At 44.6% G+C, this 72,089-nt stretch overlaps 1 protein-coding gene and 2 non-coding genes across 3 annotated transcripts; 1 reads left to right on the plus strand and 2 right to left on the minus strand.

The window, feature by feature from the left end:
- Nucleotides 1-24,178: 24,178 nt before the first annotated feature.
- LOC137365884 (histone H2B 1/2-like) lies at nt 24,179-24,556 on the minus strand. Its single transcript, XM_068028128.1, has one exon. It carries the CDS (start codon nt 24,554-24,556, stop codon nt 24,179-24,181), a length of 378 nt encoding a protein of 125 aa, XP_067884229.1.
- A 13,442-nt stretch (nt 24,557-37,998) lies between these two features.
- Nucleotides 37,999-38,072, plus strand: trnat-agu (transfer RNA threonine (anticodon AGU)). The gene has a single exon. It is a non-coding gene; the product is annotated as a tRNA-Thr (tRNA).
- A 16,132-nt stretch (nt 38,073-54,204) lies between these two features.
- trnam-cau (transfer RNA methionine (anticodon CAU)) lies at nt 54,205-54,276 on the minus strand. Its single transcript has one exon. It is a non-coding gene; the product is annotated as a tRNA-Met (tRNA).
- Between the last annotated feature and the right edge of the window lie 17,813 nt (nt 54,277-72,089).

Raw genomic sequence — 72,089 nt, forward strand, 5'->3', positions numbered from 1 at the left:
CTCAATCTTCTAAACTCCAGTGAGTAGAGGCCCAACCTGCTCAACTGTTTCTCCTAAGACAATCCAACTTCCCAAGTATCAGCCGAGTGAACCTTCTCTGAACTGATTCCAATGCAAGTATATCCCTCCTTAAGTAAGGAGACCACAACTGTGTGGAGTACTTTAGTTGGGATGTCACTAATGCCCTGTACAGTTACAGCAAATCTTCCCTACTTTTAAACTCCATTCCCCTCTCTAAAAATGCCAACATTCCAGTTGCCTTCCTAATTACTTGCTATCGCTGCATGCTAACTTTTTAGTAATTCATGCAAGTGGACACACAGATTCCTTGGTACAGCAGCATTCTGCAGTCTCTCTCTATGTAAGTAATATTCTGTTTTTCTATTCTTCCTGCCAAAGTAGACAATCTTACATTTTCCCATATTATACTCCATCTGCCCAACTTTTTCCCACTGATTTAACCTAGCTATATCTCTTTGCAGACACTTTGTGTCCTTCTCACAACTTGCTTTCCTCCCTATCGTTGTACCATCCATAAATTTGGATTTACACTCGGACCCTTCATGCAAGTTATTAATAAAGACCATAAAGATTGAGGCACCAGCACTGATCTCTGTGGCACTCCATTAGTTACAGTTTGCCAATTTGAAAATTCCCCAATTATCCCCACACTGTTTCTTGTGAGTTAGCCAATACTGTATCCATGTGCGTGCAGTTTTCAGATTGTGTCTATCAGTGTCTGTTACTCTGAGTTTTGGACTCTTTCTCAATCTCTCAGTGCTACTATTTGTGTGTTAGGTTGCTTTAGATGACTCAGGCTGAGGTACTGTCAGTGAGTGCAGTAATCAACCTATACCTTTCAGCATCTGGCACCTAGCATGGGTTTCAAAATCACTCTCCAACTGTCAGTGTCTGGTACTCTGTGAGAGTGTGAGATTCATTACATAACCTTCCGTCACTGGGACTGGTGCAAGTCTGGATTTATTCTACATAAAAATTCAGCACCGCAACAGGCCACTGATGTGGTAGGTTTTAAGCAGATAGGTAGATACATAAATCCTGTTTGAGGTTTTGCCTGGTATTAAATAGTATCTGTCACTGTGAACACAATAGTGAAATATAATGTATCCTACAATCTGATACAGGATCGATGTGCAAGTGTAAGTCAGGCTGTACTCATCAATTTGATCAGTGCCATTCAGTCCAACTCTGAGTGAGAATCTTGGACTTGCATGTAAAATGAGCTCAGTCTGGAATTGCACAGTATCTTCCATCTGACACTATATGAGGTTTTAGGACTGGTACGTAATTTATAGCTCAAACTATACTAATCAAATTTATATTGTATCTTTTAGTTTCACAATCCGGATGAGTTTTAAAGTGGAATCTGAGTTTGTACCTCTGCAATCTGATGATGCACTTGAGATTTGTATCTAATGTATATGTCTGGACACATTATGGGAATTAATACTGATAATAAAGTCAAAACCCGTGTAAATATTAGGCTGGTATTTAACTTGAATCTCGGAGCACTTCATTGAGATTATTTCTGTAACTTTGAAACAGCAACCATGTGTCAGTTCTATGTGCATTTAATTTGTAGCTGTGGTTGCTCTATTGTGGGATTGACACACTGATAATTTGATAGTGGGTGAGAATTTGGACTGGGATTTGTGTATATACCTGTCAGTGGTACTGAGTTGGGGTGACATGAAAACAACGTGCGTCTCTCCTGCTCCATTTGATTGATGGATTGAAAATGTGTCTCTGGATCTGTTTCTGCTGTCTGAGACTGTGGAACTGATGACCTGTCTGTGTCTCTGCACTCTGTGAGTGATAATGTACGGACTGTGTGTGAGAAGGAGCTGGTGACACTCTTCCATGTAACTTGGTGGAGGAAACATCATATTTATTTTGGTTCATTCAATTATTTGCCTGTTTGAACAAAAGAATGTTTATAATTCAAATACTGGTGAGGTAGAAGATACAGGATTTTAATGAGTTTAATCTCTCATAATAATTATAAACGCCCACAAAGGAAGCCCAGCCATACAAATATTATCATTGTTTGACTGCACTGCAGTAACAGGTTCTTCCCATTCTGTCTCCATCCCCTTGTCCACACACAACCCGAGAATGGCCTCTCCCTTCCCCCACTCACTCCATGTTCCGGGAACAGTTCCCGCTCCACTCCACCTCTCACAAACAGCCCCCGCCTGCCCCTGAACTTGCCCCGGACTCGATGCTGATCTCTGAGTCCATCTGCGGACACGCTCCCAAAGCGATGTGCTGCTGGAAGGAGGCTGCTGTTTGCTCCCTTACACTGGGACTGGGATCTCTCCATTCGCGGCTGTTTTAAACCATCTCCTTGCGCTCACAGGCAGTGCTGGGGGAGGGCAGCGCAGGCGCAGATTTCTGCAACAATTCCGCAAACAGAAACATGGAAAATTTCCGACACAGAATGAGGCCATTCGGCCCATCATGTCCGTGCCAGCGCAAAGAGAGCGATTCAGCCTCATCCCACAGTTTCTTGTTATTGGACAGTGAAGTGTGGAAACAGAAGCGGACAGTCAGGATGTGGGGATTTACACAAAGAGAATCTATTATAGGCACCAGGTGAGAAATGTGCAGGACACATTTTAAACAGTGGCTGTTTGGTTTCGCGTGAACGGTTAGACCATGGGAGCGGGAACTGGAAATCTGACCTGTGTAAAAGTCCCTGTTCCGTCGGTCAGTCCCATTCATGGCCCAGTGGATTGTTTCTGGATGTCATTTAATTGTTGTAAAATGGCCAAAGCCTCTGGTATGCAGTAGCTGGGGGCTGCAGGACTGCAGTGGAATCAGACACTGACTCTGTTTGCATTGCTGGGTTTCCTTTGTGATTGTTCATAATGATTATTAATTGAAAAATTGTTTTGGTCACTTTTGTATCTTCTACCACATCTCTTCCTGAATGATAATAAATACATTCCCTTTCTGCAGGCAAATACTTGATGGAAGCAGAATAAATGTCGTGATTCCTCGACACAAGAGGAAGTGCAGCCAGCTCCTCACACACAGTAAGTACAGTATCACTCACAGAGAGCAGAGACATCAATTCCACAATCACCGCCAGCAGAAGTAGTCAGACTGGCACTGATCCCAAGTTCCAGAGACCAACAGTCAATGCAACAGTCACACAGAGCAGGAAAGATTGAACTTGTTTCCATTTCACCACAACTCAGTCCCACTGACAGGTAGATACATCAATCCCAGTCCAAAATCACACCCACTATCAGATTGCAAGGCACTGTGTCACTCTCACAAGACAGCAGCCTGAACTACAAATTCAATGTCAGATGGAACAGCCAAACAGTACCTGATTGTAAAATACAGAATTAATCTCAATAATGTACCCAGACTGCAGACTGAGCTCCATGTTACACACCACTCCACAAATCTCACTAATAGTCAGAGTGGAAGACACAGTATTCATTCCATTACTGCAAACTGAATGAACCTGACCATTACATACCAGGACATAAAACATATTGTAAGATGAAAGGACACAGACCTGAAATGTTAATTCTGTTTCTCTCTCCACATACGCTGCCTGAACTGTTGAGTATTTTGAGCATTTTTGTTTTTTTAAATTTCATATTTCCAGAATCTGCAGAATTTTGCTTTTATTTTAGAGTTAAAGAAACATTGCATTGTGAGGTGAGAGTGACTGCCCTTGACATCAAGGCAACCTTTGACCAATAATGGCACCAAGGAGCCCTAGCAAAACTAGTGTAAATGGGAATCATGGCAAAACTCTCTGCTGGTTGGAGTCATACCTCGCACGAAGGAAGATGGCTGTGGTTGTTCAGGTCAATCATCTCAGTCTCAGGACATTACAGCTGGAATTCCTTAGGCTCGTGTTCTAGGCCCAACCATCTTCAGCTGCTTCATCAATGACCTTCCCTCCATCACAAGGCCGAAAGTGGGGATGTTCACTGATGATTGCGCAATGTTCAGCACCATTCATGACTCTTCAGCTACTGAAGCAGCCCGTGCCCAGATGCAGCAAGACCTGGACAACATCCAGGCTTGGGCTGATAAGTGGCAAGTAACATTCGCGTCAGATAAGTGCCAGGCAATGACCATCTCAAACAAGAGAGAATCTAATCATCTCCTCTTGATGTTCAATGGCATTACCATCACTGAATCCCCCACCATCAACATTGGGGGGGGGGGGGGTTACCATTGACCATAAACTGAATTGGACCAGCCACATAAATGCCGTGGCTACAAGAGCAGGTCAGAGGCTAGGAACTCTGTGGTGAGTAACTTACCTCCTGTCTCCCCAAACCTATCCACCATTCACAAGACACAAGTCAGGAGTATGATGGAATACTCTCCACTTGCCTGGATGAGTGCAGCTCCAACAACACTCAAGTAGCTTGCTTGATTGCCCCCAAGCACTACCTTCAGCAATCACCCCATTCACCACTGATGCACAGTGGCAGCAGTGTGTACCATCTACAAGGTGCACAGCTGCAACACACAATAGCTCCTTTGACAGTACCTTCCAAACCTGGAACTTCTACTACTGAGGAGGACAAGGGCAGCAGTTGCAAGGGAACACTACCACTTGCAAATTCCCCTCCAAGCCACACAACATCCTGACTTGGAACTATATCGCCATTCCTTCATTGTCGCTGGGTAAAAATCCTGGAACTCCCTTCCAAACAGCACTGTTGGTGTTCCTACATCTCAGGAACTGCAGCGGCTCAAGAAGGCAGTTCACCACCACTTTGTCAAGGGCAATTTGGATTGGGCAATAAATGCTAGCATAGCCACTAATGCCTACATTCCACAAACAAATGAAAAAAGTGAGGAAATAGCGAAGGGCTTTTTTAGAATACATGGAGACATGCTTCCACTTGTGGTGGCGTCTGAAACAAGAGCCAAAATATAAAATCGTCATTCATAAAACCAATGAGGAATTCATGAAAAATGTATTTACGCAGTGAATGGTTCGAATCTGGAATTTGTTATCACAGGGAGATGTTGGGGTGAATAGTATCGATGCACTGAAGGGGAGGTGGAACAAATGAACAATTGTATGTGGAGAAAGGAATCGAGGGATGTACATATCGAGCTTCATTTAAAAAATTTTTTTGCATATGAAGCAGGATGGCTGGAAATATATGTCGAGCAGAGAGCAGTTGGGACGATCCCAGTGCAGTGTTTTGTCTGGATGGATCTGCCCAGAACACTTGCGATGCAGGAGCTGGGAGCTTCAGTACTTCAGTGGAGGCAGATAATGACACCGGTTTTCATTTGTGGATGTTCTTAATGATTATTGATTGAGAAATTAAGTTGACCTCTTTGATATTATGCACCGCATCTGTTCTTGAGTTATCAGATGTATTTTTTTCTTCATACAGGCAAATACTTGAAGATATTGTGATGAAGGTGATGGTTGCTGCACTCGAGGCACAAGGAACAGTGCAGCCAGCTCCACTCACACACAGTAGGTACATTATCACTCAGAGTGCAGATAGTGCATCAGTTCCCTGGTCTCAGACTGCAGAAATAGTCAGGCTCACATTGATCCCAAGTTCCAGAGACACATTTTCAATCCAACAACCAAACAAAGCAGGAGAGAAAGAAGTTTTTTCCATTTCACCCCGATTGAGTCCCACTGACAGTCAGATACTTCAATCCCACGTCAAAATCACACCCACTAGCAGATTGAAATGCTATGTGTCAATCTAACAAAGAACAAAGAACAGTACAGCACGGGAACAGGCCATTCGGCCCTCCAAGCCTGCGCCGATCTTGATGCCTGCCTAAACTAAAACTTTCTGCACGTCTGGGGTCCGTATCCCTCTATTCCCATCCTATTCATGTATTTGTCAAGATGCCTCTTAAACGTCGCTATCGTACCTGCTTCCACCACTTCCCCCGGCTGCAAGTTCCAGGCACTCACCACCCTCTGTGTAAAGAACTTGCCTCGCACATCCCTCTATACTTTGCCCCTCGCACTTTAAACCTATGTCCCCTAGTAACTGACTCTTCCACCCAGGGAGAAAGATTCTGACTATCCACTCTGTCCATGCCGCTCATAACTTTGTCAACCTCTATCATGTCGGCCCTCCACCTCCGTCGTTCCAGTGAAAACAATCCGAGTTTATCCAACCTCTCCTCATAGCTAATGCCCTCCAGACCAGGCAACATCCTGGTAAACCTCTTCTGTACCCTCTCCAAAGCATCCACGTCCTTCTGGTTGTGTCGCGACCAGAATTGCATGCAATATTCTAAGTGTGGCCGAACTAAAATTCTGTACAGCTGCAGCATGACTTGCCTATTTTTATACTCGATGCCCCGACCGATGAAGGAAAGCATGCCATATGCGTTCTTGACTACCTTATCCACCTGCGTTGCCACTTTTAGTGACCTGTGGACCTGTACGCCCAAGTCTCTCTGCCTGTCTAATATAATGCAGACTGAGCTAGCAATTAAATATCAAATAGAATTGGCACACGCTACTGATTGAATGGCACAGAATCTAACCTAGTGATGTACCCTGAGATTTAAATTAAATATCATACCCAAAGCTCACACCCATTCATTATAAAGGATGTTTAAACATCCCCATGGTGTACCCTGAGGTACAAGTTACATACAAGTCCAACATTCATTGCAGTGAATGTTTCAAAGGTGCTGAAAGATATTGTCAGCTGAGACACAAATTAAATACCAGTTCAGACCTCGCCCACACTGTGAAATTGAAAGAGACAGAATCAATTCCATCAGTGTAGATAGATATAAACATTACATACCATTCTAAAAAGTGATGCAATATCAAACTAAAATACAGTATCAATTCCACCAGACCCCCACCACCCTCTGGCTAAAAAGTCTTTTCCTCATCTCCCCTGTGATCTTTCTGCCAATCACTTTGAATCTATTCCCCTAGTCACTGATCTCTTTGCTCAGGTAAACAGGCCCTTCACTTCAATTCTATCCAGACTCCACAAATTTTGTACATGCCAGTCAGATCTCCCCTCAGCCTTCTCTGTGCCAAGGAGAATAGCCCCAGCCTATCCAATCTTTCCTCAAAGCTGCATTTTTCCAGTCCCGGCAACATCCTCGTAAATCTCCTCTGTACCCTCTCTAGTGCAATTACATCCTTTCTGTAATGAGGTGATCAGAACTGCACACAGTACTCAAGTTGTGGCCTGACTAATGATTTATACAGTTCCAGCATAACCTCCCTGCTCTTATATTCTATACCTCAGCTAATAAAGGAATGGATTCCATATTGTCTTCTTACCACCTTATCGCCCTGTCCTGCTACCTTCAGGGATCTGTGGACATTTACTCCAAGGTACCTCACTTTCTCTACACCTCTCAACATTTTCCTCTTAATCGTGTATTCCTTTGCCTTGTTTGACCTCCCCAAATGCATCACCTCACACTTCTCTGGATTGAGTTCCATTTGTCATTTTTCTGTGCATCTGACCAGACCATGAAGATCTTCCTGCAGCCAACAGCTATCCTCCTTGCTATTTACCACACAGCCAATCAAAATTTCAATCAAGTTGGTCAGACAAGATCTTCCCTTAACAAATCCATGCTGACTCTCCTTGATTAATCTGTGCATTTCTAAGTGACATTTTATCCTGTCACTCAGAATAGATTCCAATAATTTGTCCACTACTGAGGTTAGACTGACTGTCCTGTAATTATTCGGTCTATCCCTCACTCCCTTTTTAAACAGAGGTACAATGTTTGCAGTCTTCCAATCCTCCAGCATCACACCTGTATCCAGTGAGGTCTGGAAAACGATGGTCAAACCTTCCGCTGTTTCCTCTCTTGCTTCTTTTATCAGCGTGGGGTACATTTCATCCATCCCTAGTGATTTATCAACTTACAAATATGCTATTTGTATGTCCTGTCACTAATATGTCCTCTCTCCCTCTATTGATCACATCCAATACTTCATACCCTTCTTCCTTAACTCCAATATCTGCATCATCACCCTCTTTTGTGAAGACAGATGCAAAGTATTTATTAAGAACAGTGCCAACATCTTCTGCCCCTACACATAGGTTACCTTCATGATCTTTTATGGGCCCTACTCTTTCCATAGTTATCCTTTTTCTGTTAATGTATTGATAAAACATCTTTGTGCAAACCTTGATTTTGATTGCCAATATTCTTTCATGCCCTCTCTTTGCTTTCCTAATTTCAATGTTGATATCCCCCCTCCACATTCTATACACCTCTCGGCTTTCAGCAGTATTGAGTTCTCTGAGTCGGGCATAAGCTTTCCGTTACTGTCTTATAATACTACCTTATAAAATCCATGGCGCTCTAGATTTGGCCATCCCACCCTTTTTCTTTGTGGGAACATATTGACTCTGAACCCCTGGAATCTCCCCTTTGAGTGCTTCCCACTGCTCTGACATTGATTTACCTTCAAGTAGTTGTTTCCAGTCCACTTTTGTTAATTCACTCCTCAGCTTAGTAAAGTTGTCCTTGCCCCATCTGAGAACTTTAACTCCTGTTCTATCCTTGTCCTTTCCATAATTATGTTAAAACTGACTGAATTATGATCACTACCACCAAAATGTTCTCCCACTGCCACTCCTTCCACCTGCCTATCTTCATTTCCTAAAACTACATCTAAAACTGCACCCTCTCTTGTTGGACTTGCTGCATATTGGCTAAATAAGTTCTCCTGAATGCACCTCAAGACTTCTGCTCCCTCAATTTCTTTCACACTAAAAGTATCCCAGTTCATGTTGGGGTGGTTAAAATCCCCTACTATTACTGCCCTATTGTTCTTGCAATTCTCAGAGATTTGCCTACATATCTGCTCTTCTATCTCCTGTTTGGGGGTCTATAGCACACTCTCAGCAGTGTGATTGCCCCTTTTTTGTTCCTCAGCTCAATCTATACGGCCTCATTTGATAAACCTTCCAACATATCATCCGTCTTCACAGCTGTAATAGTTACTTTGAGCAAAACTGCCACCCCCCCTCCTTTCTTATCCCCCTCCCTATCACATCTGAAAACCCTGTAACCAGGAATGTTGAGCTGCTATTCCTGTCCCTCCTTAAGCCATGTTTCTGTAATAGCTGTGATATCATACTGCCACATGTCTATTTGTGCCCTCAGCTCATCTGCTTTATTTTCTATACTCCTTGCATTGAAATAGATATGCTTGAGCACTGTCAAACTCTTTTTAAATTTTCTAACCTTTGTTTCCTCTTTCTTCCAGACTCATCCATTAATTTTGTGACTTCCATTTTCATTTCTGATTTTGTCCCATCTGACTCCACCTTCCGTTTCCCATCCCCCTGCTAAATGAGTTTAAACCCTCGCCAACAGCACTAGCAAAATGTCCCGCAAGGAACTCTGTCCAGGCTCTGTTCAACTGCAATCCGTGGGACCTGTCCCAAGAATCTAAAGCCCTCCCTCCTGCACCATCTTTCCAGACACACGTTCATCTGTCTTATCCTTTTATTCCTGTACTCACTTGCGCGTGGCACTGGGAATAATCCGGAGATTACTACTTTTGATGCCCTGCTTGCTAATTTCTTACCTAGCTTCATAAATTCTGACTGCAGGACAACATCCTTATTTCTACCTATGTTGTTGGTTCCGATGTGGACCACAAAGGATGGCTGTTCACCCTCACCCTTCAGGATGCTCTGTAACTGCTCAATGACATCCTTGACCCTGGCACCAGGGAGGCAACACACCATTCCTGGATTCACGTCTGTGGCCACAGAAACAGCTGATTGTTCCCTTCACTATTGAATCATCTATCACTATGGCTTTTCCAATCTTCCCTGTCTCCACCGTTGCAGCTGAGTCACCCATGGTGCCATGGACTTGGATCTGGCTGCACTCCCCTGGTGAAGCATCACTGTCCTCCGTATTCAGAAGTGAATACCTGTTGGAGAGTGAGATGCACTCGGGATGTCCTGCACTTCCTGCCTGATTCTTTTTGACTGCCTTGTGGTCACCCATTCCCTCTCTCCCTACGTACTCTTAAGCTGTGGGGTGACCACATCTAAGAACATGCTTTCCATGTAACTCTCCTCATGAATGCACAGCAGTGTCTCCAGCTGCTGCTCAAGTTCCAAACCCAGAGCTCGAGCAGCCGCAATTGACAACACTTACTTGCACAAATGTTTTTTTTATTTCCAAAATTTACTTTATTCACAAAGATCTGTAAAAAATACATGACAAAACAGTTCCAAACAGCACCAAGTCAAAAAATACAAACAGTGCAAAGGAGGTCATTTCATTCAATACAGGAGTGAGTTGCCTCACAACCCTTCCATTTCATTTTTCATGCCACATACATTTTATGGCAAACGAAAATTTTCCCGCTGCAGTTTGAGGGGTTTTCCATGGATCCAGCCCCTCAGTTCAGCTTGGTGGGGGGAGCTTACATGGTGGTCTTTCCCCATTGAGCCTTTGCTGTGGCTACCCCAAGCTTTAGTGCGTCCCTCAACACGTAGTCCTGGACCTTGGAGTGTGCCAGTCTGCAACATTGGACAACTCTTTGTGCTGGAAGACCAGCAAGTTTTGGGCAGACCAAAGAGTGTCTTTCACCGAATTGATAGTCCTCCAGCAGCAGTGGTGGTTATCTCGGTGTGTGTCCCTGGGAACAGCCCGCAGAGCACAGACTCCTGTGTTACAGAGCTGCTTGGGATGAACCTCGACAAAAACCAATGCATCTCTTTCCACACCTGCTTTGCAAAGACACATTCCAGAAGAAGCTGGGCAACCATGTCATCCCCACCACAGCCACTTCGAGGGCATTGTGCGAAGGGGGTGAGACTTCGGGCGTGCAGGAAGGATCTGACGGGGAGGGCTCTTCTCACCACCAGCCAAGCTACACCTTGGTGCTTGTTTGAAAGTTCTGGTGATGAGGCATTCCGCCAAATGATTTGGCGGTCTGCTCTGGTAACCATCCGACAGGATCCACCATCTCCTTTTCCCGTTGGGCCTTGAGGACATTCCGTGCAGACCACTGCCTGATGGATTGGTGGTCAAAGGTGTTTTCCGCAGAAACTGTTCCACGAAGGATTGGTGGTACGGCACAGTCCAACTAAATGGAGCGTTCCACGGCAATGCGACCAGGCCCTTCCTTCACAACACTGGGGACAGAGAGAATCTCAGCACGTAGTGACACTTGGTGTTGGCGTATTGGGGATCTGCACACAGCTTGATGCAGCTGCACACGAAGGTAGTCATCAGGATGAGGGTGATATTTGGTACATTATGCCCGCCCTTATCCAGAGGATTGAACATCGTGTCCCTTTGGACCCGCTCGATTTTGGATCCAGAGATGCAGCTGAAAATGTCTCGGGTGATCGCCACAGAGCAGGAATGGGGTATGGGCCAGACCTGTGCCACTTACAACAACAACGTGAGCGCCTCGCACCTGATGACCAGGTTCTTACACATAATGGAGAGAGTTGCTGCTCCCACATGCTCAGCTTGTGTTGGACCCTGGCTACTCGCTCCTTCCAGGTTTTGGTGCATGCCACGGCCCTTCAGAACCATATCCCCAGCACCTTCAGGTAGTCTGACCTGACGCTGAAGGGGACAAAGGATCGGTCAGCCCAGTTCCCAAAGAACATGGCCTCTCTCTTGCCGTGGTTAACGTTGGCTCCCAAGGCCAGTGCGAACTGGTCGCAGATGCTCATCTCTGCGCACAGACAGCGGGTTCGAGCAGAAGGCCGCGACGTCATCCATGTCCAGGGAGGTTTTAACCTGAGTGCCTCCACTGTCTGGGATTGTCACCCCTCTTATGCTCGCATCCTTCCTGATAGACTCAGCAAAGGGTTCAATACAGCAAATAAACAAGACAGGGGAGAGAGGACAACCCTGTCTGACTCCGGATTGGATCGGGAAACTTTCCGATTCCCACCCATTGATTGAGACTGTGCTACTGATGTTTGTGTAGAGCAGTTTGATCCAATTGCAGATTCCCTCCCCAATCCCCATTTTGGAAAGTACGTCCATCATGCAGGTGTGCGATATCCTGTCAAAAGCCTTCTCCTGGTCCAGGCTGATGAGGCAGGTGTCCACCCTCCTGTCCCGTATGTGGGTGATCGTGTCCCTGAGTGGGTAAAGTACAGGTCTGATCAGGGTGGATCACCAACTCCAGAGCAGACTTGACTCGACTGGCTATGACTTTTGACAGTATCTTGTAGTCGACATTAAGCAGTGAGATGGGCCGCCAATTTCTGATTTCTGCCCTCTCCCCTTCCCCTTGTTGATGAGGGTGATGATGCCTTTCCTCATGGATTCTGACATGCTGCCGGCTAGGAGCATACTGTCGTATACTTCCAGCAGGTCCGGGCCGACCCAGTCCCACAGGACCAAATACAACTCAACCGGGAAGCCGTCGCTTCCAGGAGTTTTATTTATCTCGAAGGATTTGATGGCCTTAGTCAGCTCATCCAGAATTAGCGGTTTGTCCAGTCTCTCCCTCCTGCTGTCATCGAAGACCTCTGTGATAGATGACAGGAAGGACTGGGAGGCTCTGCTGTCTGTGGGCTTCGCGTCATACAGCCCAGCATAAAAGGATTTGCTGGTCCTTAGTATGTCGGACTGCGAAGACGTTACCGAGCCATCCTCTTCCTTCAGGCTGCTGATAACAGAGCTCTCTCTGTGTACCTTTTAGAAGAAGTAACACGAGCACATCTCATCCTGTTTAATGGAGGGGACTCTGGACTGGAAGATGATCTTGTAGGCCTCCGTGGCAAAGAGCGAGGCCTGCTGGCTCTTCACCTCATGAAGGTCCTCCTTGACCTTGACCCCCATCGACTGAAGCCAGAGCAGATTTTGCATACTTTACTGGAGTCGCGACATTTCCATCTGTCTCTCTCTCTCACCCTCTGAACCCCTTTGAAGATAAAGAACCTCTTGATGTTCTCCTTGATCGCTTCCCACCAGGGAACTGGAGACTCAAAGGTGGGGTTTCACGGTCCTCCAACCTTTGTAATCTCTTTTGAGTTCCTCAACATTCTCTGGGGTTAGCAGTGTAGCATTGAGCTTCCATGTCCCCCTGCCAACCCGCTGGTCATCCTGTAAGTGAAAGTCAGCCAGTAAAAGGCAATGCTTGGAGAAGAACACCGGCTTGACGTCGGTGAATCTGACCGTGAAAACACGGGACACAAATAGGAAGTCAATCCTGGAATGGGCAGACCCGTCCTTTCTTGACCATGTGTATCTATGCTGCGTTCTGTCTGCAGGTTTGCTGAAGACGTCGTGCAGTTTGGCATCTTTTACTGTTTCTATTAAGAATATGGACATAGCATCCAGTTTGCTGTCGTCTCTGCCGGATCATCCAGGTGCATCGATGATGCCGTTGAAGTCACTGCCTAGGATGACCGGCCTGGACGTCACCAGCAGCAGTGGGAGATGCTGGAAGACGGTCAGATGCTCGCTGCATTGATCCGGGAAGTAGACGTCAATCAACGAGAGCGGAGTATTGTTGTACATTACATCTGCTACGAGGTGATGACCGCCAAATGGTTCTCCAGGACACGGGAAGCATCCAGGAGCTTCCACATAGCACAGGAGGTGCACTCTCGAGGTTGAAGCCCCCCTGCCATTCCTTTACGTTCACTGTTTTTCGGCTGCCGCATACGAAGATGGGCCAAGTGGTCTCTTTCTCTGCCTTAAACCTTCTATGATTCTATGATGCTCACTAACATTATCCCCTTTTCATATACAGCAGCACAGAGAGAGAGAGAATCAGTCCGGCCATTCGTAACAGTGTGTCCATATCACACTGTATTACACATTCTTATGTATCATCAGAGACAGTATTAGTAACACAATAAAGTGCATACATATCATCCTAAATAATGGTATCCCAAACATATGTACAGCATTAGAGAGGGAGTGTCAATAGTGCATTTTCTATTCGTGTGTCCATATCACACCCAATAACTGGGTCCCACGTTTTTCTAGAGCACTAGAGACAGAGCTGAAAGTGAATAAGTGAGAGAGAGAGAGAGATCCCCATCAGCAGTTACAGGCTGACCTGGAAGCCTCATTTTGTCTTGAAAGATCCGTGGGAGACAGACGGTGCAGTCTCATCTCTAACTGATATTGTCTCAGAAACAGAAACATTATTATTCCTAGACTCTGGGTAACAGTTCGAGAGTGAGGTGAACAATGTTCCAAATTTAAGGCTCTTGGCCCTGTTGATCTCTGTAATCTCTCAGCTCACACCGTTCGATATGACTGTCAGTGAGGGACAGTTTCAATGTGATGACTTTAATCTGGGACTGTTACTGTCAGATATTAACTCCTGCGCGATCGCAGCAAACACAGCGACTCCCTCGGAGGATTGCTTTGAGAAGACGGGTGAATGAAGAGCAAACACACTGCAGGGAATGATGTCAAACTGAGCTTCAGAAAGGGGGAATCCCCCAGCTTGAAACGTTCTCTGACCTTTCCCCACAGCCCCAGTTCCTTTGCTCAAACTCGGAGAAAACTGAACTGGGGAAAGTTCCAGTTTATTTTTGTCAGTTCCGATGAAGGGTCACTGACCCGAAACGTTAACTCTGCTTCACTTTTCACAGATACTGCCAGACCTGCTGAGTGGTTCCAGCATTTCTTGTTTTTATTTCAGATTTCCAGCATCCGCAGTATTTTGCTTTTCTTCCAATTTATTTTTTTTTGTCAATGAGTGGGGAAAGAAGCGCATGCGCGATGCGCCTCCTCCAGCCGTGTCCTTCTGCGTCATTTAATTAGTGAGCGGAAGAAGTTTGTTTGAAACAGACGGGAATGGAGACTGAGAGCCCCGGGAGAAGTGAGTAAACAGCAGTCTCCTTCCAGCAGCACATTGCTTTGAGAGCCTGTCCGCAGAGGGGCTCAGAGATCAGCATTGACTACGGAGCAAGTTCAGGGGGAGTTGGGGGCTGTTTGTAAGAGGCGGAGTGGAGCAGGAACATGGAGTGAGCGCGGAAGGAGAAGCCTTTCTCAGGCTGTTTGTGGACAAGGTAACGGAGACAGAGCAGGAAGAAGCTGCTGTTGAAAATCATTGTTGTTTCTCTCCTCAAACCTGTAATGCATGTTCATGGTTTAGCTCCAGTTTCACACTGTGTTGTTATTGAGCAGTGAATACAGGGAACAGAGCCAGACTGTAGGGATGGGGACAGTTATGCAAACAACACCTATTGCTGGCGCCAGGTGAGTAGTGTCAAGGAAACATTTTAAACAGCAGCTGTCGGTTTCCGTTGAACGATTGATCCAAGAGAAGCAAGGAAATGGCAGATACTCTGAACAAGAATTTTTCATCTGTCTTCACAGAAGTAGACACAAAAAACATCCCAGGAATAGTAGAAAATCAAGGGGAGTATGGAGGGGGGACCTTAAAACATCACCATCGCGAGAAAAACATGTTTTTGGAAAACTAATGGGACTAAAGGTTGACAAGTCCACTGGATCTGATGGCCTACATTCTAAGGTTTAAAAGAAGTGTCTGCATAGATAGTGGATGCATTGGTTGTAATCTTCTTAAATTCCCTAGATCCTGCAACAGTTCCAGTGGATATTAAACTGCAAATGTAATGTCCCTGTTCAAGAAAGCAGTAAAGAGAAAGCAGGCAACGATAGGCCTGTTAGCCTAATGTCTGCCATTGAGAAGATGCTGGAACCAATGATTAAGTCAGTTATCGCAGAAAACATAGAAAAATTGGAGCAGGAGTAGGCCATTCGGCCCTACTCTGCCATTCAAAAATGATCAAGTCTGATCATATAATTCAGTACCCTCTTCCCGCTTTCTCCCCATATCCCTTGATCCCTTTTGTATTAAGAAATATATCTATCTCCTTCTTGAATATATTTAATGACTTGGCCTCCACTGCCTCCTGCAGTACAAAATCCTGAGAGGTATAGACAGGGTGGATAGCAAGAAGCTTTTTCCCAGAGTGGGGGATTCAATTATTAGGGGTCATGAGTTCAAAGTGAGAGGGGAAAAGTTTAGGGGGGATATGCGTGGAAAGTTCTTTACGCAGAGGGTGGTGGGTGCCTGGAACACGTTGCCAGCGGAGGTGGTAGACGTGGACACGATAGCGTCTTTTAAGATGTATCTAGACAGATACATGAATGGGCAGGAAGCAAAGAAATACAGACCCTTAGAAAATAGGCGACATGTTTAGATAGAGGATCTGGATCGGCGCAGGCTTGGAGGGCCGAAGGGCCTGTTCCTGTGCTGTAATTTTCTTTGCAGAGAATTCCACAGGTTCATCACCCTCTGAGTGAAGAAATTTCTCCTCATCTCGGTTCTAAATGGCATACCCGTATCCTGAGACCGTGACCCCTGATTCTGGACTCCCCAGCCATCAGGAACATCCTCCCTGCATCTAGCCTGCCTAGTCCTGTTAGAATTTTATAGGTTTCTATGAGATTCCCTCTCATTATTCTAAACTCTAGTGAATATAGGCCTAGTCAACCCAATCTCTCCTCAATGTCAATCCTGCCATCCCAGGAATCAGCCTGGTAAATCTTATTTGCACTCCCTCCATGGCAAGAACATCCTTCCTCAGATAAGGAGACCAAAACTGCACACAATACTCCAGATGTGCTCTCACCAAAGCCCTGTATAACTGTAGGAAGACTTCCTTGCTCCTGTACTCAAATCCACTTGCAATGAAGGCCAACATACCATTTGCCTTCCGAACTGCTTGCTGCACCTGAATATTTGCTTTCAGCGACTGGTGTACAAGGACACCCAGGTCTCTTTGTACCTCCCCCTTTCCCAATCTGTCACCATTCATATAATAATCTGCCTTTCTGTTTTTACAACCGAAGTGAATAACCTCACATTAATCCACGTTATACTGCATCTGCCATGCATTTGCCCACTCTCCCAACTTGTCCAAATCACATTGGAGCCTCTTTGCATACTCCTCGCAACTCAGTTTCCTCCCCAGCTTTGTGTCGTCTGCAAACCTGGAAATGTTCCCTCACCCAAGTCATCAATATATATTGTGAATAGCTGGGGCCCAGGCATTGATCCCTGTAGTACGCCACTTGTCACTGCCTGCCACCTGGCAAAAGGCCCGTTTATTCCTCCTCTCTGTTTCCTGTTTGTCAACCAATTATCAATCAATGCCAGTATATTACCCCCAATTCCATCTGCTTTAATTTTGCACACGAACCTCTTATGTGGGACCTTATCAAAAGCCTTCTTAAAATCCAGCAACAACACATCCCCTGGTTCTCCTTTATCTATTCTACTAGTTCCATCCTCAAAAACGCCAGTAGATTTGTTAAGCAAGATTTCCCTTTCGTTAACCCATGCTGTCTTTGTCCAAACCCGTTTATGCTTTCCAGGTGTTCTGCTACCACATCCTTTATAATAGACTCTCGCACTTTCCCCACTACTGATGTAAGGCTAACTGGTCCGTAATTCCCTGTTTTTTCTCTCTCTCCTTTTTTAAATAGTGAGGTTACATTTGCCACCCTCCAATCTGTGGAACATTTAGAAAATTATAATACAATCATGCAGAGTCAACATGGATTTATGAAAAGGAAATCAAGTTTGCCAACATTATTAGCGTTCTTTGAGGATGTAAGAAGCACGGTAACTGAAGGGGAACCAGTAGATGTAATGTATTTGCATTTTGAAAAGGCATTCGCTAAAGTGCCATGCAAAATGTTCTTACACAAGCTAAGCGCTTGTGGTGTTAACGAGTACTATATTATTTATTTTATTTATTTAGAGATACAGTACTGAAACAGGCCCTTCAGCCACCGAGTCTGTGCTGACCATCAACCACCCATTTATACTAATCCTACATTAATCCCATTACCCTCTCACATCCCCAACTTCCCTCAATTTCCCTACCACCTACCTATACTAGGGGCAATTTATAATGGCCAATTTACCTATCAACCTGCAAGTCTTTGGCTGTGGGAGGAAACCGGAGCACCCAGCGAAAACCCACGCGGTCACAGGGAGAACTTGCAAACTCTGCACAGGTAGTACCCAGAATCGAACCCAGGTCGCTGGTACATGCTAACTAACAAGAACCAGAGAATTAGGATAAATGTGTCATTTTCAGGTTTGCAAACTGGAACTCGTGGAGTGCCACAGGGATCAGTGCTGGGGCCTCAACTACTTACAGCCTAGATTAATGATTTGGATGAAGGGATCGAGTGTATTGTAACTAAATTTGCTGTTGATACAAAGAAAGGTGTGAAAGCAAGTTGTGCGGAGGACACAATAAGTCTGCAAAGAGATAAAGACAGGTTAAGTGTGTGGGAAAAATTTGGCATATTAAGTATAATGTGGGAAAATGTGAGGTTATCCACTTTGGTATGATGTAGAGAAAAGAAGAATATTAAATAGGGAGAGACTGCAGAATGCTGTGGTATAGAGGGATCTGGGTGTCCTCTTATATGAATCACAAAAAGTTAGCATGGAAGTACAGCAAGTAATTAGGAAGGCTATTGGAATTTTGGCCTTTATTGCAATGGGGTTGGAGTAGAAAAGTAGGGAAGTCTTGCTACCACTGTACAGCGTGTTGGTGAGACCACAGCTTGAGTGTGTATACAGTTTTGGTCTCCCTATTTAAGGAGGAAAATAGTTGCATTGGAGGTAGTTCAGGCAAACATCACTAGGTTGATTCCAGGGATGAAGATGTTGTCTTATGAGGAACGTTTGACCTGGTTGTGCTACACTCATTGGAGTTTAGAAGAATGAGAGGTGATCTTATGAAACATATAAGATACTGAAGGGGCTTGACAGGGTATTTACTGAGATGATGTTTCCCCTCATGAGGGAATCAAGAACTAGGGGGGACAGTTTCAACATAAGGGGGCTCCCATTTTCGATGGAATTGAAGAGGAATTTCTTCTCTCAAAGGGTTGTTGTTCTTTAGAATTCTCTACCCAAGAGGATGGTGGAGGCTGGTCATTGAATATATTCAAGGCTGAGTTAGACTGACTTTTGATTTACAAGGGAGTGAAGTGTTATTGGGACACGCAGGACAGTGGAGTTGAGACTTTGATCAGATCTGCCATGATCTTATTGAATGGTGGAACAGACTGAGTGGCGGAATGGCCTAATCCTGCTCCTAGTTATTATGTTCTTGCATTATAATGCCAGGTGGAATTAAAAACTTGACTTGTGCAAATATCCCTGCTCCAGCAGGTATTCTCATTCATGGAGCAGTGCAGATGTTGGGTTGTTCCTGGATGTCACTAAATTGTTATAAAACTACCAAAGAAAACCTGATCAGCAGAAGCTGAGTGCTGCAGTGGAATCAGACACTGACACTCTTTGTATTACTGATCATCCTGTGTGGTTGGTCATAATGATTATTAATTGAAATATTACATTCATGTCTTTTCTAGTTTCTACCTCAATTGATCTTGAGTTACAAGAGATATTTTTCTTTCTTTCTGTCAGGAAATACTTGAAGGAACCAGAAGGATTGTGATGATTCCCCAGCACAAGGATATGTACAGTCCACTCCTTCTAACACAGAGTAGGTACATTATCACTCCCAGAGCTCAGAGACACAGACAGGCCATGAGTTCCACAGTCACAGAGAGCAGAAGCAGTCAGACTCACACTGATCCCAAGTTCCAGAGACACATTTTCAATCCAGCAGACAATCAAACAAAGCAGGAGAGGCAGAAGTTGTTTCCAATTCACCCCAACTCAGTACTGCTGAAAGGTAGGTCCATCAATCTCAGTTCAAAATCACACCCACTATCAGATTGAAAGGCACCGGATCAATCCCACAAGAGTGCACCCTAAGCTACAAATTAAATATGAGGTAGAGCAGCTGATGGAAACGTGCAGAATGAATCCTAATACTGTAGCCCAGACTGCAGACTGAGTGACAGATTACAATGTAGTACAAACATCTGATACAGTATCAAAAGGAAAGTTACAGTATTATGTCAATTAGTGCACACTGCACTGCACATTACATACCAATCCAATAATCTCTGTAAGAGCTGTACTGAATGATATCGTATCAAATGAATGATTCTGATTATACTGAGCATGCCATGTGTGAGTTTGAAATATATGTTGTCATTCACAAATGTGTTCATACAGTTGCAGACTAAATACTAGTCCAAAAAGCACAGACCACAACTGAGTAAAACACACAGTTAAAATGTGCAGTGGTTTATATTTTAAAATACCAGTGAGACAAGAAAATAGTGATACATTATGGTGTCCAACAAATAGTTCTCAATAGCATCCCGTAGATACATATTAAGTACAGGTACAGAAGAATTCCACACTCATACAGCACCAGCGTCACATAGATACAGAATGTATCACGTTTGCAGACAATACCAGTAGCTGAGAGATACAAAATGAATCCTACTGTAATGGACTGTGCTAGAGATAGACACATAAAAAATAAATTGTAACACACATTCAGTACCAGAGACTGCCAAATGCAAAATGAGCACTGGATATGCACACGCAGACTGTACCAGAAACTGACTGATACAGAATGAGACCCACACTCATACGTAGTACCAGAGGCGAACAGGTAAAGAATAAATACAATATTCACTTCCAGTACCAGAAAATAATATATGCATAACAGATATCACTTACATACATTAGCAGAGATTGACAGACAACAGAATGAATCCCACAATCTCATTCAGTACCAGATACTGACAGGTACAGAATGAATCCCATACACACTGAACTAGGCACTGAAAGACAAAGGAAGAATTGCACAGTCACATACAATAGAAAATACTGACAGATACTGTCGGACTCACATGCTCACAATCATTACCAGATACTGTTGAAAAGAGAGTTAATCCCACACTTGTATTCATTGCGAGAGACTGAGATACATAAAATATATCCACACTCACATAGAGTAACAGAGACTGACGTACAGAACTTGAACCACACATATGCATAGTAGCAAAGTCTGAAAGGTATTTAGTCAATCCCATAATCAGATACAGTGTCAAAGACTGATAGGCATATTTGAGTTCACTTCCATAGAATACCAGAGATTTTCATGTACAGAATGAACCTTATTTCACATTCAGTCTGGATACTGATAGATACACAATGAATCCTACAATCATGTTCAATACCAAGTTCAGACAGACACCATATATACCCCCCACTTATTCACAGTATCATAGACTGACAGACACAGAGTGAATCACAGAAAGAACCAGAGATTGACATATATACATTGATACCCAAGCTCACATAAAATGTCAGACACATAATTAAAACCATGGCATATATAGTACTTTAGACTGACACATAGAGAATGAATCACACAGTCACATTCTGACTGTGAAGTGTGGTGCATACAGAATGAATCTCACACTCACATTTAGTTCCAGACACTGACAGATACAGAATGATATCCACATTCAGCCACAGTAGCAGATAGATACAGAAGCTGCCACGCATACAATACTCATGATTGACATACAGAATGAATCACACAATCACATTTAGTTTCATAGACTGATACTCAAATAATCTCACACTCAGACACAGTACCACAGACAGATAGATGTAGAATTAAACTCGCTGTCACATAATGTACCAGAAAGTGTCAAAATTAATCTCATGAAGTACAAAAGATGGATGGAATTTGTCTCGCACTCAATGTAATCACCTGCACTGAGCACGCCAAGCGCAAGACGGTCACTGCCATGGATGTGGTGTACGCTCTGAAACGGCAGGGCCGCACTCTCCGGATTCGGCGGCTGAACAATTTGACCCTTTTCAGCAAACACACAACAAAGGCTCTTCGAAGAGCCACCCACTGCCTCACAGAGCGAGCAGTGACCTAGAAATGGGAGCTGGGATAGGCTGTTTAGAACAGTTCAATCAATCTGAAATATTTCAGATTTCCAGCTTTCGCAGTATTTTGCTTTCACTTCTTTGTTCAATCAATCTGCTGTGTTCGGGATGAAAAAAAATGGAATCCCCGAATTTGACATTTCATTTGCAGCAAGGATGTGCAGTGGATTTGATTTTCTAAACGGGCTGTGTAAACAGTGCCCGAGACTCTACAGTTAGTTATTTCCCCAGTCGACACATGCCCTCAGTGAAAAGCCACATCACTCCTCCAGAATCACTCATTGTTTTCATAGAATTTCAAAATGATTTCGCTGCAATGAGGGAATCCGGGAGTTTAGCAGCAGCCGTTGAATCGGTCACTGGAACCAAACCCACTTGTGATGTTATTTCCCCCGAGACGGTGTTTCCTGCACTGAAACTGACAGGGTTTGTGAAACTGATCAGTTTCAGCTCAATCATTCAGGGACCTGGAATTCCCGCAGTTTGAGCCCGCGCTATCCCGAGCCCACTTCTGATTGGTCACCCTCTTCTCATTCACATGTCTTAACCAATCGCAGAGCTTCGAATTAGGAAATACAACAATCACTGGCTTAAATTGGCAGACAGTTTGAATTCGAAAAAGCCGCCAATTTCAGTGTCGGAAAGAAGCGAATTGATGGAAAATCTGGCGTTAGTTTTCAGCTGTTCGTAAAATCGCGCCAGGACTTTGTGCTGATAAAAGCGGAATTAAAAAAGTTTTTGATGGGTTATATATATTACGTAGTTCTAATCTAATTTTTTGTCTTCTTATCTGTATCTGGCGGGAAAAGACTCTATTCAGCAATCTGTAACGGGACAAATAACTCAAACTTGGTGTCAAAGTAATAAATTAGACAGGCTTTGAGGGGAGTGAGAAATCACTGAAACAGATGCTTAAACATTTGAAATAGTTCTCATTCGGTCCTGTTACTGACATTTTGGAATCAGACAGGAACCAGCCCTTTCACAGAGACTGTGGGTGGCTCTGAAAAGAGCCTTTGGTTTATTAGATGACATTTTGGCCGCTTTACGTTTTCTGGGAGCTCTGAGCGCTGGTTTTCTTGGGCAGCAGCACGGCCTGGATATTAGGCAGCACCCCGCCCTGAGCGATAGTCACCCCTCCCAGCAGCTTGTTGAGCTCCTCGTCATTGCGGACGGCCAGCTGCAGGTGTCTGGGGATGATGCGGGTCTTTTTGTTGTCCCGGGCCGCGTTACCAGCCAGCTCGAGGATTTCAGCGGTCAGATACTCGAGCACAGCAGCCAGATAGACCGGGGCTCCGGCACCCACACGCTCAGCATAGTTACCCTTTCTTAGGTGCCTGTGAACACGGCCCACCGGGAACTGCAGTCCAGCCCGGGAGGAGCGAGACTTGGCCTTGGCCCGAGCTGTGCCGCTGGTCTTTCCTCTTCCAGACATTTCCACAATCTCACAAAGACTTTCACAAAGGATGGATATTTTCTGCAGCATTTACTTTACTTATAGACTGAAAACTCTCCCCATTGGTCGCTACAAAATTCACCTCATTTGCCTATATTCTTCACCAATCAAGTCACTGACAAACAGAAGTGGGCGGGATTTTCCCGCCACAACATCAGAAGCAGAAAATGTGTCAATTTCAAAAAGCCCGCCAATTTCATTGTCAGAAAGGAGCGGATCAAAATAAATGTCATCCTTAGTCAAATATTTAAAATCCCTTCTCTTTATTTTGTTCTATTCAACTCTTTCCGTCACCAATTACAGACGCGGGTTTAAAATGTTGTTTAAATTGTGGATCTTTCTCCAATCGCTTTCAAACTGTCCCGGGACTAAATCCCTGTTCACAGCATTTCCCTGAAGCGAAACGTTCAGTTTATCTTCAATCAGAGCCCAGTGTCCTTCTCTGAAAAGAGGGAGCCGGATCGAGTCCTCAAACTTCCCTTAGTCTGCTGTGTAATAATCCCATTCCGGGCTGTTACAGCGCGGAGAGTTGCTGTTAATAAAATGATGAATTAGTTCACATTTCAGGAATAGAGTGAAGGGACTGAGGTCTGACCCTTACCGCTGAAAGCAGCTGTTAATGCGGTCATTCAGGGGCTGTGCAAAACCACATTAACAGCTTTATGCAAAAAAGGAAAGGCAGATGAGCGGATTATGGGTTTGAGTTCGGTTTATGGGACAGCAGTCAAAAACACAAGAGTGGGACATTTATTATGTTACACATTGTCTTAAAATGATTTCATAGAGATGTTCGGATGCAGCTATTTCAGAGAGATTGTGGGTGGCTCTTAAAAGAGCCGTTGTGTTTGGGATGTTTTTCAGTCCATTGTGCAGTTTTACTTGGAGCTGGTGTACTTGGTCACCGCCTTTGTCCCTTCCGACACGGCGTGCTTGGCCAGCTCCCCGGGCAGCAGCAGGCGCACGGCGGTCTGGATCTCCCGGGAGCTGATGGTGCTGCGCTTGTTGTAATGGGCCAGGCGGGAAGCCTCACCCGCGATGCGCTCGAAAATATCATTCACAAACGAGTTCATGATGCTCATGGCCTTGGAGGAGATGCCGGTGTCGGGGTGAACCTGCTTCATCACTTTGTAGATGTAGATGGAGTAACTCTCCTTCCTCGACTTTCTCCGCTTCTTGCCACCCTTTGCTGACTGTTTACTCACAGTTTTCTTGGCGCCCTTCTTAGCAGCTGCTTTCTTCTTCTCCTCAACCATCTTCAGATTCAATTTCAGACACAGAAATAAACCAAACCCCTTCCGAGTGCGGATTAAATAGACAATCCCACAGCTCTATGCTAATGAGGGATGGGGGAAAGTAAAGATTGTGATTGGGTGATTGGGAGTGATGTCACAATGGTTTTTTATTGTAATTCTGTCAGTGGTCTCTTTCGCCATCCAATCAGATTAAATATTTGCAACCAATCACAAACACCCTGACTGCAATCAGGAAGTATATTGCACAAAGACTCTCCCCAGCCCCAGTTTATATTGAAAGAGCTGCTCACTGTGTCGCGCTTCCTCGAAATGTCCTGGCTGTTGTTGGGAGGACACTTATTGACTGATTCTGTGTCGTTGTGTTTCTGCTATTGCATGTGAGTGTGCAATTAATTTCCTTTTTAGTCTCGGCTACTGTGTTCGAGTGTTTTATGTAATTTGGTAACTCTCAGTCTCTGGTCCTGTATGGATTCATTCTGTCTCTGTCAGGTACTGTGTTTGAGTGTGAGGAGATGAGGTGGAGTGTTGCAGCAAGGAAGATGGAAAAGAGCATTGGTGCCGATGACAGCCTTACTTGACGTCGTTTGCACTCGGATTGGGTCAGTGATAGATCCGTTGGCAAGGATTACAGCTTGCATGTCGTAGTGCAGTATGTTTGAGGAGGACATTCCATAATCCCTCTCGGCTGGTAGAGTCGAAGGCCTTTGTCAGGTCAGAGAAGGCCATGTATAAATGTTGCTGCTGCTCCCTACATTTTCTTGAAGTTGTCTTGCTGTGAAGATTATGTTCAATGTGCCTGTTGATGGACACAATCCACATTGTGTTTCCAGTAGGAGCTCTTCAGCCACGGGGAGGAGGCAGTTGAGAAGGGCTCTTGTGATGACCTTCCCTGTGGTGGACAGCAGGGATACCCCTCTATAGTTAACACAGTCGGTTGTGTCAACTTTTTTTAAAGATGATCACAATTACCGCATCACGGTGATCCCCTGACATGCTCTCCTCCTTCCAGATGAGGGAAATGAGACATGTATTTGTGTCGAGTGTTTCTCTGCCATATTTTAGAATTTTGATGTGAATTCTATCTATTCTGGCAGGCTTATTGTTTTTTTGGCGATCCATCTCTAGTGTCATGTGTGAATGTGGGATTCATTCTGTACCTGTCACTCACTGGTACTTTGTGAAAGTGTGAGTTACATTCTGTATTTGTCAGTCTTCAGTATTGCATGTGAGTGTGGAATACATTCTGTCAGTGGCACAGTATGTGAGTATTTGATTCATTCTGTTAGTCTCTGGAATGTTATGTAATTTGGGACTTTGTCTGAATCTGTCAGTTGTTCTGTATATGTGGAATTCAAGCTATATCTGTCAGTAGCTCAGTGTGTGTGTGAGTTCATTCTTTATCTGTCAGTCTCTGGTGATTTATGTGAGTTTGGCAGTCACTGAATCTGCCAGCTACTGTAGTAGTATTTGAGAATGATTTTGTATGTGTCAGTCTTTGCTACTACATAGGAGTGTGGGATTAATTCTGTATCTGTCAGCCTTTGGTAGTGTGTGTGATTGTGGGATGAATTAATTAGCAGTCATTGGTGCCCAGTATGAATGTGGAATTCATTCTGTAACTCAGTCTGATATTGTTATGTGAGGGTAGGAATCAGATGTATCTTTCAATCCCGGGTGCTGACTGTGAGCATGGGATTCATTCTGGACCTGTCGGTGGTACCGTATCTATCTGTGGGATTCATTCTGTACCTTTCAGTCACTGGTATTGTGTATGAAAGTGGGATTAATTCTAGATCCGCCACACATTGGTTGTGTGTGTGTGTGTGTGTGTGCATAAGAACATAAGAAGATACGAAATAGGACAGGAGTAGACCATTTGGCCCATCAAGCCTGCTCCGCCACTCAATAAGATCGTGGCTGTTCTGATTGTGGCCTTAACTTCACTTTCCTGCCTGCCCCCATAACCATTGACTCTGTTGTAGATCAAAAATCTGTCTATTGCTGCGTTGAATATATTCAATGACACAGCCTCCACAGTCCTCTGGAGAGCAGAATTCCAAAGATTAACAACCCTCTCAGAGAAGAAATTCCTCCTCATCTCCTTCTTGAAAGAGAGACTGCTTATCTGAAACTCTGGCCCCTAATTCTACAATCCCCTACAAGGAGAAACGTCCTCTCAGCATCTACCTGTCCAGCCCACTGAGAATCTTGCAGGTTTCAATAAGATCACCTCTCAATCTTCTAAACTCCAGTGAGTATAGACCCAGCCTGCTCAACCTTTTCTCTTAAGACAATCAAACATCCCAGCAATCAGCCGAGTGAACCTTCTTTGAAGTGATTCCAATGCAAGTATATTCCTCCTTATGTAAGGAGACCAAAACTGTATGGGGTTGGGATGTCACTAATGCCCTGTAAAGTTATGGCAAAACTTCCTTACTTTTATACTCCATTCCCCTTGCTAAAAATGCCAATTACTTGCTATACCTTCATGCTAACATTTTTGTAGTTCATGTACCTGGACACCCAGATTCCTTGGTACAGCAGCATTCTGCAGTCTCTCTCCATATAAATAATATTCTGTTTTTCTATTCCACCTGCCAAAGTAGACAATCTCACATTTCCCCATATTATACTCCATCTGCCAAATGTTTTCCCACTGACTTAACCTTTCTATATCTCTTCACAGACACATTGTGTCCTCCTCACAACTTGCTTTCCTACCTATCTTTGTACCATCTACAAATTTGGCAACAATATACTTGGTCCCTTCATGCAAGTTATTAATATAGACCATAAATAGTTGAGGCCCCAGCACTGTACCTGTGGCACTCCATTAGTTACAGTTTGCCAATCTGAATATGCTCCATTTATCCCCACTCTCTTTTCTGTGAGTTAGCCAATCCTATATCCATGTGCGTGTAGTTTTCAGTTTGTATCTGTCAGTGTCTGGTACTCTATGTGAGTTTTGGACTCTTTCTCAATCTCTCAGTGCTACTATTTGTGTGTTAGGTTGCTTTAGATGACTCGGGCTGAGGTACTGTGAGTGAGTGCAATAATCAACCTATACTTTTCAGCATCTGGCACTGAGCATGTGTTTCAGCATCACTTTATCTGTCAGGATCTGGTACTCTGTGTGAGTGGGGGATTCATTATATAACCTTCCGTCCCTGGGACTGTTTGCAAGTCTGGATTCATTCTGCATAAAATGTCAGCACAGCAACAGGCCACAGATGTGGTCGGTTTTAAGCAGACAATATGTTTGAAGTTTTGCCAAGTATTAAATATCTGTCACTGTGAACATAATAGTGAAAGATAATGTATCTTTCAATCTGATACAGGATTGATGTGCAAGTGTAACTCAGGCTGTACTAATCAATTTGATCAATGCCATTCAGTCTGACTCTGAGGGAGAATCTTGGACTTGTGTGTAAAATGAGCTCAGTCTGGAATTGTACAGTATCTTCCATCTGACACTATGAGGTTTTAGGACTGGTATGTAATTTATAGCTCAGACTATACTCATCAAATTTATAATGTATCTTTTAGTTTCACAATCCGGATGAGTTTTAAACTGGAATCTGAGTTTGTATCTCAGGTTATACGATATTTCAGAATCTCTCAATCTGATTATGCATTTTAGATTTGGACTTGTATCTAATGGATATGTCTGGACACATTATGGGAATTAATACTGATAATAAACTGATAACATGTGTAAATCTTGGGCTGGTATTTAACTTGAATCTCAGATTATATTAGTTTAGTTTAGAGATACAGCACTAAAACAGGCCCTTCGGCCCACCGAGTCTGTGCCAACCATCAACCACCCATTTATACTAATCCGACAATAATTCCATATTCCTACCACATCCCCACCTGTCCCTATATTTCCCTACCACCTACCTATACTAGGGGCAATTTATCATGGCCAATTTACCTATCAACCTGTAAATCTTTTGGTCATGTGGGAGGAAACCAGAGCACCAGGAGGAAACCCACGCAGACACAGGGAGACCTTGCAAACTCCACACAGGCAGCACCCAGAATTGAACCCGGGTCGCTGGAGATGTGAGGCTGCGGTGCTAACCACTGCGCCGCCCTTAATTCTGTAACTTTGAAAAGGGAACCATGTGTCAGTTCTTTGTGTATTTAATTTGTAGCTGAGGTTGCACTATTGTGGGATTGACACACTGATAATTTGATAGTGGGTGAGAATTTGGGCTGGGATTTATGTATCTACCTGTCAGTGGTACTGAGTTGGGGTGACATGGAATCAACGTCTGTCTCTCCTGTTCTGTTGGATAGATGGATTGAAAATGTGTCTCTGGAACTATTTCTGCTGTCTGAGACTGTGGAACTGATGACCTGTCTGTGTCTCTGCGCTGTGTGAATGATAATGTCCGGACTGTGTGTGAGAAGGAGCTGGTGACACTCTTCCTTGTAACTTGGGTGGAGGAAACATCACATTTATTCTGGTTCATTCAATTATTTGTCTGTTTGAACAAAAGTATGTTTATAACTAAAATACAGGTGAGATAGAAGATACAGGATTTTAATGAATTTAATCTCTCGAATAATAATGAGCCCCCACAAAGGAAGCCCAGTCATACAAATATTATCATTGTTTGACTGCACTGCAGTAACAGGTTCTTCCCATTCTGTCTCCTTTCCCTGTCGACACACAGCCTGAGAATGGCCTCTCCCTTCCCCCACTCACTCCATGTTCCGGGACCAGTTGATTCTCCATTCCACCTCTTACAAACAGCCCCCGCCTGCCCCTGAACTTGCCCTGGACTCGATAGTGATCTCTGAGTCAGTCTGCGGACACGCTCCCAAAGCGATGTGCTGCTGGAAGGAGGCTGCTGTTTGCTCCCTTCCCCCGGGACCGGGATCTCTCCATTCGCGGCTGTTTTAAACCATCTTCTTCCGCTCACAGGCAGTGCTGGGGGAGGGGAGCGCAGGCGCAGATTCCGGCAACAATTCAGCAAATAGAAACATGGAAAATTTCCGGCGCAGAATGAGGCCATTCGGCCCATCATGTCCGTGCCAGCGCAAAGAGAGCGATCCAGCCTGTTCCCACAGTTTCTTGTTATTGGACAGTGAAGTGTGGAAACAGAAGCGGACAGTCAGGATGTGGAGATTTACACAAAGAGAATCTATTATAGGCACCAGGTGAGAAGTGTGAAGGACACATTTTGAACAGCAGCTGTTTGGTTTCGACTAAACGGTTAGACCATGGGAGCGGGAACTGGAAATCTGACCTGTGTAAAAGTCCCTGTTCCGTCGGTCAGTCCCATTCATGGCCCAGCGGATTATGTCTGGATGTCATTTAATTGTTGTAAAACGGCCAAAGCCCCTGGTATGCAGTAGCTGGGGGCTGAAGGACTGCAGTGGAATCAGACACTGACTCTGTTTGTATTGCTGGGTTTCCTTTGTGATTGTTCACAATGATTATTCATTCAAAGATTGTTTTGGTCTCTCTTGTCACTTCCACCACACCTCTTCCTGAATTATAATAAATACTTTTTCTTTCTACAGGCAAATACTTGAAGGAAGTAGAATAAATATAATGATGCCTCAGCACAAGGGGAAGTGCAGCCGGCTCCTCACACACAGTAAGTACAGTATCATTCAGAGAGAAAAGAAACATCAGTTCCACAATCACTGCCAGCAGTACTAGTCAGACTGGCACTGATCCCAAGTTCCAGAGACTAACAGTCAATCCAACAGTCACACAGAGCATGACAGACTGAAGTTGTTTCCATTTCACACCAACTCTGTCCCACTGACAGGTAGATACATCAATCCCAGTCCAAAATCACATCCACTGTCAGATTGCAAGGCACTGTGTCACTCTCACAAGACAGCAGCCTGAACTACAAATTCAATGTCAGATAGAACAGACAAACAGTACCCGATTGTAAAGAACAGAATTAATCTCAATAATGTAACCAGACTGCAGACTGAGCTACATGTTACACACCACTCCACAAATCTCACAAATAGTCAGGCTGGAAGACACAGTATTAATTCCATTACTGCAAACTGAATGCACTGTTATCTACCAGGACATAAAACATATTGTAAAATGAAAGGACACAGACCTGAAATGTTAATTGTGTTTCTCCCTCCACAAATGCTGCCTAAACTGCTGAGTATTTCCAGCATTTTTGTTTATTTCAGATTTCCAGCACCTACAGACTTTTGCTTTTATTTTAGAGCTAAAGAAACATTGCATTTTTTTATTTATTTAGAGATACAGCACTGAAACAGGCTCTTCGGCCCACCGTGTCTGTGCCGACCAACAACCACCCATTTATACTAACCCGACAGTAATCCCTTATTCCCTATCACCTACCTGCACTTGGGGCAATTTACAATGGCCAATTTACTTATCACCTGCAAGTCTTTGGCTGTGGGAGGAAACCGGAGCACCCGGGGAAAACCCACACAGACACAGGGAGAACTTGCAAACTCCACACAGGCAGTACCCAGAATCGAATCGGGGTTTCTGGAGCAGTGAGGCTGCGGTGCTAACCACTGCGCCACTGTGTCTTCTCGAGACACCCCTTGAGAAGTGAGACTTTTTGCCCAGAGATGGGGCTCTGTGAGGTGAGAGTGACTGCCCTTGACATCAAGGCAGCCTTTGACGTGCATGGCAACAAGGCAGCCCTAGCAAAACCAGTGTAAATAGAAATCAGGGCAAAATGCTCTGCTGTTTGCAGTCATACCTGGCACTAAGGAAGATGGCTGTGGTTGTTCAGGTTAATCATCTCAGTCTCCGGCCATTACAGCTGGAATTCCTCAGAGAGGTGTTCTAGGCCCAACCATCTTCAGCAGCTTCATCAATGACCTTCCCTCCATCACAAGGCCAGAAGTGTGGATGTTTTCTGATGATTGCACAATGTTCAGCACCATTCATGACTCCTCAGATACTGAAGCAGCCCGTGTCCAGATGCAGCAAGACCTGGACAACGTCCAGGCTTGGGTTGATAAGTGGCAAGTAACATTGGCATCAGATAAGTGCCAGGCAATGACCATCTCAAACAAGAGAGAATCTAATCATCTCCCCTTGATGTTCAATGGCATTACCATCACTGAATCCCCCACCATTAACATTGACCATTGGTTACCATAGACCAGAAACTGAACTGGACCAACCATATAAATGCTGTGACTGCAAGAGCAGGTCAGAGGCTACGAATTCTGCGGCGAGTAACTGACCTCCTGTTTCCCCACATCCGTCCACCATTCACAAGACACAAGTCAGGATTGTGATGGAATACTGTCCACTTGCCTGGATGAAGGCAGCTCCAACAACACTCAAGTAGCCTGTTTGATTGCCCACATCCACCACCTTCAATATTCACTCCATTCACCACTGATGCACAGTGGCAGCAGTGCGTACCAGCTAAAAGATGCACTGCAGCATCACACCAAGGCTTCTTCGACAGTACCTTCCAAACCCAGAACCTCCACCACCAACAAGGACAAGGGCAGCAGATGCATGGGAACACTACCACCTGCAAGTTCCCCTCCAAGCCACACACCATCCTGACTTGGAACTATATCACCATTCCTTCACTGTCGCTGGGTAAAAATCCTGGAACTCCCTTCCAAACAGCACTGCTGGAATTCCTGCGGCTCAAGGACTGCAGCGGCTTAAGAAGGCAGCTCACCACCACTTTGTCAAGGGCAATTTGGAATGGGCAATAAATGCTGGCATAGCCAGTGATGCCTACATCACACTAACAAATGAAAAAAGTGAGGAAATAGTGAAGGGCTTTTATAGAATACACAGAGACACGTTTCCACTTGTGGTGTCTGAAACGAGCCAAAAATATAAAATCGACATTCATAAAACCAATGAGGAATTCATGAAAAATGTATTTACGTAGTGAGTGGTTAGAATCTGGAATTTGCAACCACAGGGAGAGGTCGAGGCAAATAGTATTGATGCATTTAAGGGGAGGTGGAACAACTGTATGGGAAGAAAGGAATTGAGGGATATACAGAATGGGCTTTATTTTTGTTTATTTGTGCATATGAAGCAGGGTGGATGGAAATATGTGTAGAGCATAGAGAAGTTGGGACGATCCCAGTGCAGTGTTTTGTCTAGATGGATCTGCCCAGAATACTTGTGATGCAGGAGCTGGGAGCTTCAGTACTTCAGTGGAGACAGATACTGACACTGGTTTTCATTTGTGGGTGTTTTTAATGATTATTAATTGCGAAATTAAATTCACCTCTTTGATATTTTGCACCTCCCCTGTTCTTGAGTTAAGACATATTTTTTCTTCATACAGGCACATCCTTGAAGGTATCGTGAAGAATGTGATGGTTGCTGCACTCGAGGCACAAGGAACAGTGCAGCCAGCTCCTCTCACACACAGTAGGTACATTATCACTCAGAGTACAGAGGGATAGACAGTTCATCAGTTCCCTAGTTTCAGACTGCAGAAGTAGTCAGGCCCACATTGATCCAGAGTTCCAGAGACACATTTTCAATCCAACAATCAAACAAAGCAGGAGAAAAATAAGTTGTTTCCATTTCACCCCAATTCAGTCCCATTGACAGTCAGATACATCAATCCCAGGTCAAAGTCACCCTCATTAACAGATTGAAATACAATGTGTCAATCTAAATATAATGCAGACTTCGCTATCAATTAAATATCAGATAGAATTGGCACACGGTATTGATTGAATGGCACAGAATCTCTTGTAATGCTGTACCCTGAGATTTAAATTAAATACCATACTCAAAGCTCACATCCATTCATGATAAAGGATGTTTAAACATCCCCATCGTGTCCCCTGAGATACAAGTTACATACAAGTCCAACATTCATTACAGTGAAAGTTTCTAAGGTGCTGAAAGATATTGTAACCTGAGACACAAATTAGATACCAGTTCAGAACTCACTCACACTGTGAAATGGAAAGATACAGAATCAATTCCATTAGTGTAGATTGATCTAAATATTATATACCATTCTAAAAACTCATACAATATCAAACTGAAATACAGTATCAATTCCATGAGTGTAGATTGATCTAAACATTGCCAGTCCAAAAATAAAACAGTATTAGATTAAGTAATGCTGATAGAAAGTGCAAACTGTGATGTAAATTAGATGCCTGAACTCACCCAGACTGCGGAATTTAAAAATACAGTCGACTGAGATACACATTATTTACCAGCCAAAAACATCTCAAACATTATCAGAGTGAAATAGATTATCAATTCCATTTGTGTAGACTGAAATCCACAGAACAAACCAGTAAAAAATCTCATACAGCGGTATGGTGGTTTTGTGGTGACATTACAGGACGAGTAATCCTGAAGCCTCCACTAATGGTCCAGAGAAACAAGTTCAATTTCCATTACAACAGCTGGGTAATTATAGTATCATAGAATCAAATAAAGTTTAAGGCACAGAAAGAGGCCACTTGGCCCATCGTGTCTGTGCCAGATGAAAAACTTTCCACCCATTCTAATTCCACCTTCCAGCATTTGGTCTGTAGCCCTGCAGATTACAGCACTTGAATGTATATCCAAACTTCTTTTGAATGAATTGAGGCAGTGAGTTCCAGACCCCCACCACCCTCTGGCTGAAAAAAACTTTTCCTCATCTCCCCCGTAATCTTTCTACCAATCACTTTAAATCTATTTCCCCTAGTCACTGACCTCTCTGCTAAGGTAAATAGGCCCTTCACTTCAACTCTATCCAGGCACCTCAAAATTTTGTATGTTTCAATGAGATTTCTCCTCAGCCTTCTCTGTGCCAAGGAGAACAGCCTCAGCCTATCCAGTCTTTCCTCATAGCTGCATTTTTCCAATCCCGGCAACATTCTCGTGAATCTCCTCTGTACCCTCTCTAGTGCAATTACATCCTTTCTGTAATAAGGTGATCAGAACTGCATACAGTATTGATTGTGGCCTGACTAATGATTTATACAGTTCCAGCATAACTTCCCTGCTCTTAAATCTATACCTTGGCTAATAAAGGAAAGGATTCCATATGCCTTCTTACCACCTTATCGACCTGTCCTGCTACCTTCAGGGATCTGTGGGCATTTACTCCAAGGTCCCTCACTTCCTCTACACCTCTCAGTACTCTCCCATTAATTGTGTATTCCTTTGCCTTGTTTGACCTCCCCAAATGCAGCAACTCACACTTCTGAATTGAATTCTATTTGCCATTTTTCTGCCCATCTGACCAGACCATGAAGATCTTCCTGCAGCCTACAGCTATCCTCCTTGCTATTTACCACACAGCCAATCTTTGTGCCATCTGCAAACTCATACCCCCTACATTTACATCCATGTAGACTACATCAACTGCACTACCCTCATCTATCTTCCTTCTTAATTCTTCAAAATTTCGATCAAGTTGGGCAGACAAGATCTTCCCTTAACAAATCCATGCTGACTATCCTTGATTAATCTGTGCCTTTCGAAGTAACATTTTATTCTGTCTCTCAGAATAGATTCCAATAATTTGCCCAATACTGATGTTAGACTGACTGGCCTGTAATTATTTGGTCTCCCTCACTCCCTTTTTAAACAAAGGTACAACGTTAGCAGTCCTCCAATCCTCCATCACCACACCTGTATCCAGTGAGGTCTGGAAAATGATGATCAGCTCTTCTGCTATTTCCTCTCTTGCTTCTTTTTAACAGCCTGAGGTGCATTCCATCCGGCGCTCGTGATTTATCAACTTTCATATACACTAATCCCATTAATATGTCCTCTCGCCCTCTGTATGAATCACATCCATACTTCACACCCCTCTTCCTTATCTACAATATATGCATCTTCCCCCTCTTTTGTGAAGACAGATGCAAAGCATTTATTCAGAACAATGTCAGCATCTTCTGCTCTACACATAGGTTACCTTTTTGGTCTTTTCTGTGCCCTACTCTTTCCTTATTTATCCTTTTACTCTCAATGTATTGATAAAACATCTTTGGGTTCACCATGATTTTGATTGCCAATATTCTTTAATGCTCTCGCTTAACTTTCCTAATTTCAATGTTGATTTCCCCCCTCCACATTCTATACTCCTCTCGGCTTTCTGTAGTATTCAGTTCTCTGTGTTGGGCATAAACTTTCCTTTACTGCCTTATTATACCCGTAAACTCCTTGACATCCATGGGGCTCTAGATTTGGCCTTCCCACCCTTTTTCTTTGTGGGAACATGTTGACTCCGAACCCCTTGAATCTCCCCTTTGAATTCTTCCCACTGCTGTGACACTGATTTACCGTCAAGTACCTGTTTCCAGTCCACTTTCGGTAAATCACTCTCCAGCTTAGTAAAGTTGGTCTTGCCCCAACTGCGAACTCTAACTCCTGTTCTGTCCTTGTCCTTTCCATAATTATATTAAAACTGACTGAATTATGATCACTACCACCAAAATGCTGTCCCACTGCCACTCCTTCCACCTGCCCCTCTTCATTTCCTAAAACTAAGTCTAAAACTTCACCCTCTCTTGTTGGACTTGCTACATATTGGCTAAAAAAGTACTCCTGAATGCACCTCAAGAATTCTGCTCCCTCAATTCCCTCCACACAAAAAGTATCCCAGTTAATGTTTGGGTGGTACAAATCCCCCACTGTTACTGCCCTATTGTTCTTGCACTTCTCAGCGATTTGCCTACATATCTGCTCTTCCATCTCCCTCTGACTGTTTAGGGGTCTATAGTGCACTCCCAGCAGTGTGATTGCTTCTTTTTCGTTCCTCAGCTCAATCTATACGGTCTCATTTGATTAACCTTCCAACATATCATCCCTCCTCACAGCTGTAATAGTTTCTTTGACCAAAATTGCCACTCCCCCTCCTTTTTTATCCCCTTCCCTCTCACGTCTGAAAACCCTGTAACCAGGAAAATTGAGCTGCCATGCCTGTCCCTCCTTTAGCCATGTTTCTGTAATAGTTATGATATCATACTGCCATGTGTCTAACTGTGCCCTGAGCTCATATGCTTCATTTGCTATACTCCTTGCATTGATTTAGATATCCTTGAGCACTGCCAACATTTTTTGTTTCGAATTTTCTAATCAGTGTTTCCTCTCTCTTCCAGACTCCATTAATTTTCTGCCTGCCATTTTTATTTCTGATTTTGTCCCATCTGACTCTACCTTCCAGTCCCCATCTCCCTGCCAAACTAGCTTAAACCCTTCCCAACAGCACTAGCAAAACATCCTGCAAGGTACTCCGTCCTGGCTCTGTTCAGGTGCAACCCGTCCAACCTGTCCCAAAAATCTAAAGTCCTCCCTCCTGCACCATCTTTCCAGCCACACGTTCATCTGTCTTATCCATCTATTCCTGTACATTCATCTGTCTTATCCATCTATTACTGTACTCACTTGCACGTGGCACTGGGAGTAATCCGGAGATTATTACTTTTGATGTCCTGCTTGCTAATTTCTTACCTCACTCCCTAAGTTCTGACTGCAGCACAACATCCTTATATCTACCTATGTTGTTGGTTCTGATGTGGACTACCACTGCTGGCTGTTCACCCTCCCCCTTCAGGATGCTCTGTAACTGCTCAATGACATCCTTGACCCTGGCACCAGGGAGCCAACACTCCATTCCTGGATTCACGTCTGTGGCCATAGAAACACCTCATTGTTCCCTTGACGATTGAATCACCTATCACTATGGCTTTTCCAGTCTTCCCTGTACTCCCCTTTGCAGCTGAGTCACCCATGGTGTCATGGACTTGGCTCCGGCTGCACTCCCCAGGTGAAGCATCATTGTCCTCTGTATTCAGAACTGAATACCTGCTGGAGAGTGAGACGCACTCGGGGTGTCCTGCACTACCTGCCTGATTCTTTTTGACTGCCTGGTGGTCACCCATTCCCTCTCTCCCTGCATACACTTAAGCTGTGGGGTGACCACATCTATAAACAAAGAACAGTACAGCACAGGAACAGGCCATTCGGCCCTCCAAGCCCGCGCCTATCTTGATGCCTGTCTAAACTGAAACCTTCTGCACTTCAGGGGACCGTATCCCTCTCTTCCCATCCTATTCATGTATTTGTCAAGATGCCTCTTAAACATCGCTATCTTCCCTGCTTCCACCACCTTCCCCGACAGCAAGTTCCAGGCACTCACCACCCTCTGTGTAAAGAACTTGCCTCGCATATCCCCTCTAAACTTTGCCACTCTCGCCTTAAACCTATGTCCCCTCGTAACTGACTCTGCCACCCTGTGAAAAAGCTTCTGACTATCCACTCTGTCTCTGCCACTCATAACTTTGTCAACCTCTATCATGTCGCCCCTCCACCTCCATTCTCAGTTTTGGGAAAAATAGAGTATATGACTGTATCAGTAAGTAGGAAAAGTTAAAATATGTTGTGACCAGTGGAGAAGTGTGATGAGAATAAACAGATCCTCCTCTGATTTCAACGACGCAATCATTTGTGATCTGGTTCTGTAGCTTAGTTGGTTAAAGCACCTGTCTAGTAAATAGAAGAGACTGGGTTCAACTCCCAGCAGAGCCTTATTTCACATTTGTGATATGCTTTAGAAGTTTCCTTATCAATCATTTATATCTCTGTTTTGTGAACTTGAACTTGGAATTCAAATTACATGATGAATTTCAGTCACAGGAGAAAACAGCCTTTGTGAAGGATGTGAGTTGGGAATGGCTGTTCCTCCTTGTCCAGAAATTCAGTGCTGATACGCCAAAGGCAACTTCTTTGATACAAATTTGTTCACGGTTACATTCAATCTGGAAAACAGCTCGACATTAATCTCACTGAAGGAAAGTGTGACTGCGTTGTATATTTCAGAGTGTTTGTGTCGTTGTGTGTTGCTTTTAACCGAGACTGGGGACATGACGCAAGTGGGAAGGTTGATCCGAGGTTTGGAATATTTGTCAATCAGGAACAAGAAAAATCAAAGGAACCAAATAAGAAAACCTATGTCTCGTGGGTATTGAGAGACGGTGAGAAGATATTAAACTTTGTTCCATTCAATCCGGCTGCGATGAACTTTGAATTTTTCCGCCTTTTATAAACATTATTTGAAGGGTCTCTGTAACAATGTTCAGTGTTGATGAGAGTGGGGTCTGGGTGAGCAGCTGCTGAGTGTGACAGGGTCAGGACTGGATGCAGGAAGTGCTCTGACACACTCTCTCTCTCTCTCTCTCTCTCTCTCTCTGATGGCTTTGAGTTGATTTTCAAGTGTTTGAATAAATGAAGGAAGTTCCCTCCACCCATTTGTTTGGACAGACAGTGTAGTATAAGGATGTAAAGGGTTAATGCTGAAGACAGTGGGATCAACCCCTCCCACTGTCAGAGTGGTGATGTAACAGTCACATGAGATGAGGTTTGGGAGAAGAGAGAGCAGCACCAAGGATGCTAGCTTAAGAGGTTTGATGAATGTGTATATAGTATTGTGTAAATTAGAAAAGAGTTCTTCGTTCTTTCAGCAGGAAATGTGTCCAGAAAATATTCAGGAGTCGGAATGCAGATATTAACTCCAAGTGACAGTTCTGGGTTCATTTAACAAAAAAAAGGTAGAGAATAATATTGCTCACTGATTGAAATCCCCCAGTGAGGAGACAGTTAAACAGGTGATCTGTTGGGGCATCCTTCGATCCAAGGTTTCGGCAGCATTTAATCTCCCTTTTTGGTGAAATTCTCTGTTATTTGCATCTTTTTTTAATCAGCTTTCATGGGTGAGTGAAAAACTCAAACAAACTGAACAGTTCCATTCTTCCTTCTTCCCATCAGTTTCTCTTTTCTGTTTCAGATCAATATAATGATGAGAATCCCAATTTCATCTGCTGTTTCTGGTGTTTTATCCATTCCAATCAAAATTCAACATTCCAATCAAATCTATTTGTTATTCCACAATGTCTCTCCATGTGTTTTATTCTGTTGTATTCTCTCACAGTTTGTTTGATGATCAATGTTACATCTCACTCTCTGTTCTGGTGAAGATCAGAAGCAGTGTTATCTGTTTGCAACACCCGACAAGTCGGCCTGAGGCTGTGTCTCGCCGATCATGTGGAATTAGGAACATCGAAACATAGGAGCAAGAGTCGGCCATTCAGCCCATCGAGCCTGCCCCACCATTCAATATGATCATGGCTGATCATCCACTTCAATGCCCTTTTCCCCCACACTTTCCTCATATTCCCTTATGTCATTTGTATTTAGAAATCTATCAATCTCTGCTTTAAACATACTCAATGACTGAGCTTCCACAGCCCTCTGGTGTACAGAATTCCAAAGATTCACAACCCTCCGAGTAAAGAAATTTCTCCTCATCTCTGTCCTAAGGAGCTTCCCCCTTATTTTGAAATTGCGTCCCCTGGTTCTCGACCCATTTGTTTCCCAGGGGAAACATCTTAGCTGCATCTACCCTCACTGTCCTTTCAATATTTTGTGGGTTTCAATGAGATCACCTCTCATTCTTCAAAACTCTAGAGAATACAGCTCCAGTTTCCCCAATCTCTCTTCATAGGACAATCCCACCATCCCAGGAACAAGTTTGATGAACCTTCATTGAACTCCCTCCATGGCAATAATATCCTGCGTAAGGTAAGGAGACCAAAACTGTACACAGTACTCCAAGTGCAGTCTAACCAAGGTTCTATACAATTGAAGCAAGAATTCACTACTCCTGTACTCAAATCCTCTTGTGATAAAGGCTAACATACTATTAGCCTTCCTAATTGCTTGCTGCACCTGCATGTTAACTGTCAGTGACTTATTGACATGGACACCCAGGTCACCCTTACATTCCATACCTCAGTTAATAAAGGAAAGGATTCCATATACCTGCTGAACCACCTTATTGACCTGTACTGCTACTTCAGGGATCTGTGGACATTCACTCCAACGTCCCTCACTTCCTCTGCACCATTCAGTGTTCTCCCATTAATTGTGGATTCCTTTGCCTTTTTTGACGCCTGCTCTCACTGTTCCCTGCTCTCCGAGTGAACTCATGCTCCCTCTCCTGGGCTCTTTATGCTCCACTCTGCTCTCACTGTTTCCAGCTCTCTTAATGTATCAATATTTATTTGCCTTGTGTTTAATTCAAAATATGGATTAACTGTATTTTACAGTTGTAGGTTTTATTTGGTAGTCCTGTACAAGTTGTGGATTGGTATTCAATATTTAGCTCTGTGAAAACGATTGTGAATGAAAATATAACTTTCAATCTTATACATGGGCTGGTCTGCAAGCTCCAAGTCCTTCATTTTGTAGTAATGGAATTGATACTGTATCTTTCAGTCTTAATCTCTGTGGGATTTTTGAACTGGTATGTAATGCATAACTTGGTCTAACGTTCTGATGTACATTATTGGGATTCAAAGGATGATAGGAAATTGGGGCATTAGACCATTCAGCCCATCAAGCCTGCTCCAATATTCAAACAGATCGTGACTGATCATCTATCTCTACGCCATTTTTCCCTGCTATCTCGATATCCCTTGATCCCGTTAGTATTTAGAAATCTATCGATTTCTGTCTTGAATATGTTCAATGATTGATCTTCCACAGCCCACTGGGATAAAGAATTCCGCAGATTTCTCACCCTCTGAGTAAAGAAATTCCTGCTCATCTCAGTCTCAAATGGCCTGCCCTTATTCTGAGACTGTGTCCCCTTGTTCTGGACTCACTAGACAGAGGAAACATCCTATCCATATCTACCCTGTCACACCCCATAAGAATATTGTAAGTTTCAACGAGATCACCTTTCATTCTTCGAAACTCCAGAGAATTTCGGCCCAGTTTCTGCAGTCTCTCATCATAAGACAATCCCACCATCCCAGGGGATTAGTCTGGTGAATCTCTGTTGCACTCCCTCTGTGACAAGTCTATCCTTCCTTCAATAAGGAAACCAAAATAGTACAGAATACTCCAGGTGCAGTCTCAGCTAGACTTTATACAATTGAAGCAATACATGTTTAACCATGTACTCAAATACGCTTTCAATGAAGCCAACATACCATTTGCCTTCCTAATTGCTTGCTGCACCTGCACACCAGCTTTTAGTGTCTCATGAACAAGGACACCCAGGTCCCTTTGGACATCGACACTTCTCAACCTCTCACCATTTAAGAAATACTCTGTCTTTCTGTTTATTCTACCAAAGTGGAGAACTTCACATTTATTTACATTATATTCCATCTGCCATGTTCTTGCCCATTCACTTACCCTGTCCAAATCCCTTTGAAGCCTCATTGCATTCATTCTGTACCTTTCAATGAGGTAAATTGTGTCTGTTCTGTTTCAAGTTTTACATTTAAAATGTAACCATGGTGACAGACTTTATTTAGATCTGATAGTGAGTTTGTTTTTATACTGTGATTGATGTATCAACCTGTCAGCTGTACTGAATTGGAGTGAAATGGAAACAACTTCTGTCTGTCCTGCTGTTGTTTGACTGTTGGATTGAAAATGTGTCTCTCGATTTTGGGATCAGTGTCTGTCTGACTACTTTTATTTGTTCCAGTGGAACTGATGAGCTGGCAGTATCTCTGTGCTTTGGGAGTGATCCTGTACCGACTGTGTGTTGGAACGAGCTCGCTGCACTTTTCTTTGTGTCCAAGAATCACCACATCCAGTCAGGTTCCTTCATGTCTTTTCCTGCAGGAATGAAAGAATTGATGAGGTAGAAGATACAAAAACGATCAATGTAATCGTCCCAATTATAATCATTATGAACAATCGCGAAATGAAAACCAGGAACACAAACAGTGTCAGTGTCTGACTCCACTGCAGCACTGCAGTATTCAGCTTCTGTTTACCAGGTGTTTGCAGTGGTTTTACAAGAAGTTTGTGACATTCAGAAACAACACAAGCCCTGAACTGCTCAATGACTGGGACTGTCCGATAGAGCAGTGACCTTCACACAGTCACATTTCTATTTCAACGAAAAAACCAGCAGCCACTATTTAAAATGTGCCTTTCACACTTCTCACCTGTTATCTGCAATATATGTTCTTTGTCTAACTGTCCACATCGTTATTTTGCAGCTATTTTCCCCCCACTGTTCACAATCCAACAAACAGTGAGAGACTGGAACTAAAGCAGGAAAATTCCCTCTCCTTTGTGTGGTGAAATTGTCAGTGATTTTCAATAGTGATTTCTTCCCATTGTGTCTCCCTGAGCCTGTACAGACACTGTCCGAGAATGAACTCTCCCTTCCCCGTGTCCCCGGCTCACTCCATGTTCCAGGAGCAGCTCCTGCTCCACAGTGTCTGTTACAAACACTCCCCGACTCCCCCTCAACTTCCCACCACTCAATGCTAATCTCTGAGCACATCTGCGGACACGCTCCCAAAGCAGTGGCTGCTGGAAGCAGATGCTGTTTGTTCCCTTCCCCCGGGCCCGGGAAGTCTCCATTCGCAGCTAATTTAAAGCATCTTCCCCTGATTGAGTGAATGGCCTCACAGACTGGGTTGGGGAAGGATGCGCATGCGCTCCACTCCTCATTGTGACGTCCCACTGGGGGGCGGGGTTATGTCGCGCGTGCGCAGATCTTTGCAGCAATTCAGCATTCAAACATCAATGGGAACTTTCCCCATTTCACCCTCATCAAAGTCCCAAAGAAAGTGAAGAGGGGCTTGGACTGGAGGGAGGGAGGGGCGGTGTAGGGGGAACCTAGAACCCAGAAAGCTGCCCACTTGCCCCATTTGGATGCTCAATTTGCGGTCATTCCCTGCAGGGGGTTTGTTATTATTGAGCCCCTCCTGGTAAAACAATCCGATAGAAAGAGGGGAGAAAGGAGGGAGCCGGTGTGTTTGCTGGGACCTTGCAGAATTCATTTCAGCAGCAAAAGTCCCGGGTTATATTAACCCGAGTGAAACACGCTGTCAGTGTGAGGAAAACCGAACGGCCCTTTTCATCTTTTCATTGGAAACAAAGTAGAGCCGGAAGTGCGGCGAGCAGAGCAGACACACAAGCTCAATGACAGGAGAGCTCGGCCGTCCCTGAGTTTCAGCTCCCAGCTCTGACATTTCCTCATCCACACTGTCTTTACTGTGGATGTTCAGGGGTTCCTTGTCGGATCTGAGGACTGTATCCATGAAACATTCTGAGTCAGGAGATCCACACACTCTCTGTTATCAAGATTTATGGGCAGGAATGTTTCAAAACTTTGTCTATTAAATCATTGTATTATTCACAGAACGAATGATGCAATCGGTTCATTATTCAGGCCTTGAACCTGGTTTGGGTAGACCGAAAACTGAGAGGTTCAGCACCTTTTTTCTTCTTCCTTATTGGCCTTGTGGCCTAATGGATAAGGCGTCCAACTTCGGTGCATTTAACAAGGTTATCAGAAGATTGTCGGTTCGAGTCCTGCCACGGTCATTTTGGGCGATCAGTGTTGAGCACCGCAGCCTCACAGCTCCAGCGACCCGTGTTCAGTCCCTGTGCGCAGTTCGAGTTCTCCCTGTGACTGCGTGGGTTTCTTCGCACAGCCAAAGACTTGCAGATTGATAGGGAAATTGGCCATTGTAAATTGCCCCCAGTGCAGGGAGGTGGGAGAAGAATGGTGGGGCTGTGATAGGGAATATGGGATTAATGTCAGATTAGTATAAATGGGTGGTTGTTGGTCGGCACAGACTTGATGGGCCGAAGGGCCTGTTTCAGTACTGCATCTATTAATAAATAACTGATTTTTTTGATGAAGTAACAGAATGGTTGATGAAGGGAAAGCAATGGATGTTGTCCATTTGGATTTTAAGAAAGCGTTTGACAAACTACCACATAAAAGGCTGGGTAACAAAACTCAGGCTCCTGGAATAGGAGGGTCAGTATCTGCTTAGATTAAAAAATGTATGAAATATCAAGAAAAGCGAGTTGTGGTATTTAGTTGTTTTTCAGAATGGAAGATGGTGAACAGTGATGTCCACAAGTGTCAGTGTCAGGATCACCATATATATAAATGACTTGAATATTGGAATCACAGAATCACAGAATTGTTACTACAAATTCACAATGCTTCCAATTTTCGTATCATCCATAAACTTTGAAATTCTGCCCTGTACACCAAGGTTTAGGTCATTAATATATATCAGGAAAGGCAAGGGTCCCAACACTGACTCCTGGGGAACTTCACAACAAACCTTCCTCTAGTCCGAAGAACATCCATTGATCACTACTCTTTGTTTCCTGTCACTCAGCCAATTCCATGTCCATGTTACTACTGTCCCTTTTATTCCATGAGTTATAACTTTGTTCACAAGTCTGTTGTGTTCCATTGTATCAAACTCCTTTTGAAAGTCAATAAAAGCAAAATACTGCAGATGCTAGAAATCCGAAATGTAAACAAAAAGTGCTGGAAATACTCAGCAGGTCTGGCAACATCTGTGGAGAGAGAAACAGAGTTAATGTTTCAGGTCAGTGACCATTCAGATGCGGCCAGACCTTTTGAAAGTCCATGTAGACCACATCAACAGCATTGCCCTCATCATCCCTCGCTGTTACCTCATCAAAAAACTCCAGCAGGACAGTTAAACATGATTTTCCCTGAAGAAATCCATGCTGTCTTTCCTGAATTAACCCACATTTGTCCATGGGACTATTAATTTTGTCCCGAATTATTCTTTCGAGAAGTTTTCCCACCACCGACATTGAACTGACTGGGGAGTGAGACGAGGTGAGTTGCTTTAGCAGAGAGCCAACATGGGTTCGTCAGGCCGAATGGCCTCCTTCTGTGCTTTAGCCATTCTATGATTGTATGATTCTAGCAGCAACTGTTGGTGGAGAGGCAGTGATGCAGGAATGGGTTGACAGAAAGGGGAAAGTCTGGGCTGGTGTGTGTTTGCAGCATTTGCAGCTTGTGTTCGGGTTTGTGAATAAAGGTGATTTGGAAGCTGTGTTCCAAATTGAAGTGTTTATTGGAAGCAAGAAGTTGATGTCAATGAAGAATAAAACGTGTTAAGATGAAGGGTGGTGTGATTGAGGATCGCAGTAAATATATTGTTGGTGAATTATTTGTGTTAATAAACTTCCACTGCACCCTCTGCTGCAGGCTGCTGTTTATATCCAGCTGTGTATTAGTGCTGTGTGTTAACTAGATAAATGTTTGTTTCAACGCTGTTTATAAAGCAATAGCATTGCACTCAAACAGTCCCAGACATAGCAACACACGTACAAAAGCAAAATACTGCAGATGCTGGAAATCTGAAACATAAACAGAAAATGCTTGAAATAGTCAGCAGGTCTGGCAGCATCTGTGGAGAAAGAAACAAAGTTAATGTGAGCGAAGGAAACAGACCTGAACTGTTAACTGTTTCTCTCTGCACAGATGCTGCCAGACCTACTGAGCATTTCCAGCATTTTCTGTTTTTATTACAGCAGCACCTTTGATCAGCAGTAGCGGTGATAGTGCGAGCCAGGGGGCAGCCGGGAAGGTACGTTTCACTATAAAGTACTTACCTGACGATTCGGCGGACGCGGACACGGGGACTGCTGGGTAAGTGAACTTATATATTCGGGCAGTGGCTAAACCCGAAACACTACACGTGTCGTGTCTCCCACCCATCCTCCTCCTCCAACCAAAAAAAAGGACTCTTGTGTGGAGGGTTTGGTAAGGTAAGGTTTTCCTTTATATTTTTTTATTCTCTGTCGTCAATTTGGAGCAGAGGGGATGGAAGCTAGGGCAGTTGCATACTCCTCTTGCAGGATGTGGGAGGTAAGGGTCACCACTTGTGTCCCTGCTGACTTCACCTGTGAGAAGTGCACCCAACTCCAGCTCCTCACAGACCGCGTTGGGGAACGGGAGCTGGAGCTGGATGAACTTCGGATCATGCGGGAGGCAGAGGGGATGATAGAGAGCAGTTATAGGGAAGTCCTGACACCTAAGTCACAGGATAAAGGTTGCTGGGTGACCGTCAGGGGAGGGAAAGTGAATAGGCACACAGTGCAGGGATCCCCTGTGGCCGTTCCCCTCAAGAATAAGTATACCGTTTTGTATACGGTTGTGGGGGGGGACCTACCAGGGGAAAGCCACAGCGGCCAGGTCACGGGCACTGAGCCTGGCTCTGCGGCTCAGAAGGGAAGGGTGGAGAATAGGAGAGCGATAGTGATAGGAGATTCAATGGTTAGAGGAACAGACAGGAGATTCTGTGGTCACGAACGAGACTCCCGGATGGTATGTTGCCTCCTGGGTGCCAGGGTCAGGGATGTCTCAGATCGAGTCTTTCGGATTCTTAAAGGGGAGGGGGAGCAGCCAGAAGTCGTGGTACATATGACAGAGCTAGGAAAAGGGATGAGGACCTGAAAAGCGAATATAGGAGTTAGGTTGGAAGCTAAAAGGCAAGACGAGCAGAGTAGTAATCTCAGGATTGATACCGGTGCCACGTGCTAGTGAGGCTAGAAACAGAGAGCGAGTGCAGCTGAACACGTGGCTACAGAGCTGGTGTAGCAGGGAGGGCTTCAGTTATGTGGATCATTGGGATACCTTCTGGGGAAGGTGGGACCTGGACAAGAAGGACGGGTTGCATCTGAACTGGAGGGACACCAATATCCTGGGCGGGAGGTTTGCTAGAGCTCTTCGGGAGGGTTTAAACTAGTTTGGCAGAGGTATGGGAACCGGAGCTACGGATCAGTGGATGGGGTAGCTGTTGAACAGGCAGATACAGAGTGCAGAGAGTCTGTGAGGAAGGTTAGACAGTTGACAGGGCAAAGTTTCAGCCAGTATGATGGGTTGAAGTGTGTCTATTTTAATGCAAGAAGTGTCAGGAATAAGGGTGATGAACTTAGAGCATGGATCAGTACTTCGAGCTACGATGTTGTGGCCATTACGGACACTTGGAGATCACAGGGGCAGGAATGGATGTTGGATGTTCCCGGGTTTGGATGTTTCAAAAGGAATAGGGAGGGAGGTAAAAGAAGTGGGGGAGTTGCATTGTTAATCAGGGATAGTATCACAGCTGCAGAAAGGGAGGTCATCGAGGAGGGTTTGTCTACTGAGTCATTATGGGTGGAAGTCAGAAACAGGAAAGGAGCAGTCACTTTATTGGGAGTTTTCTATAGACCCCCCAATAGCAACAGAGACACGGAGGAACAGATTGGGAGGCAGATTTTGGAAAGGAGCAGAAGTAACAGGGTTGTTGCCATGGGTGACTTCAACTTCCCTAATATTGATTGGAACCTCCTTCGTGCAAATAGTTTGGATGGCGCAGTTTTTGTCAGGTGTGTCCAGGAAGGTTTCCTGACTCAATATCTAGATAAGCCGACTAGAGGGGAGGCTATGTTGGATTTGGTGCTTGGCAACGAACCAGGCCAGGTGGCAGATCTCTCGGTGGGAGAACATGTCTGTGATAGTGATAACAACTCCCGGACCTTTACTGTAGTCATGGAGAGGGACAGGAGCGGACGGGATGGGAAAATATTTAATTGGGGGAGGGGGAATTACAATGCTATTAGGCAGGAACTGGGGTGCATAAATTGGGAACAGATGTTCTCAGGGAAATGCACGACAGAAATGTGGAGGTTGTTTAGGGAGCACTTGCTGCGACTGCTGGATAGGTTTGTCCCGATGAGGCAAGGAAGGGATGGTAGGGTGAAGGAACCTTGGATGACAAGAAATGTGGAACAGCTAGTCAAGAGGAAGAAGGAAGCTTACTTAAGGTTGAGGAAGCAAGGATCAGACAGGGCTCCAGAGGGTTACAAGGTAGCCAGGAAGGAACTGAAGAATGGACTTAGGAGAGCTAGAAGGGGACATGAAAAAGTCTTGGCGGGTAGGATTAAGGAAAATCCCAATGCGTTCTACACTTATGTGAGGAACAAGAGGATGGCCAGACTGAGGGTAGGGCCGATCAGGGATAGTGGAGGGAACTTGTGCCTGGAGTCGGAGGAGGTAGGGGAGGTCCTAAATGAATACTTTGCTTCAGTATTCACTAGTGAGAGGGACCTGGACGTTTGTGAGGACAGCGTGGAACAGGCTGATATGCTCGAACAGGTTGATGTTAAGAGGGAGGATGTGCTGGAAATTTTGAAAGACATGAGGACAGATAAGTCCCTGGGGCCAGCCGGGATATACCCAAGGATATTACGGGAAGCGAGGGAAGAGATTGCCGCGCCTTTGGCGATGATCTTTGCGTCCTCACTGTCCACTGGAGTAGTACCACATGATTGGAGGGTGGCAAATGTTATTCCCTTGTTCAAGAAAGGGAATAGGGATAACCCTGGGAATTATAGACCAGTCAGTCTTATGTCGGTAGTGGGCAAATTATTGGAGAGGATTCTGAGAGACAGGATTTATGATTAGTTGGAAAAGCATAGTTTGATTAGAGCCAGTCAGCATGGCTTTGTGAGGGGCAGGTCATGCCTCACAAGACTTATTGAATTCTTTGAAGATGTGACAAAACACATCGATGAAGGAAGAGCAGTGGATGTGGTGTATATGGATTTTAGCAAGGAGTTTGATAAGGTTCCCCATGGTAGGCTCATTCAGAAAGTAAGGAGGCATGGGATGCAGGGAAAGTTGGCTGTCTGGATACAGAATTGGCTGGCCCATAGAAGACAGAGGGTGGTAGTAGATGGAAAGTATTCAGCCTGGAGCTCGGTGACCAGTGGTGTTCCGCAGGGATCTGTTCTGGGACCTCTGCGCTTTGTGATTTTTATAAATGACTTGGATGAGGAAGTGGAAGTCTGGGTTAGCAAGTTTGCCGATGACACGAAGGTTGCTGGAGTTGTGGATAGTGTGGAAGGCTGTTGTAGGTTGCAACGGGACATTGACAGGGTGCAGAGCTGGGCTGAGCAGTGGCAGATGGAGTTCAACCTGGAAAAGTGTGAAGTGATTCATTTTGGAAGGTCGAATTTGAATGCAGAATACAGGCTAAAAGACAGGATTCTTGGTAGTGTGGAGGAACAGAGGGATCTTGGGGCCCATGTCCATAGATCGCTCAAAGTTGCCACCCAAGTTTGATAGGGTTGTTAAGAAGGCGTATGGTGTGTTGGCTTTCATTATCAGGGGGATTGAGTTTAAGAGCCGCGAGGTTATGCTGCAGCTCTATCAAGCCCTGGTTAGACCACACTTGGAATATTGTGTTCAGTTCTGGTCGTCTCATTATAGGAAGGATGTGGAAGCTTTAGAGAGGGTGCAGAGGAGATTTATCAGGATGCTGTCTGGACTGGAGGGCATGTCTTACGAAGAAAGGTTGAGGGTGCTGGGGCTTTTCCCATTGGAACGAAGAAGGATGAGAGGTGACTTGATAGAGGGGTACAAGATGATGATAGGCATAGATAGAGTGGATAGCCAGAGACTTTTTCCCAGGGTGGAAAGGGCTATCACCAGGGGGCATAATTTTAAGGTGATGGAGGAAGGTTTCGGGGAGATGTCAGAGGTAGTTTCTTTACACAGAGAGTGGTGGGTGCGTGGAATGCACTGCCAGCGGTGGTAGTCGAAGCAGATACATTAGGGACATTTAAGCGTCTCTTGGATAGGTACATGGATGATAGTAGAATGAAAGGTATGTAGGTAGTTTTGATCTTAGAGTAGGTTAAAGTTTCCGCACAACATCGTGGGCCGAAGGGCATGTACTGTGCTGTACTGTTCTATGTTCTATGTTCTCTAACACAGGTGTTGGGAGGCTCAGCCTGGCTACGCAATGTTACAAGGACGCTGAGTGACACCATCGACAACGGGACAGAGAGAAAAACACACAGAAAACTAATAGACTGTGAGGAAATAAAAGTGAGGAACGGAGAGAGAGAGACAGACAACGAAACTGAGATGGAGAAACAAGGCATTTGTATGATTGTGTTCTCCCTGTTGTGTAACGGTATTTCCTGTTGTGTAAATATGTTTTCTGTTGTGTAAAGATGTCTCCTGTTGTTGTGCAAAGGTTTTCCCTGTTATTGTTTTATTTTCTGTTGCTGACCGTCTCCTCACTGTGACCATTTGTCCTGGTTTTATTGTGGCCAACATCACCATCTGGTGGTGGAGAGGAGGCTCTGCAGGAAGGGGGTTGACAAAGTGGGAGAGACTCGGCTGGTCCGTGTTTGCAGCTTGTGTTCGTGTGAGCAAAAGTGAGTTGTTACTGATTGATGTGTTCACGAGAAGGAAAAAGCTGATCGCAATCGAGCGCATCTTGTTATTATGGGGAAACACTTGATGTTTTGAAAGTGAACTGTTTGTCTTCCGACCAAACATAAATAGCAGAGAATGGTTTCGATCCATCGACCCAGCACGCTTCCGCTGCGCCACTCTGCAAACTGCTGGTTTAAACTTTAGCTGCCTGTTCGTGAAATATGTTCATTTCCCCAATGTTTTTATAAAAATAGGATTGGAGTCGGATTTCTCAAGAATCCCGGACTCAGCAACACACGTGCTGACGGACTCACCCTCACTGCCCAATGACACAAGGACACAGAGTAACAGCACCGACAATGAGGCAGGCAGAGAAAGACACACAGAAAACCGGGTAGAGATCATTCGGACCCAGAAGGGAACAGACAGAGAAAGACACACAGATAACCAGGAAGAGATTATCAGGACGCAGAAAGGAACAGACAGAGAAAGACACACAGAAAACCAGGAAGATATTATCAGGACTCAGAAAGGAACAGACAGAGAAAGGTACTGAGCAAACCAGCAAGAGACAGCGAAAGACTGATGACTTATGTAATTGTGTTCTCTGTTGTGTAAAGATGTTCCCTGTGTTCTTTTAAAGATATTTCCTGCTGTGTAATATGTTCTCTGTTGTGTAACTATATTCGCTGTTGTGTAAAGATGTTCTCTGTTATTGTGTAAAATGGTTCCCTGTTGGGTAAATATCTTCTCAGTTGTGTAAATATGATCCGTCTTGTGTAAAAGTGTTCCCGGTTGTTTAAATATGTTCCCTGCTCTGTAATGTAGAGCTGAGTCTGCACTAATGGAATTGCTACAGTATCTTCCAGTCTGATACTGTATGAGGGCTGGAATATGATCCAAAGCACAGTCTATACAAATTGAATTGCTATTGTATCTTTTAGTTTCACAATCCAGGGGAGTTTTAAACTGAAATCTCAGTTTGTATCTCAGGTTATGCTATCTTTCAGAATCTCTCAATCTGATGACGCACTTGAGATTTAGACTTAAGAAAGGATGTACTGGCATTGGAGGAGTTCAAAAGCGATTCACTCAGCTGATTCCTGGGATGAAGGGGTTGACTTATGAAGAACGGCTAAACAGGTTATTCATTCGTGTTTAGAAGAATGAGGGGTGATCTTTTTGAAACGTGCAAGATTCTGAGGGTGCTTAACAGGGTGAAGAAGGGTCTCTGACCTGAAACATTAACTCTGCTTCTCTCTTCACAGATGCTGCCAGACCTGCTGAGTATTTCCAGCATTTCTTGTTTTTATTAACAGGGTCGATGTTGAGAAGATGTTTCCACTAGTGCGGGAATCTCAAACTAGGCGACATAGTTACAGATTAAGGGGACACTCATTTAAACTGAGATACAAAGGAATTTCTTCTCTCAGAGGGTAGTGAATGTCTGGAATTCTCTACCCCAGTCAGTATTGGAGGCTAAATCACTGAAAGTATTTAAAGAGGATGTAAATAGATTTTTGAAATATTGGAGAGTTGAGGTCTATGAAGAGCTGGCATGAAAGAGGAGTTGAGGTCTGGGGCAGATCAGCCATGATCTTACTGAATGGCAGGGCAGGCTTGAGGGGCCGAATGGCCTACTCCTGCTCCTATTTCTTCTGTTCTTATGTTATGTTATATCTAATGTATATGTCAGGATGCACTATGGGAATTAATACTGAAACTTATAAACTCATAATGTGTGTAAATATTGGGCTGATATTTAACTTGAATCTCAGAGTACACTATTGTGGTTAATTCTGTAAGTTTGAAAAGGGAACTCTGTGCCATAATGAAAACAAGAAATGCTGGAAATACTCAGCAGGTCAGGCAGCATCTGTACAGAGAGAAGCAAAGTTAACGTTTCAGGTCAGTGACCTTTCAGATGCTGCCAGACCTTTTGAAAGTCCATGTAGACCACATCAACAGCATTGCCCTCATCAACCCTCTCTGTTACCTCATCAAAATCTCCAGCAGGACAGTTAAACATGATTTTCCCTTAAGAAATCCATGCTGGCTTTCTTGAATTAACCCACATTTGTCCATGGGACTATTAATTTTGTCCCGAATTATTCTTTCGAGAAGTTTTCCCACCTCCAAAATTGAACTGACTGGGGAGTGAAATGAGGTGAGTTGCTCTAACAGAGACAAAAACAAGAAATGCTGGATTCACTCAGCAGGTCTGGCAGCATCTGTGGAAAGAGAAGCAGAGTTAACGTTTCGGGTCAGTGACCCTTCCACAGATGCTGCCAGACCTGCTGAGTGAATCCAGCATTTCTTGTTTTTGTTTCAGATTTCCAGCATCCGCAGTATTTTGCTTTTATTTTAGTGCTCTAACAGAGAGCCAGCACGGGTTCGACAGGCTGAATGGCCTCCTTCTGTGCTGTCGCCATTCTATGATTGTATGATTCTAGCAACAACTGTTGGTGGACAGGCACTGATGCAGGAATGGGTTGACAGGAAGGGGAAAGTCTGGGCTGGTGTGTGTTCGGGTTTGTGAATAAAGGTGATTTGGAAGCTGTGTTCCAAATTGAAGTGTTTACTGGAAGGAAGATGTTGATGCAAATAAAGAGTAAAACGTGTTAAGACGAAGCGTGGTGTGATTGGGGATAGCAGTAAATATAGTGTTGGTGAATTATTTGTGTTAATAAACTTCCACTGCGCCCTCTGCTGCAGGCTGCTGTTTATATCCAGCTGTGTATTAGTGCTGTGTGTTAGCGAGATAAATGTTTGTTTCAACGCTGTTTATAAAGCAATAGCATTGCACTCAAACAGTCCCAGACATAGCAACACACGTACAAAAGCAAAATACTGCGGATGCTGGAAATCTGAAACATAAACAGAAAATGCTTGAAATAGTCAGCAGGTCTGGCGGCATCTGTGGAGAGAGAACAAAGTTAATGTGAGCTAAGGAAACAGATCTGAACTGTTAACTGTTTCTTTCTCCACAGATGCTGCCAGACCTACTGAGCATTTCCAGCATTTTCTGTTTTTATTACAGCAATACAGGTGTTGGGAGGCTCAGCCTGGCTACACAATGTTACAAGGACGCTGAGTAACACCATCGACAACGGGACAGAGAGAAAAACACACAGAAAACCAATAGACAGTGAGGAAGCAAAACTGAGGGACAGAGAGAGAGACAACGAGACTGAGATGGAGAAACAAGGCATTTGTATGATTGTGTTCTCCCTGTTGTCTAAAGGTATTTCCTGGTGTGTAAATATGTTTTCTGTTGTGTAAAGATGTCCCCTGTTGTTGTGTAAAGGTTTTCCCTGTTATTGTTTTATTTTCTGTGACTGACCGTCTCCTCACTGTGACCATTTGTCCTGGTTTTATTGTGGCCAACATCACCATCTGGTGGTGGAGAGGAGGCTCTGCAGGAAGGGGTTGACAAAGTGGGAGAGACTCGGCTGGTACGTGTTTGCAGCTTGTGTTCGTGTGAGCAAATGTGATTTGTTACTGATTGATGTGTTCACTGGAAGGAAGAAGCTGATTGCAATAGAGTGCCTTTGGAAGCATCTTGTTATTTTGGGGAAATACTTGATGTTTTGAAAGTGAACAGTTTGCATTATTACGAAGCATAAATAGCAGAAAATGGTTTCGATCCATTGACCTCTGGGTTATGGGCCCAGCACGCTTCCACTGCGCCACTCTGCTCACCGCTGTTTTAAATTTTGGCTGCCCGTTAGTGAAATATGTTCATTTCCCCAATGTTTTGATAAAAATAGGATTGTAGTCGGATTTCTCAAGAATCCCGGACTCAGCAACACACATGCTGACGGACTCATGCTCACTGCGCAATGACACAAGGACACGGAGTAACAGCACCGACAATGAGGCAGACAGAGAAAGACGCACAGAAAACCAGGAAGATATTACCAGGACTCAGAAAGGAACAGACAGAGAACGGTACTGAGCAAACCAGCAAGAGACAGCGAAAGACTGATGAACACCACTTGGAGGGAGCACTGAGGGTGCAAGGGTCCAGAATGTAGTCTGGCTGGGGGATTTCAATGTCTATCACCATGAGTGGCTCGGTAGCACCACTACTGCCCATGCTGGCCGAGTCCTAACGGACATAGCTGCTCGATTGGGTCTGCGGTAGGTGGTGAGGGAACGAACAAGAGGGAAAAACATACTTGAACTCATCCTCACCAATCTGCCTGCCGCAGATGCATCAGTCCATGACAGTATTGGTAAGAGTGACCACTGCACAGTCCTTGTGGAGATGAAGTCCCGTCTTCACATTGAGGATACCCTCTATCGTGTTGTGTGCCACTACCACTGTGCTAAATGGGATAGATTTTGAACAGAACCAGCAATGTATAACTGGGCATCCATGAGGTGCTGTGGACCATTAGCAGCAGCAGAATTGTAGTCAACCACATTCTATAACCTCATGGCCCGGCATATTCCCCCACTCTAACATTACCAACAAGCTGGGGGATCAACCCTAATTCAATGAAGAGTGCAGGAGGGCATGCCAGGAGCAGCACCAGGCATACCTTGAAATGAGGCATCAGCCTGATGAAGCTACAGCCCAGGACTACTTTCATGCCAAACAGCAGAAGCAGCATGTAATAGACAGGGCTAAGTGATCCCACAACCAATGGATCAGATCTACACCCTGCCACATCCAATGATGAATGGTGGTGGACAATTAAACAACCAACAGGAGGAGGTGGCTCCACAAATATCCCCAACCTCAATGATGGGGGAGCCCAGCACATCAATGCAAAAGATAAGGATGAAGAATTTGAAACAATCTGCAGCCAGAAGTGCTGGGTTGATGATCCATCTCGGCCTCCTTCTGAAGTCCCCAGCATCACAGATGCCAGTCTTCAGCCAATTCGATTCACTCAATGTGATATCAAGAAACGACTGAAGGCACTGGATACAGCAAAGGCTACGTGCCCTGACAATATTCCAGCAATAGTACTGAAGACCTGTGCTCCAGAACGTGCCGCGCCACTAGCGAAGCTGTTCCAGTACAGGTACAATACTGGCATCTACCCGGCAACGTGGAAAATTGCCCAGGTATGTCCTGTACACAAATAGCAGGACAATTCCAACCCAGCCAATTGCTGCCAAATCAGTCTACTCTCAATCATCAGTATCGTGATGGAAGATGTCATCGACGGGGCACTTGCTTTGCAATAACCTGTTCAGTGACGCTCGGTTGGGTTCCGCCAGGGCCATTCAGCTCCTGACCTCATTACAGCCTTGGTTCAAACAAGGACAAAAGAGCTGAACTCAAGAGGTGAGGTGAGAGTGTCTGCCCTTGACATCAAGGTAGCATTTGACTGAGTATGGCATCAAGGAGCCCGAGCAAAACTGGAGTCAATGGGAATCAAGAGGAAAACTCTGCACTGGTTGGAATCGTACCTAGCACAAAGGAAAATGGTTGTGATTGTTGGAGGTCAATCATCTCAGCTCCAGGACATTCCTGCTGGAGTTCCTCAGGGTAGTATCCTCGGCCCAACCTTCTTCACTACTTCATCAGTGACCTTCCTTCAATCATAAGGTCAGAAGTGGGGATGTTCACTGATGATTGCAAAATTTAGCACCATTCGCGACTCCTCAGATAGTGAAGCAGTCCATGTAGAAATGCAGCAAGACCTGGACAATATCCAGGCTTGGGCTGATAAGTGGCAAGTAACATTCGCGCCACACAAGTGCCAGGCAATGACCATCTCGAACAAGAGAGAATCTAACGATCTCCCATTGACATTCAACGGCATTACGATCGCTGAATCCCCCACTATCAACTTCCTGGGGGTTCCCATTGACCAGAAACTGAACTGGAGTAGCCTTATAAATAGTGTGACTACATGAGCTGGTCAGAGGGTAGGAATCATGCGGTGAGTAACTCACCTCCTGACTCCCCAAGCCTGTCCACAATTTACAAGGCACAAGTCTGGAGTGTGATGGAATACTATCCACTTGCCCGGATGGGTGCAGCTCCAACAACATTCAAGAAGCTCGACACCATCCAGGACAAAGCAACACGCTTGATTGGCACCCCGTCCACAACATTCACTCCCTTCACCACTGACGTACAGTGGCAGCAGTGTGTACCATCTACAAGATGCACTGCAACAATGCACCAAGGCTAGTCAGGCAGCACCTTCCAAACCTGCATCCTCTACTGCCTAGAAGGACAAGGGCAGCAGATGCATGGGAATACCACCACCTGAAAGTTCTCCTCCAAGCTACACATCATCCTGACTTGGAACTATATCGCCATTCCTTCCTTCACTGTCGCTGGGTAAAAATCCTGGAACTCCCTTCCTAATAGCACTGTGGGTGTACCTACCCCACATGGACTGCAGTGGTTCAAGAAGGAAGCTCATCACCACCTTCTCATGGGCAATTAGGGATGGACAATAAATGCTGGCCTGGCTGGCGACGTCCACATCCCATGAAACAAATAATTAAATACAATAACAGCTCATCTCAATTCCTAGTATTTCTAAATCCCACCAGTCCAACATAAGCTGAACAATTATTGCATGTTGTGATTGACGGTCTGGTCTGTAAACTGCACTGTATCACAGATTGCTGACATTTGCTAACTGGAAGTGAGAACTGCAAAATCGGGACAGTAGTTCACATAGTCTGTCAGTGTGAAAGAATCAGGCAATGTGAGGTAATAGAATTTGTCTGTAAATGTTACACTCACATTGCTTTATATTTTTATATTGAAAATAAAAGTAATCATTTCGTGAAAATAGTGACATGTTGTCCAAACTTTGGTAGCCAGTTGTTTTCGTCTTGCACTCAGCAGGGCAATCCACAAGAATACCAATTTAAGGGAAAACAACAACTTTCTTCTGTATGAGAAGAGAGTGCTGATTGGTTGGCAAGTGAACTCTGATTGGTCGAGGCATTGCCATTCAGAATGCATCAGTTTATGGTAACTGACAGATAACTGCCCAGCTTTGTCTGAAATTTAAACCAGGCAGCTTGACTCTGATTGGTCACGGCATTGCCCTGTGGAATGAGCCAGTGAATGGCTGTCACTTATTTTGTTTAGCTGAAACTGGCACAACATGTGTGCATGTTCTTTCTGTCTGCAAAGAACAGGGCCCTGTGTATTAATATATGTAGCTTACAGTACACACCAGTGCACCACACTGCGAGCCCTACTGACAGTCTTAAATCGGTTGTCAGTGTAATTCTTAGCACACTGAGAATTATTTAGCAAATGTTGTCCTATTGTGGAATCACATCTCATGTTGGATACTGTGTTTTGAGTTTTGCAAGCATGGGTTGGTTGGGTTGGGCCCATTGCGAACAGCGGAAGGGACATGTTATTTGATACAATCCGCCAGTTTTGGGATGTACGGTCTAGAAACCTAGCATCACACTGGTATTGAAATTCATATATCACGTTACTTATTTGTGTGATAGGCAGGATGTCTCTTTTGCTTGACAGCAGCATCCTGTTAGTGGCGAACACCACACTTGTTGCTCCTGCATAGTAACAGCAGGAAACAGCTCGCTTCACCTGTTACTCAAATACTGGGGATATATTACCCTTCCAGGGTAATTTGAGGGAGACTGGGCACTTTTCAGGGCTCAAAATGACGTCCTTCAGCCCATTTATAAGTTTGTGTGATATACAGTGAGAAATGATCTGATCAGTGTAGCCATTGTAATGCAGGATGTCTTTGATTCGCCCTATTTCAGCATCAAGCTTGCATGGTGAGCAAATGGCTCAGCCCTATTTATGACGTTGTCGATAAGACCAATTTTATAGCGCGCGGAACTGTAATAATCCCAACGCGTGTATTGACCAGTGAAGGTAGGTTTGCGGTAGACCGTGGTAGAAAACCCCTTAGCAGATTTCTCAACTAGTACATCAAGGAAAGGGAACTCATTTGACTGCTCCATTCCAAAGGTGAATTTGAGTGTAGGATGGAGCCCATGAAGACGTGCAAGGAAATTATTTCATGCAGCTGCGGATTCAAATTTAGCAAACGTATCATCTACATATTGGAAATATGCAAGCGGTCGGAGGTTAGGTGTCATTCCCTTAAAAACAGTTTTGTCATGGAATCCAACAAAGATGTTTGTGAGAGCTGGGCCTGGAGGGGATCCCATGGCAACACCAGCAATGCATGGTGTCAATAAAACTGAACTCAACTGTGCAAGTTGCCGAGTTCATAAGTTCAATTAATACAGATTCACACAATGGTGACGGGTATAGATCACCATGATATAGCACTGCAGTGCAAATATCTATGGCTTCCTGAAGGGGTACATTAGTGAATGGGCTAGCAATGTCAAATGACACATGGACACGGCATTGCTATCGATATGCAAGTCCTGTATGGTCTTCGCAAATGTGAAGGAATCCTTCACTGTGCATGTGGAAAACTTGCTCAAAAACTGGTTGGAACAATTTGCCCAACCATTTGGCAAATTCATTTCAGGAAACTATTTACATTACTTCAAATAAAGGCAACACAACGACACAAAGAATTGAGCACAACGCTGAAAGTTTCACAGCAAATAGTCAAGTGAGAAAAGGATGAAATACAGAAAGAAAAAGCCTAAAATACTGAAAACACTCAGCCAGTCCGGAAACAACTGTGGAAAAGAGAAGCTCGGGTTAGTGGTCCAGTTCTGTGACCCTTCTATAGACCTGAAACATTGCTCCTACCTTCCTCTCTCCACAGATACTGCTGGAACTGCTGAGTGTTTCCAGAATCTTCTGTTATTATTCAGATTTCCAGTGTGTGCAGTATTTCTCTTTTTGAAAATAAAATATTCCCTGAGAGGAATGGAACTTTACATAAAAAATAGGAGTGGGCCATTCGGCCCATCGAAATAGCTCTGCCATTCAATAAGATCACAGCTGATTTCCTACATCAACTCCATCTTACCACACTAGCACAGATCCCTTGATTCCCCTTAGTATCCAAAAACCTATCGATCTCTCTCTTGGATATACCCAACGAGCATCCACATCTCTAGAGTCACAGAGAGATACAGCACTGAAAAAGGCCCTTCGGCCCACCGAGTCTGTGCCGACCAACAACCACCCATTTATACTAATCCTACACTAATCCCATATTCCTACCACATCCCCACCGACCCTATATTTCCCTCCCACCTGCCTAAACCAGGGACAATTTATCATGGCCAGTTTACCTACCAACAAGTCTTTTGTCTTGTGGGAAGAAACCGGAGCACCTGGAGAAAACCCACACAGACACAGGGAGAACTTGCAAACTCCACCTAGGCAGTACCCAGAATTGAACCCGGGTTGCTGGAGCTGTGAGGCTGCGGTGCTAACCACTGCGCCACTGTGCTGCCCATAATGTGTGATCTCAACAAGGCTCTGTCTAATTGCAGTCAAACTTCTTTATTCATATAAAAACTCTTCACAATGTTGAACGCAACTATTAACTGCCATTCTGCTCTAAGAAGAAGGACCCCAGCTTCACACACCCCAGACCCCTATTCTTTCCACATTAGCTGAATTCCTGCTTTTCTGATACCATTCCAGTAAATCTCCTCTGCACCCTCTCTGAGGCCTTGACATTCCTGCTGAAGAGTGGAGCATGGAATTAGACACAACGCTCTAACTGAGGCCTATAACCAGTGAGATTTATAAAGGTCCAGCATAAATTCCTTGTCTGTGTCCCGTACTCCCATTTCTGGTTTCTGACTCAATGTCGGCTCTGAGCTGTTGAAACTGCCTGAATAAATATTTCCACCCAACAAAGCGCTCGGAATGTGAGAAGGGACAAAGTGAGTGACCAAGTACATCAACTCCAAGTAAAACTCCACCATGTAGTGAAAACACTCGAAACACAACGGCTCTTTTCAGAGCCACCCACAATCGCTCTGGAAAAACTGCACCAACATCTCTCTAGAATTGGTTTATTTAATTGGTTTTAATGCTCAGTAACTCTCTGGAACTTTCTCACTGTCTTTGTGTTTTCTGTTTCAATCTGGTATGGAGATTCTGGGAAGATGAGTTTCACTGCCTGTGAGGATCTTTGTGGTTTTCCTGCAGAAACACAAAACAAAGTCTCTTTTCAGAGTCACCCACCGCCTCATAGGGACAGCAGTGACATGGGAACGGGAGCTGGGGTGTGTTTTATGCCGGAAATATCAGTTAATGATTTATGTTCTGCTCTCGTTATATTCCAATCTCTGAATTGAGCCTTTCCACCACACCAGGGTTATGGGGAGAGTTGTCATCGTTTCTTTTCTAAACGTACAGACGATGTTATAAAGTTGCTGATTTACCCAGACGGCGGATTCTCCCCTCACAGTGAAAAGTAACATCACACCTTCACATTGTTTTATAATTGAATAATTAGTCAAATGGAATTATTTGTGATGTTATTTCCCCCGAGACGGTGTTTCCTGCAGTGAAACTGAGCAGTTTCAGCTCAGTCATTCAGGGACCTGGAATTCCTGCAGTTTGAACCCGCTGGAACCCCAGCCCACTTCTGATTGGTCACCCTCTTCTCATAAAGTCAGTGACAGCACATGAGGAGGCCATTCGCCCCATTGAGTCCATGTCGGGTTTCCAATCTGTTCAGTCCCCGACTCAATCCCCAAATCCCTGCATAATCCCTTTGGGTCAAAATGAACGTGGCAGGACTCGAACTTGCAATCTTCCGATAACATCATCGAATATATCGAAGTCAGACGCCTTATCCATTAGGCCACACAGCCATTAACTTACATGAATGATTCAATCAGAGAATCTCGAAGCACAAAATACAAAAAATCATTGGTTGAACCTGTCAACCTGGCAGAATATTTGAATTTGTGAAAGCCGCCAATTTCACTGTGGAAAAGAAGTGATCGACTGGAAAAGTACATAAAAATCTATTTTCCCGTAGCGGTTTAAATAAACCTTTAAAACACAATTTTGCTTTTACCGACTCAAATTGCTGGTGCTATTTTATGAACAGCTTTATTTTGCCAATTTTTGTCAACTTCTCATCCGTAACTGACAGTAAAAGACTCCGTTCAGCAATCTTTCACGCGACAAATAACTCAAACTCGGTGTGGAAGTAATAAATTACAGACTATTGGTAATTCCCCTTCACACAGGCTTCAGGGGGACAGTGAGAAGCCACTGAAATAGTTGCTTCATCCTTTTAAAAGGTTCCCATTCTGTCCTGTTACTGACATGTTGGAATCAGATTTGTATTTAACAAGATATTTCTGTGAAAACAAAATCCTCAACAGACCAGCTGGGAATCTGGGAATCACTGTAGTAAAATTTTGATTGAGAAGACGGGACCGTCTCACCAGCAGCCGGGTTACATTCCCCTCACATCCTTATACAGTGAGCAGCTCTTTCCCTCGAGAAATAGACAGCAGCAGTTGGAAGTTCAGTAAAAGGATCGGTTCATTGAGACAAGTTTCTGACTGACAGGTGGTGCTGAATATTAATACAAGAAGGTCCTGGAATGGGAAACAAGTGTCCAGAGTAGGGTCTGAAATCAGGACAGGGAAATGGCCAGCACTGACACAGATCATTTCATTATTACATTGATATCTGACTGTCTATAAGGAGAAGCGAGTTAAACACATGATGGTGAAAGGAATGGAAGATGATGCTGGTTGTTCTAGATGAAGAGGGATAGACAGAGGTGTGGGTACAGCAGACTTCAGACAGTAATCAGCCCTTTCAGATACTGTGGGTGGATCTGAAAAGAGCCTTTGGGATAGGGAAAAAAGCTCTTTGTTTAAAAACCCTCAAATAGCTACCTTGTAATTGGTCAGGTTACTAATGTTTTAGTTAGTGTAATTTATGAATAATTACTAATTAGAAAGTGCTGTTTGGACAGAGTGTAAAGCTGTGAGTTGATGTGTGAGGGACTTCACTGACTGGGGGAAGGAGGTGCTCTTTGGTCTTTTCTGCCTTTTCAGCCTCCATGGTATAGGGGAAGAAGCTGATCGGTGAGTAACTGGTAAATTATTCTACTTATTACACTTATTACACGAGCAATAATGAGTTTGTAAAGCTAAGTAATGGCAGGGCAGCTCGAAAAGTAAAAGTTCTAAATTGGGGGAAGGCAAATTTTACAAAACTGAGAGGTGATTTGGTGGATGTGGACTGGATACAACTACTTGAAGGAAACCCAAGGATGTTTTATCAGTCCATTAAGAGCAAGAGGATAACTAAGGAAAGGGTATGGCCTATCAGAGATGTACAAGGGAACTTCTGTGTGGATCCAGAAGATGTGGGCGGGGTTCTTAATGAGTTTTTTGTCTCTGCCTTCACAAAGGAGAGGGATGATGCAGACATTGTAGTAAAAGAAGAGGAGTGTGAAATATTAGATACGATAAGCATAATGCGAGTGGAAGTACTAGAGAGTCTGACATCCTTCAAAATGAATAAATCACCAGGGCCGGATGGTTTGCATCTGAGGTTGTTAAAGGAAGCCAGGGAGTAAATAGTGGATGCGCTGAGGATCATCTTCAAATCCTCACTGGATATGGGGGAGGTGCCGGAGGATTGGAGCTCTGCGAACGTTGTACTATTATTTTAAAAGGATGTGGTAAGTCTGACCTCAGTGGTGGGTAAATTATTCGAATCAATTCTGAGGGACAGGATAAACTACCAGTTAGAAAGGCACGGATTAATCAGGGATAGTCAGCATGGATTTTTTAAGGCAAGGTCATGTCTCACTAACTTTACTGGGTTTTTTGAGGAAGTAACAAGGAACATTGATGAGGATAGTGCGGTGGATGTGGTTTACATGGATTTTAGTAAGGCATTTGATAAGGTCCCACATGGCAGTCTGGTCAATAAAATGAAAGCCCATGGGATACAGGGGAATGTGGCAGGTTGGATCCAAAATTGACTCAGTGGCAGCAAACAAAGGATAGTAGTCAACGGATGTTTTTGCAAATGGAAAGCGGTTTTTCGTGGCGTTCCACAGGGCTCAGTGTTGGGTCCCTTGCTGTTTGTGGTGTATATTACCACACGGGCAGCACAGTGGCGCAGCGGTTAGCACCGCAGCCTCACAGCTCCAGCGACCCGGGTTCAATTCTGGGTACTGCCTGTGTGGAGTATGCAAGTTCTACCTGTGTCTGCGTGTGTTTCCTCCGGGTGCTCCAGTTTCCTCCCACATGCCAAAGACTTGCTGGTTGATAGGTTAATTGGCCATTATAAATTGTCCCTAGTATCGGTAGGTGGTAGGGAAATATAGGGGCAGGTGGGGATGTGGTAGGAATATGGAATTAGTGTAGGATTAGGATAACATGGATGGTTTGTGGTAGGCACAGACTCGGTGGGCAGAAGGGCCTCTTTCAGTGCTATATCTCTTCAAAAAAAAGTTAATGATTTGGAATTAAATGTGGGAGCTATGATTGGGAAATTTGCTGATGACACAAAAATTGGCCGTGTAATTGATAGTGAGGAGGATGGCTGTGGACTTCAGAATGATATGAATGGATTAATTAAGTGGGCGGAAAAGTGGCAAATGGAATTCAATCTGGAGAAGTGTGAGGTAATGCATTTGGGGAGGGCAAACAAAGCAAGGGAATACACAATAAACGGGAAGATACTGAGATGGGTAGAAGAAGTGAGAGACTTTGGAGCGCATGTCCACAGGTCCCTGAAAGTGACAGGATAGGTAGATAGAGTGGTGAAGAAGGCATATGGAATGCTTTCCTTTCTTGGTCGACAAAAGCAGGGATGTAATGCGAGAACTGTTTAAAACGGTGGTTTGGCCACAGCTGGAGTATTGCGTACAGTTCTGGTCATCACATGACAGAAAGGACATAATTGCTGTGTAGAGAGTACAGAGGAGATTTACAAGAATGATACTGTGGGTGGCTCTGAAAAGAACCTTTGGGTATTTGATAAAATCCTGGCAGATTGCCTTGGTTTTGGTGCCCGGAGCTCTGGTTTTCTTGGGCAGCAGCATGGCCTAGATATTAGGCAGCACCCAGCCCTGAGTGATGGTCACCCCTCCCAGCAGCTTGGTGAGCTCCTCGTCATTCTGGACAGCCAGCTGTAGGTGTCTGAGGATGTTGCAGGTCTTCCTGTTGTCCTGGGCCGCGTTACTGGCCAACTCGAGGATTTCAGCGGTCAGATACTCGAGCACAGCAGCTAGATAGACCGGGGCTCCGACACCCACATGCTCAGCATAGTTGCCCTTTCTCAGGAGCTTGTGAACACGGCCCACCGGGAACTGCAGTCCAGCCCAGGAGGAGCGAGACTTGGCCTTGGACCGAGCTTTCCCGCCGGTCTTTCCTCTTCCAGACTTTTCTTTTCCAAAAATATACTTGAGGACATTCCGTGCAGACCACTGCCTGATGGATTGGTGGTCAAAGGTGTTTTTCCACACAAACATTTCCACGAACGCGCAGTCCAACTGGATGGAGCGTTCCGTGGCAATGTGACCAGATCCATCCTTCGCAACACCGGGGTCAGATAGAACCTCAGCACATAGTGACAGTTGCTGTTTGCATACTGGGGCTCTCCGCACAGCTTGATGCAGCCACATACTAAGGCGGCCATCAGGTTGAGGGCGATGTTGAGTCCATTTTTTCGCCTTTATCCAGAGGTTTGAACATCGTGTCCCTCTGGACCCTGTCCATTTTGCGTCTTCAGATAAAGCGGGAATTGGCTCGGGTGATCGCCACAGCGCAGGAATGGGGTATGGGCCAGACCTGTGCCACTTACAGCAACAACGTGAGCACCTTGCACCTGATGACCAGGTTCTTACCCATAATAGAGAGAGATCGCTGCTCCCACTTGCTCAGTTTATGTTGTACCCTGGCTACTCGCTCCTCCCAGGTTTTGGTGCGCGTCACGGCCCTTACAAACCATATCCCCTGCACCTTCAGGTAGTCTGACCTGACGGTGAAGGGGACAAAGGATCGGTCAGCCCAGTTTCCAAGGAACATGGCCTCGCTCTTGCCATGGTTAACAGTGGCTCCCGAATCCAGTTCGAACTGGTCGCAGATGCTCATCAGTCTGTGAATGGACAGCGGATCCGATCAGACTACAGCAACATCATCCATGTACAGGGAGGCTTTGACCTGAGTGACGCCGCTGCCTGGGATTGTCACCCCTCTTATGCCCGCATCCTTCCAAATAGACTCAGCAAAGGGTTCGATACAGCAAACACACAAGGCAGGGGAAAGAGGACAGCCCTGTCTGACTCCAGATTTGACTGGAAACTTTCTGATTCCCACCCAATTTTTTTGACTGTACTACTGATGTTTGTGGAGAGCAGTTTGATCCAATTGCAGATTCCCTCCTCAAACCCCATTTTGGAGAGCATATCCATCATGTATGTGTGCGATATCCTGTCAAAAGCCTTCTCCTGGTCCAGGCTGATGAGGCAGGTGTCCACCCTCCTGACCCGTACATAGGCGATCGTATCCCTAAGCAGCACGACACTATCAGAGATCTTCCTGCTGGGTACAGTACAGGTCTGGTCAGGGTGAATCACCAACTCCAGAGCAGACTTGACTCGACTGGCGATGACTTTGGACAGAACCTTGTAGTCTACATTAAGCAGTGAGATGGGCCGCCAATTTCTGATTTCTGCCCTCTCCCCCTTCTGCTTGTAGATGAGGGTGATGATGCCTTTCCTCATGGATTCTGACATGCTGCCGGCCAGGAGCATACTCTCGTACACTTCCAGCAGGTCTGGGCTGACCCAGTACCACAGGGCCGAATACAACTCAACTGGTAAGCCGTCGCTTCCGGGAGTTTTCTTCGTCTCAAAAGACTTGATGGCCTTTGTCAGCTTGTCCAGAGTTAGCGGTTTGTCCAGATTCTCCTGCATGCTGTCATCTCAGACCTCTGTGATAGATGACAGGAAGGACTGGGAGGACGTGCTGTCCATAGACTTCACGTCTTACAGCCCAGCATTCAAGGATTTGCTAATCCTTAGTATGTCGGAGTGTGAAGTTGTGACTGAGCCATCCTCTTCCTTCAGGCTGCTGATCACAGAGCTCTCTCTGTGTACATTTTGGAAGAAGAAACGCGAGCACGTCTCATCCTGCTCAATGGAGCGGACTCTGGACCGGAAGATGATCTTGGAGGCCTCCGTGGCAAAGAGCGAGGCCTGCTGGCTCTACACCTCTTGGAGATCCTCCTTGACCTCGACCCCCATCGACTGCAGCCGTAGCAGATTTTGCATACTTTTCGGGAGTTGGGACATTTCCCTTTGTCTCTCTCTCGCCCTCTGAACACCTTTGGAGATAAAGAACCTCTTGATATTCTCCTTGATCACTTCCCACCAGTGCACCGGATACTCAAGGAGGGTCTCACTGTTCTCCAACTTTTTCAATCTCTTTTGAGTTGCTCAATGTTCTCTGAGGTTAGTAGTGTAGCATTGAGCTTCCATGTCCCCCTGCCAACCCGCTGGTCATCCTGTAAGTGACAGTCAGCCAGTAAGAGGCAGTGGCTGGAGAAGAACACCGGCTTGACGTCGGTGGATCTGACCGTGAAAGCAGGGGACACATACAGGAAGTCAATCCTGGAACGGGCAGACCCGTCCGATCTTGACCAGGTGTATCTACGCTGCTCTCTGTCTGCAGGTTTGCTGAAGACATTGTGCAGTTTGGCATTTTTTAAGAATCTGGGCGTAGCGTCCAGTTTTCTGTCGTCACTGCCAGATTGTCCAGCTGCATCAATGATGCAGTTGAAGTCACCTCCAAGAATGATCGGCCTGGATGTCACCAGCAGCAGTGTGAGTTGCTGGAGGATGGTCAGCCGCTCACTGTATTCGACCGAGGCATTTACGTTGCTTAAATGGAGCGGAGCATTGTTGTACATTGCATCTGCTACGAGAAGGCGACCGCCCACCAGCATCTTAACTTCAGAGATGGTTAAATTGCCTCCCCGCAGCAGAATCCCCAGGCCGGAGGAACAGGAATCATTTCCCCTGGACCAGATCGATGTCCCATGGGATCACCATCGTGACCATTGCCTGTAAGTGCTGCGGTGCAGGATTCCACACTCCTGACAAAACAGTACGCCGGCTTTGACCTTTGCGAAGTCATCCAAGGTTGAAACACATCACGTGGTGGATTTAACACAATGCATGTTAATCGAAGCAATCTTTATATCCACTATAAAGTTGGGTGTTGCTTACCACACCAGGTGTCCTTGCAAGTCCCAGTCCTTGAGTATGTTCCTGCATACCCATAGTGTACGCAAGCTGTTTCACATTCGTTGAGCCCAGAAACCCCTCATGGTTATTCATGAGGGTTTTGTTCCACTGGGGTGACATCGGCGGGTGGGGGGCGGGTCTTGTAGGCAGCAAGGCTTGGGTTGTCCTCTGCTGTTGGTGTCTTTCCCCTCGGTCCCTCCTCAAAGACATCACTGTTCCTGACTTCCCGGAGCTGGAGCTGGAGTGCGCAGGACAGCAGCCTGAACTACAAATTCAATGTCAGATAGAACGGACAAACAGTACCTGATTGTGAAGTACAGAATTAATCTCAATAATGTAACCAGACTGCAGACTGAGCTACATGTTACACACAACTCCACAAATATCACAAGTGGTCAGACTGGAGGATACAGTATTAATTCCATTACTACAAACTGAATGCACTGTTATCTGCCAGGACATAAAGCATATTGTAAAATGAAAGGACACAGACCTGAAATGTTAATTGTGTTTCTCCCTCCACAAATGCTGCCTGAACTGCTGAGTATTTCCAGCATTTTTGTTTATTTCAGATTTCCAGCATCTGCAGACTTTTGCTTTTATTTTAGAGTTAAAGAAACATTGCATTGTGAGGTGGGAGTGACTGCCCTTGACATCAAGGCAGCCTTTGACATGTATGGCAACAAGGCAGCCCTAGCAAAACCAGTGTAAATAGAAATCGGGGCAAAATGCTCTGCTGTTTGCAGTCATACCTAGCACGAAGGAAGATGGCTGTTGTTGTTCAGGTCAATCATCTCAGTCTCCGGACATTACAGCTGGAATTCCTCAGAGTGGTGTTCTCGGCTCAACCATCTGCAGCAGCTTCATCAACGACCTTCCCTCCATCACAAGGCCAGAAGTGTGGATGTTTTCTGATGATTGCGCAATGTTCAGCACCATTCATGACTCCTCAGATACTGAAGCAGCCCATGTCCAGATGCAGCAAGACCTGCACAACATCCAGGCTTGGGTTGATAAGTGGCAAGTAACATTGGCATCAGATAAGTGCCAGGCAATGACCATCTCAAACAAGAGAGAATCTAATCATCTCCCCTTGATGTTCAATGGCATTACCATCACTGAATCCCCCACCATTAACATTGACCATTGGTTACCATTGACCAGAAACTGAACTGGACCAGCCATATAAATGCTGTGACTGCAAGAGCAGGTCAGAGGCTAGGAATTCTGCGGCGAGTAACTTACCTCCTGTTTCCCCACATCCGTCCACCATTCACAAGACACAAGTCAGGAGTGTGATGGAATACTGCCCACTTGCCTGGATGAGTGCAGCTCCAACAACACTCAAGTAGCCTGTTTGATTGCCCACATCCACCACCTTCAATATTCACTCCATTCACCACTGATGCACAGTGGCAGCAGTGCGTACCAGCTAAAAGATGCACTGCAGCATCACACCAAGGCTTCTTCGACAGTACCTTCCAAACCCAGAACCTCGACCACCGACAAGGGCAGCAGATGCATGGGAAAACTACCACCTGCAAGTTCCCCTCCAAGCCACACACCATCCTGACCTGGAACTATATCACCATTCCTTCACTGTCGCTGGGTAAAAATCCTGGAACTCCTTTCCAAACAGCACTGCTGGAATTCCTGCATCTCAAGGACTGCAGCGGCTTAAGAAGGCAGCTCACCACCACTTTGACAAGGGCAATTTGGAATGGGCAATAAATGCTGGCATAGCCAGTGATGCCGACATCACACTAACAAATGAAAAAAGTGAGGAAATAGTGAAGGGCTTTTATAGAATACACGGAGACATGTTTCCACTTGTGGTGGTGTCTGAAACAAGAGCCAAAAATATAAAATCGACATTCATAAAACCAATGAGGAATTCATGAAAAAGGTATTTATGTAGTGAGTGGTTAGAATCTGGAATTTTCAACCACAGGGAGAGGTCGAGGCGAATAGTATTGATGCATTTAAGGGGAGGTGGAACAACTGTATGGGAAGAAAGGAATTGAGGGATATACATATGGGGCTTTATTTTTCTTTATTTGTGCATATGAAGCAGGGTGGCTGGAAATATGTGTCGAGCATAGAGAAGTTGGGACGATCCCAGTGCAGTGTTTTGTCTCGATGGATCTGCCCAGAATACTTGTGATGCAGGAGCTGGGAGCTTCAGTACTTCAGTGGAGACAGATACTGACACTGGTTTTCATTTGTGGGTGTTTTTAATGATTATTAAATGCGAAATTAAATTCACCTCTTTGATACTTTGCACCTCCCCTGTTCTTGAGTTAAGACATATTTTTTCTTCATGCAGGCAAATACTTGAAGATATTGTGATGAATGTGATGGTTGCTGCACTCGAGGCACAAGGAACAGTGCAGCCAGCTCCTCTCACACACAGTAGGTACATTATCACTCAGAGTACAGAGGTATCGACAGTTAATCAGTTCCCTAGTCTCAGACTGCAGAAGTAGTCAGGCTCACATTGATTCCAAGTTCCAGAGACACATTTTCAATCCAACAATCAAACAAAGCAGGAGAGAAATAAGTTGTTTCCATTTCACCCCAATTCAGTCCCATTGACAGTCAGATACCTCAATCCCAGGTCAAAGTCACCGTCATTAACAGATTGAAATACAATGTGTCAATCTAAATATGATGCAGACTTAGCTATCAATTAAATATCAGATAGAATTGGCACACATTATTGATTGAATGGCACAGAATCTCATGTAATGCTGTACCCTGAGATTTAAATTAAATACCATACTCAAAGCTCACATCCATTCATGATAAAGGATGTTCAAACATCCCCATCGTGTCCCCTGAGATACAAGTTACATACAAGTCCAACATTCATTACAGTGAAAGTTCTAAGGTGCTGAAAGATATTGTAACCCGAGACACAAATTAGATACCAGTTCAGAACTCACCCACACTGTGAAATGGAAAGATACAGAATCAATTCCATTAGTGTAGATTGATCTAAATATTATATACCATTCTAAAAACTCATGCAATATCAAACTGAAATACAGTATCAATTCCATGAGTGTAGATTGATCTAAACATTGCCAGTCCAAAAATAAAACAGTATTAGATTAAGTAATGCTGACAGAAAGTGCAAACTGTGTTGTAAATTAGATGCCTGAACTCACCCAGACTGCGGAATTTAAAAATACAGTCGACTGAGATACACATTATTTACCAGCCAAAAACATCTCAAACATTATCAGTGTGAAATAGATTATCAATTCCATTTGTGTAGCTTGAAATCCACAGAACAAACCAGTAAAAAATCTCGTACAGCGGTATGGTGGTTTTGTGGTGACATTACAGGACGAGTAATCCTGAAGTCTCCACTAATGGTCCAGAGAAACAAGTTCAATTTCCATTACAACAGCTGGGTAATTATAGTATCATAGAATCAAAGAAAGGTGAAGGCACAGAAAGAGGCCACTTGGCCCATCCTGTCTGTGCCAGATGAAAAACTTTCCACCCATTCTAATTCCACCTTCCAGCATTTGGTCTGTAGCCCTGCAGATTACAGCACTTGAAGTGTATATCCAGACTTCTTTTGAATGAATTGAGGCAGTGAGTTCCAGACCCCCACCACCCTCTGGCTGAAAAAAACTTTTCCTCATCTCCCCCGTAATCTTTCTACCAATCACTTTAAATCTATTTCCCCTAGTCACTGACCTCTCTGCTAAGGTAAATAGGCCCTTCACTTCAACTCTGTCCAGGCACCTCAAAATTTTGTATGTTTCAATGAGATTTCCCCTCAGCCTTCTCTGTGCCAAGGAGAACAGCCCCAGCCTATCCAGTCTTTCCTCATAGCTGCATTTTTCCAATCCCGGCAACATCCTCGTGAATCTCCTCTGTACCCTCTCGAGTGCAATTACATCCTTTCTGTAATGAGGTGATCAGAACTGCATACAGTATTCGTTGTGGCCTGACTAATGATTTATGCAGTTCCAGCATAACCTCCCTGCTCTTAAATCTATACATCGGCTAATAAAGGAAAGGATTCCATATGTATTCTTACCACCTTATCGACCTGTCCTGCTACCTTCAGGGATCTGTGGACATTTACTCCAAGGTCCCTCACTTCCTCTACACCTCTCAGTATTCTCCCATTAATTGTGTATTCCTTTGCCTTGTTTGACCTCCCCAAATGCATCAACTCACACTTCTGAATTGAATTCTATTTGCCATTTTTCTGTCCATCTGACCAGACCATGAAGATCTTCCTGCAGCCTACAGCTATCCTCCTTGCTATTTACCACACAGCCAATCTTTGTGCCATCTGCAAACTCATACCTCCTACCTTTACAT

The sequence above is a fragment of the Heterodontus francisci genome, unplaced genomic scaffold (genome assembly GCF_036365525.1).
Source record: "Heterodontus francisci isolate sHetFra1 unplaced genomic scaffold, sHetFra1.hap1 HAP1_SCAFFOLD_58, whole genome shotgun sequence".
Lineage (NCBI taxonomy): Eukaryota > Metazoa > Chordata > Chondrichthyes > Heterodontiformes > Heterodontidae > Heterodontus > Heterodontus francisci.

What these genes read in the sequence shown, in the direction of transcription:
- LOC137365884 (XM_068028128.1), bottom strand. Translation starts at nt 24,556, where the DNA reads ATGGTTGAGGAGAAGAAGAAAGCAGCTGCTAAGAAGGGCGCCAAGAAA.